At 35.4% G+C, this 72,089-nt stretch overlaps 1 long non-coding RNA gene and 1 pseudogene across 3 annotated transcripts in view; both read right to left on the reverse strand.

Annotated features, from left to right (window-relative positions):
• Nucleotides 1-19,198: 19,198 nt before the first annotated feature.
• On the reverse strand, nucleotides 19,199-54,426 carry LOC114297660 (uncharacterized; annotated as a pseudogene). The gene is made up of 5 exons (XR_014361802.1): nucleotides 53,615-54,426; nucleotides 50,941-52,031; nucleotides 50,004-50,107; nucleotides 19,664-19,787; nucleotides 19,199-19,557 (listed from the first exon to the last, which is right to left on the reverse strand). The product of XR_014361802.1 is annotated as an uncharacterized LOC114297660 (transcript).
• Nucleotides 54,427-66,376: 11,950 nt separating this feature from the next.
• Nucleotides 66,377-72,089, reverse strand: part of LOC114260966 (uncharacterized) — a 14,805-nt gene continuing 9,092 nt past the window's right edge. For both annotated transcript variants that reach the window (XR_003628793.2, XR_003628795.2), the window contains exon 5: nucleotides 66,377-66,548. This is a non-coding gene — a long non-coding RNA (uncharacterized LOC114260966). The remainder of the gene's footprint in view (nucleotides 66,549-72,089) is intronic.

Raw genomic sequence — 72,089 nt, forward strand, 5'->3', positions numbered from 1 at the left:
AATTTTTTTATATGACTTTTTGACTAAAACATCACCTTCCCAAATGACCCCTCAATGGTTGATAGGCCTCGTTTGAGAACAGGCTAATTTAGTAACTTTTTGGCTATTTGGCTAAAATGTGATATAAAAAAAACTAGTATGTTTGGGATGACTTTTTGGCTTTTTACAAAAAGATGTGCAAAAAGTAGAGAGAAAAGGGAATCTTTGACTTTTTGGTATGAGTTGTTGGCTTTTTGGCTTTTCTAGTAACTTTTTGACTTTTTGACTAAAATAGCCTCTTGCCAAACGAGGCCTAAATATTAAATATAGTAAAGACATTATTGGAATATCATTTTTAAATTACAGCAATTTTTCACTATTTATTAATAAAATATATCGATAGCTAGAATTAGTAGCAAGTGAACCAATGCCAAAAAGAAAGAAAATAAAGAAAAATATGAATAAGATGCTACCAACTTTTCTTTTCTTTTCTTTTCTTTCTAGCTTAAGTCTAATATACAAAACAAAACCTGGACTAAAGAAGTCCAAATCCACACACTAAATCAAAAAAAATTATTTAACCCATTTGTGCTTATGAAATTATTTTCTTGAACTTGATAGAAAAATAAGATCAGAGTTACAATTTCTGTTTCCAGTGCAATAAGAATTATAGAAATGAAAAAAAAAAAAAAAAATTCCTCTTTTTTCATAAAAGCCCCTTAAATAGTGACAGACTGCTACTGGTTCTAAAGTAAATTGTGTGCATGCATGATGGTTTCGGCTTAACGTACACTCAGCAAGTTCGTGAGAAAAATGTTGAGAACTCACCAAAATTTATTTTATTGTTATTTTTTAATTTACTAGAACACAAAGTTTTCTTGCATAACAAAAACTAAACTTATAGAATAAAATTTAATTACCTAGATTAAGATATGAAGAAATTATTACACGAATTAAAAAAGTTAAAAATTTTATATTGTTATTTTAATTTAACAAAATTTTACAAGAAGAGAAAAACAATATAAAACTGTAACACTAAATAAGAATTGAACTAACTATAACATAGCATGACTTAAACATTATTATTCTTGCATTTTTTGTTGCAATTTTACAAATACAAGTTATGATATTTATGATATAACTAAATACCAGGCATAATCAATGATCTATTCGGTCATAATTAAAATAATAATCACAAAGATTATAACCAATAGTATGAATTATACAAATGGTCTTTTTAGGTTACACAATGTGTCAATTTGGTTCCTATTGTTTCAATTTGCTCGATTTTGCCCCTTAATTTAATGGATTGTGTCATATTAGTCCAATAAATAACGATTGTTAGGTTTGGTGGACGAAAAGTTATCACATGCTCAAATGATGTGTCAATTTGGTCCATGTAATTTACACGATGTGTCAATTTGGTTAATTGATGTTCACCTCATATGTATTTGTATGTTTTCGTCATCAATAAAGTTCTCTTTTGCTGATCAAAAAAAAAAAAAATTTGGTTAATTTTGTTTTAAGAACAATGCTATAGACCCTAAAAAAACACAACCCCCATGACCCTTCAGTCACCTGTGATTGGTCTAGAAAGGAAAGAAAGAAAAAAAAAAAAAAAAAACACACACGTAGTTGGTCCACATCATTTTGGGGGTCATGGGAGTCCCTAACTTTGGGAGTCCCAAGCATTTTTGTTATTTTAATTTGCTTGATTTTGACAGGAGCCAAATTGACACATTTTGTAAATTACAGGGATCAAATTGATACATCATGTGACTTTTCATCCACCAAATCTAACAGTCGTTATTTATTGGACTAAATGACACAATCTGTTAAATTAAGAGACAAAATCGAGCAAATTGAAACAATATGGACCAAATTGATATATCGTATAACTACATGGACTGTTTGCATAATTTACTTTAACTAATATTATAATGAATCATAACCAATATCACTTGAGATATGACATGGGTAAGCCCATAAAGGATATGACCCACCACTTAAGGCCCAATCCATGATTCAAGTACTAAAGCCCAACATCCCTAAAACCTAACGTTACACCAAGCACCAATGACATCTAAACACTTGGCAAGTAAAGAGCCAGCCACATTAGCAGACAAAGATCCTGCAGAGTTATTGCACCACACATCAGCCATTAATGAGCTTCCCTGCAATATTCATTACCATTACCCTTCACGTCGGAACAGAACAGCCTCACCATGAACAAGGCAAGCTAGAACATAGACTTTCGGCCAACGTGACAGCCCGGAGTGGATAAGGAAATGATGAGCAAAGGATATAAGCAGGCTTCTAAGACGAAGAAAATGTTAAGTTTTCTATCTCCATCCTCTCTCTATATCTACATCCCTCTTGCCTCTCTAACTTGTTCGTTGGAGGGTTCACTGGGGGACTCTCCGTTCCCCGTTGAACTCCTTTGCAGGTTTCTTGGTGGGCCCAACAATCGGATAATGGCTTGAGAAGCGCGGACCAGTCTGACCCGCTCCATCTGTGCCTAGCAGCATCATCAAGATATAACCAAAGACTTCTTTGGTCAAAACCAAAATAAAAACCACAAGAGGTTATAACTAAGTCATAAATACCACCACAATAAATTATAATTACACAACAATATATCATAACTAAAAATCATAGAGATTATAATTGGACATGTAATGTATACACCCCCAAAAAGGTTTGTATTATATATAGAATTTTCCATTAGATTGGCCCTATAGCATACTAATACTATTAAGAAATTATTTAAAGAACCTATAGGATATAGTGGCATAACCGAAAAATATGGTAATTTCATTCAAACACGTAGTTTACACTTGAATCATAACTAAAAAAAACAAACACTCACAACCAAAAATGTATGAGAGCGTTCCGTTTGTTTGAGTAAAATTATATTCTAATGAAAAATATTTTTTACAATTTTTTTTTTCATAATATATTTTTAAAGAAAAAACATTTTTTTTTAATATTTAGTGGTGGTGATGGAACGAAGGTAGAAGTGGAGGTGGTGGCATGGTGGTAGAGTGACGGCGACAGTGTTGGTGATGGTGAAAGTGGTAGTGGCTGTGATGACGGTGGTGTGGTGGTGGAAGTGAGAGTAGTAATGGTGGTGTGGTGACATTGGTACATTTACTCCATTCAAATATATTTTCTGTTGACTTTCATTTTTTATTGTGACAAACAGCAAAAAATGCGAAATATATTTTCCAAATAATTTTTTCTTTAAAACAAACGGAGCGTTAACTATTTTAATCGTAACTGTTTAGTTTTGTTTCTACATATGATGAACCTCTAAACAAACCTAATGTTGGTGCTACGCTTTATAGGTACAACACCGTATTGTATTGTGAGTGTGTGAGGGTGTGTCTCGAATTTATTTTAATATTTAATATTCATAGTTTAGGGTTCGTTGAGTAGATCATTCATAAAAAAATTTAAGTTAATTAGATATTTGTAACCTACAACAAGACAACGTTATGCTTAAGAAAAATAAATGGTTAACATGATTTTAATAATTTTTTAGAGTTATTATCGGGCTTGATCATAGGATTATACTTGTCTGACTAATTTCATTTTTAGATGAATAATATACTCAATAAATCCTATGATATGAATAGTTCGAATTGTTAAAATATGATCAGAACAAACCTTACGAATTGTGACAGCATGGGTGTTGTCACGACACCTATCCGAAATCCCCTGTAAACGGTTTTTTTTTTTTTTTTTTAAAGTCTAAAACTAGATCTTCTATAAAATAAAAAAAATAAAAAAAAGAGAGAAAGAAAAAAGAAAAAGAAAAAAAGAAAAGAGTTGATCTATAAATCATTTTAGAACATTTTGAAAAAGAAAGGTAACAAGTAGCTATTAAATAAAGGAGAAAAGAAGTTCCACATCTTATTCTTATACATTACTACTTGGATTCCATAAAACTTTTCAAGCAAAAATAAAACAAAGAAAGAAAAGAAAATCTTATCCAACTTTCTTTCTATTGGCTTGTTTACATCATGATGTTGGGGGTGGTTTTGTAGAATTAATGGTAGATCCATTGGAGTTCGATTTTGCTCACCTATTATTTGGTGTGTGAAAAAAATAAAATTTAATTAGTTTAAAATAGTAAAGCATATTAAACTATTTAAATATGGAGTTTAACAATATTATTTTTCTTAAAATAATCATATTTTGTGTATTATCCACACATTAAAAAAGAGTGAATAAATTCATTCTTGATCCAAATTGCTTAAAGCTTAAAGTTAGAGATATTGGGTACTTCAAAACTTTGTGTTAATGTTACTTGTGAAGTTGGATCTCAAATCAAAATAACAATACAACGAATGTTTACATATCAGTGGTGAAGTTTATAAATTGTAATAATTAAAATCTTAAAATTTTCTATAAATTTGTAATTATTTTAAAAACTAACCACTAAATTGTAATTTCTCCAAAGAATTTACACAACTTTTTATTCTGCAAATAATTTTACTTGAATTTTTTGGCACCGATTTTTTTTTCTTTTTTTTTTGAAAATTTTTTTATCAACAAAGAAAGAATGATTTTATTTATGAAAATCCAATGTACAAAAGAAAATACACAAACATGTATCAATAAAGGAAAATAAAGTACACATGGTTTTCTTGTTCAAAAAAAAAAGAAGGTACACATGGCTTTGGGAAGACATAATTTTAACCAAAAAAACCACTAAAAATTTCAAAAAATCAAAAGAAATTTTACTCATAAAAAAATTAAAATTTTATTTTCATTCACTATACTCTTTTCACATTTTTCGTAAAAAGAGTTTTCATTGCTTCACATCCATAATGGACTTTGAAGATGGGATTGCAGTAAACAATACTCTGATTGTTTGGCCGGCCAGTGGAAGTGGAAGTGGAAGTGGAGGCCCCTAACCTGACAAACCAGTCAACAAGTTGAGCCCAAAATCAAGTGTTTGATCTAGCCATGCCTAAAGTACATAATTAAACTATTAAATAAACATCAATGGAGAAATTCGAACTCATACTTGACTCTATAGTCCCATTTGGTACCATTTTCTAGTTACCAATGATAGACCTAGAGGGGTAAAAAGGGAGGATCAACCCCTATAATTTAAAAATTCAAGTTATTATAGTAATATTAATTATAATTATTTCTAAATTATAGAGGTTCACTCTCTCTAAGTATTGTTTTTAACCAATTTTAAGTGGTCATTCTCTCTTGATTTTTCATAAAACTTAAGTGGTTGCTTCTCTATATCTATAAAATATTGGATCAAAGTATAAAATTATAAAAATTAGACAAAATATAATAAAATTAATAATTTTTTATAACTATCATTGATAACAAGCCCTATTTCCAAATAATAAAATAAGGTATTAGCTAGTTATTTGATCATGTTTATTGAGAAAGACATTATGCAAGATTTTAAAGTTGATTCTATCATAAATACTTTTTAATGGCATGAAGAGCATCAAGTACAATTCAAGATACCACATCTTAGCAAATAGATTGTTTTTATGATTGCTATCTTTTTCAATATGGATATAAAAAAGGATTCTTAGGCCATAGATCCAAATTTGAATTTCATTCGTCCAAAGGTCCACACGCGAAACTATTCTGTTTATAAGGACACGATTAAGTCCATAAAGACAAACCGACTTCCATCGTTCTCTCTCTATCTGGTTTCTAGGTTCATCACCGCCATCATTATCATTTTTATCACCACCACCACCATCATCATCACAATAATTAGCACCCACTAGCACAATATGAGAAGGCTAATCATTAACAACACAACCAACAACTAGTCCGAGCTCCATCTCTCTTGCAACAACTCAAATCCTTTGATATCACTCTCTACAAATCCGAACACCCTGATCCATCATCACAGACCTAGACCCACCAACTCGACCCACTTCAAGATCAAGCTCCGATTCTCGATCATCACGTGACGAGAAGCAGGTTTCACAATATCGGCGGCAAGGCTCTTTGTCCTCTGGTGGAAAGATAAAGAAATGGAAGAGTGAGAAAGTGAGGTTCGAAGATGAGGAAGATGTAGTGAAGAAAAGAGAAAGGGAAACAACATTGTATAGTAAGGGGAAACAAAAGGGTTGATGCGAAAACAGATGATTTCATCGACGGGTTTAAGAAATAGTTAAAGATACAGAGGCTCGTTAGAGAGAGAGAGAGAGAGAGAGAGAGAGAGAGAGAGAGAGAGAGAGAGAATGAGTTTGTGAATCAACAGATACAGAGAGAAAGAAATAAAGAGAAATGAGAGACAAATAGACAGATAGAGAGAGAGAAAAAAAAAGAGTTTATGAAATCAATAGATGGAGAGAAAAAAAGATAAGGAGAAGAGAGACAGACAGATAAAGAGAAAAAAACATCTGGGTTTGTGAAATCAACATATAAGAAAAATGCTTGGTGATTTCAACAGATAGGAAAAAATAGACGTGATGAATTTCAACAGATAAATACAAATTTGAACAGGTAGGTTCAAAAAATTGAAGAAAAAAAGAAGGAAAAAAAAAAAAAGAGAAGAAGATCTGAACAAATAGGTTAAAATAAAAATTTCAACAGATTAGTGGTAATGTCCTTTTGACTAGCAAATTTTTAACAAATATCCTTATAGCCCCAATAGTTTCACCCTTGTCCGTAAAGACTTATAGGGGTGAGAATATGGATTTATCACTAATTTTCTCTATAAAAAATGCTTGTTGGTATATGTTTTCTTCTTATTTTTTCTTTTTATATGTCGGTAAAAAATTGATATTACAATCTATACTTTCTATTTGAAATTTTTATTAGTATGTATATTTTCGCTCCCTCCATGTAAAAATCTTGGGACCGTCCCTACTAACAAGCAAAAATTTATAATCTAAATGAATAGCTAAAAGAGTTCTTTCTTAATTTTGCATTATTCATTTTTTTTTTGCTTATTTAAATAATTTTCTCGTAAATTTTAAACAAAAGTTATATCAAATAATTTAATTTTAAAAATAAAAAATAAAAAATTATAAACATTCTATAAGTTGCTCCAAACAGAGCGCCTGTACCTTATAGTGCTTCTATGTAACTAAGGTTCATGGCTATTTTTGCAAGGCCAAGAAACATTTTAACTTGTTTAAACTTGTAAATGTCCTAGAGATCAAGGGGGTTGGGGTCTAATGAATGAAACACTCTTTTATCAAGCATGATGCTTGGTTTATGTGCAATTTTCCTTTCTTTATTTCCCTTATACCAATTTTTTTGTTTTAAAAAAATGTAGGTCTTAAATTTGAGCCCATAACTCATAAGCGAAATCACTTCTTAAACAACTGAGGGACTGTTGTAATCAGTAATGTTAAAAATACTAACTAGTATATAATTTAAGAGAAATTAAATGTCATTATCATTAATGAGAAGTACTAAAATTTGTGTGTGAATGTTATTTCATTAGAAATCTATAGAATGATAAAATTTGAAACATTGTAAGTCCAATTATTATTTTTATTCTTGAATATATAATATTTCTTTAAAAATATGAGATTATCAATAGGGAAGTAGGATAATCGAATTTTTACTTAGTCTAATAATATAATCACTACAAAAATAAAAAAACAGGAAGCATTTTTCTATTTTAATCCACTCCAATCATTGAAATCATTGAAACTAGAATCACATTCTCATTTTTTTTTTTTGAAATTTTGTCATCCAAACTTAGCCAAACAAGAAACAATCAACATTTTCGTCTCATATGATTACATGGGTCCGACCAACTTCGAACTCAAATAGGTTTAGAGTGGACTTTCCTAACGTTGGGCTCCATTCCTTCCTCACCCGTCCATCCATCCGGACAAAGACACCTCCATTTCTCTAATCATTTAATTTGTCACAAGCTATGGTGTTGCAAAGACAATGGTCAAATTTTACATATTTCTATGCCACAAATGATGATGCTCTTACTTAATTCAAGCCCATTTGTTAGTTCACACCATGATTTGTACATTAGACTTTTAGGAGGGAGATTGATCTTGAGGTCAATATTGAACATTTAAATAAGGGTAAATTAAATTGAAGTTTCTTAAAGTTTAAAATAATATAGTAAATTCTATAAGTTCGATATAATTATATTGGGCTTCTTTAAGATTTTAATTTATATAACACTTAACTCGCTTTTCATCAAAAATTCGTTAATCATATAAATGACAAAATGATGTTATCATCTTCTTTACATTAAAATTTATATATTACCTTGTGTATATTTGTGTTTTCATGTCATTTGCATTAGTTTTAATCTCTTTAACCATATTACAAGGATCTTTCTTAAAAAAAATAAAAATAAAAAACCCTTACTAAAAGAAAAGTTAGTGTAATTATGTTAAAATTATAAGACTTGTTGCATTTTTTTCCAAACTTCAAGGGAGGTCAGTGTAGTTTACCCTTTGAATAAAGAACACATGCACAAAAGTCAAGAGATTATTCAATAATTTCAAAGTATTATCTTGATAATAAAATTGTGAAAAAAGAATAGACGAAATCGATCTTGTCTCTTATCCAACTGAGTATGGATCAAGTAGGCTTTATATTCCCTTTGTTTGGATCCTACCTTGTTCTCATCGTCATCCTTGTGCTGAGGTCCCTAAAGCACGCTTCTGTAATACCTTTTCCTACTCTTGAGCTACCATGAGTTTAGAATCTTCATTGAGCTTTATCCGCTTCAATAAGGTATTACACTAGCCTTCTCAATAGCCTTACCAGCTATGTTGGAGGAGAAGTTCTAACTGCTTCCCCTGTGCCTATCTTCCTGCTCTGCCAGTATCGGCTTCGATTAAAGTAATTGAAGCAGAAGCATTTGACCTCGTTTACCTGAACCCAATAGTGAGTACACTGCTTTATAGACCAAAACCAAAGCCATTCATTGAAGATCCCGTGCTAGTAGCTACGTTCTCGTAGGCCCGCACCTCGATGAGTAAGGAATTAGATCTTCCTTGTAATCAGAGGCCCGCCTATATGGAGTCTCTTCCCAAAGCGGAGGTTTTTCGATCCGGTCTCTCACTTGAAGAAAGAAAGTAGCATATTTTTTTTTATACGAAATTATGAGAGTTCTTTTTTCAGTAAACTGAATGACTTGCTCCTTTCATTTTCTTCGTTTGGTAGGCCATCCATCAACTCTCCCCAAAATCGATCATAGATCAATTCCCTTTTTTATTTGAGAGTATTGAATACACCCATAATTTTGATTTTCATATTACTCCTCCCAAGAGACATGTTAGATCCAAGGCATCCCAATTGGATTAAATGAGATAAAAAGAATGTGAGTGAGCGGAAGATCAATAGACATGAAAAGAGAAGACCAAAAGGAACAGAAGGCACTCAGTTGTTTATGTGAAATCAAGGAGCAAGAGGTTACACTTTTACAATTTCTCGAAGGACTTGGATTGCGTTTTTTTCTTTTTTTTTTTTTGCGAGATTTAGGGATTCCTGTCTTTTGCTTGTATTGTCTCTTATGGAGATGGATTGATATGGAGAGTTTCCACTTCTTACTTATTAACTTCTATTTGTACCGTTAATGAGCGTTGTAAGATCTCCTGGCTTAGCAGTACTCAACTTATGGGGTGCTACATACTCTGCAGACAACAATTGCAGTAATCACCAGTCTGGTCTCCTACCTCACAAAGTAGCTTGATGGCCAAACCACTCCCAAGATGAATAGTGCCCTAGGGGCCGACCCGACATTTACTAGTGGATACTCCTGCATAGTAGGAGCAAACTAAGTCGATATTCGTCTACGATAGATGCACTCATATGCCTTTCTAGAAAGCATTACTCATATTTTCACTCCAATTCAAGAATATGATCGATATGATTGATTGGTTTGTGCATTTGTAGACACCCCATTTGACCACCCTTAAGACCTGGGCGCTTCACTCTGAACACTTGATGATGAAATGTTACGTTGTGCAATCGTTTGAATTTTCAACAAAAGGATTCAGTTTTGAGCTCCAAAAACCTAAACCTTGCACCCCGTTTTGACCAAAACTTTTTTTTTTTCTTTCTAGCTTGACCACTCAATAGATGGCTGGTAGACCATTTTCATTGGGCTAGCCGTATATCCTCATGGCCAGCCGGCCATGTTTAGTGAAACATATATTTTGCAGCAGACAACTGCTCCTATGCACGGGACTTGGACTAGCTGTCTCTTTTGCAGATATTTTCGATGTGAGAAGCTGAAATTCTATAATACAACCCTCTCTCATGGTTTGGGGTTAGAAAAGATTGCCAAAAGCCTAAAGCTTGTCCAACACATATCTCTATCCTCTTGAAATATAGATACACCATATAAGCTTAAACTTGAAGCCATTTGCTGAGATTTTGAAAATAATTTCATATACTTGAGAGTGTTTAGATTGAGATTTATGAATTAAGAAGATCATCCTCTCTTTTAAGAGGTGAACTTTGAATCTTTTTCACCACCTTTTCTCTCTCTTTTTCTTGTCTTTATATACTGTTTTCAAAGTATTTTGGGGCCTAAAATATGTGATTTAAAGTTACAAAAAGTGGAGGCGCTAGCCACCCTTCCTTAGGCTTGTTTGCTAGATGAAACCTCTTGGCTTTCTTCCATTTTTGCTCACTTTTTTCACCCCTTAGAACTAATTTTCAGCACTGTTTTTGTGTTGTTTGTGTGCTATTTAATGTGTTAATTTATGCTTTGAATACTATAATTGTGTTGTTGTAAGTCCTCCCAGATTTGGCGTGTTTAGGAGATAGTGGCCAATCCATTTGAGTTGATTGTTTTACTTATGAATTTCTTGCTTTCATATTATTGTTATCCACCTTGAAACTAGGTAGTAGCTTCCATGTTCAAAGTGTTGAAATACTCTCTTATCGATCATTTTCGAGACATGAAAATGGATGTCTCATCCTTGTTCCATGAAAAAAAAGATGAGTTGTCAACAACTTTGGCAAGTTATGTGTTTAAGCTTTGATAGATAGCTTGCTCCTTGGTTTTTTCCCTTACTTGCTTTATTGTTCCTAGAGAGCTCTTTATCAAGAAGTGGTGAAAACTGTCTCCTAGTTCCACTTTGAAGCATGGAAATGGATGTTTCATCCTTATTCCATGAGTAGGGAGAGGAGTTGACAACAATTTTTGAGTTGTTATTATTTTCCATTTTAGTTGCTCTATGATCATCACATATGATCTTGTGATATTTGATGATTTGTGAGGCATGTCCACTTCTTCCTTGAACCATTTCATGATAGGAATGAGATAAGAAGAATAGCCTTTTTTGTGTCTAGCTAAGTCTTCTCCTATGGCTTTCAAAGATCATCATGTAACAAACTTGCAATGGTTGATGATTTGGGAAGCAAACCTACTCTCTCTTTGAAAATCTGTATGATAGGAGGGTGCAGGAAGGATGAACATCTTTTGGATCTGTCGTGCTTTGTTCTAGTTCTGTTATAGTAGGGTATTCCTCAGAAATAGTGGCCGGCCGACCATTAGTCTGTATGGCCGACCATCTGATCAAGCCGGCTGGCTAAGAATGTTGTACGACAGTGGTGATTTTACAGCAAAACAGAGCAGATCCTGAGGTCCAAACAAAACTATTTTTTGACTGTGAACATGGCAGTTTCTGGCAGTAAGCAGAGGAGGTTTCTGGAGGATGTTCTTGCTCGTGCTCACGTGTTTCCTCGCCGCTCATTCAATTCCTTTAGATTAGCCGTGTTGAAATTAATGCTTGTAATAATTAGTTAGTAATTAATTAATTAATCAATTAATTAGTTCATTCATTTGCGTTTGTAATAATTAGTTAATTAGGACATTCATACCCTTTTGTGCGATGGCAAATTTGTTACATTTGATATATGTCTTCTAATCTCCATTTCTTTCTCTCTTTTATTTACATGCTTATCGTGGTTGTATATAACATCATATTTTCTTTTATCATTTCCATGCTTTGTATCCATTTTTGCATGCATTAAGGTTTGGCTCATCATACTTGATGTCGTTACGCTACTTTATGCTTAAAGTTGATTCACATATCATGTTAGCAGCCGAATCTAGTGGTTGAATTTTGTATGCATTGCATTAACCATTTTGCATACTAGGATCATGCATCTTTCTGACTATCTTCTTTTCTTTGGCTTGCCTCATTTGAGTATTAGGTGAGTATTTTTTTGCTTTAGCATATTACATGTGTTTTTGTATTGCCATGTCAAGCATACTAACATGAGGCTACGTGCTTATTTGAAATACCTCTTTGAATGCGTGTGGATAAAGGCCATTTCGCTTAAGTTAGAATGACTTTGATTATTGTACATATGAGTTTGCTTTTTCTTTGAGTTGCACATATTCAAAACTCTTTAAGAAAAGCATGAAATTAAAGCATTCCAAAGTAAGTGACATAGTCTATACTTGTTTGCTTCACATAGTATATTAATAATTAGAACATGAGCATATAACGTCCATAAAATTCACATTGTGATTAGTAGAGGCTGATTTTTGATCGGGTGAGTGGGGTGCTTAATTTATGACCTTTCCTTCTCACACATTTGTTCCCGAATTGAGATACTTTAGTTATGACAGACAAGTGGCCTTTGGCACGAGCCACGGATTTCCTAAATTTTTCAAAAATATTTAGGTGGCTCCTCTGAAATTTGGCAATGCAGTTCATTTTTGGCATCTCTAATGATCAATGGATTTTCTAAGATTTGCTAGATTTGGACTCTCGTTAGTTTTTCTGTTTTATGTTGTATTTGTGGAACCAGATTCAAAACCACGGGAGTCCGAACTGTAGGGTTATCGTATCCGAAGAGACTAAACTCTTTCGAGGAGCACGAAAGACCAGTTACAGCATCACTGTTATTACTTTTTTTGTATCCCCTTGCTCTTCGGATACAATTCAATAGGGGTGATCTATGCATAGTTATTCCAAGTCAAGCACTCCCCCTCTTTGGGTTCAAACAATGGAAATGAGGAGTGGGCCATCTTCCTTTCATACACGAGGGAGGTAGCAAGTTACAAATTTTATCTTGGTAGGACCTGTATTTCTATTACTATGAAATTCATAAATGAAGTAGTTAATGGTGAGGTTACCATTATCCTTTTTATAGTGACGAATCTTGTACGAGTTAAACAGAAAACAACGCAAAAACCGTTCTCGAATCTCCAATGAGTTTTCTCATTGATTACCGGAGTCAAGTGACTGCTTAATGGATAGAATGGCATTTTTTTTTTTTTTTTTGAAAATGGGCCAGGACACTCCCATAGAGTCCCATGTTCTATAACAACAAATATAAAATTCTGGCAGTCTCCCATGTACGCTAAAGATGAAATTTACATAACTATTGGAAGTGGAAGCCCTAAGCTGAATTTCAACATTAGCTTAATTTAGGCCCAAACATAAAATTGTTCAATCCGATCATCCCTTAATATATGGTTAATAGTTAAACACTAATCAAGTAATCTGCAATGACAACTGTATGTTCCTTAATACATAGTTCATAACTTCTTGTAATAATGTCAATAATATTATGGTGACCACGTTAATTATGTACAATTTTGTATTGATTGTTTGGTATAATTTATTGAGATTATTTATGATATATATATATATATATATATATATTCTAATAATTTGGATCTATATGTTAAGTGTAACTTTTACATACATCTTTCTTTCTTCTCTTTCTCTTTTTTTTTTATTTTTTTTATTTTTTTATTTTTTAAAATTATTTAAATAAGTTAATAAAACAATTAGGTTTTTATTTATTTATTTTTTATTTTTTACTTTTTACAATCGGTGTGAGGGATGGTGTTTTTTTTCTTAATTGAAAAAAAAATTCAAAATCTAGATCATTTTCAAAATAATAGCTTAAGAGAGAGTGTGTGAACAATATATAAATTCTAATTGGTGTAAAATAGTGCGCCCCATATCTAAAAGTGTATTAACTTCATCTAAATGTATAGGTTTCATTATTTTTCATCAATTACAAACTCGCTTTACGCTGTGTTTTGAATATAAATTTAAATTTATATTTAAAAGTACATATATATATGAATAAATTATATTCTATTTTTAAAAAACAATTACTCAAATCTATAATCAATAGACAACTTTATAAATCAAATCAATGCGAAAGAACTTGATGAAGTGATGTTGTAGTTGTCAAGAATGACTTTGATTATGTGTATATCTGTCTTATCAAAGTGTGATTTGAGGAGAAGTTATTAGTTGGTTTTGGAGCATTACTTTTTATCATTTATTAAGAAATAAGTATTATGTTGTTTCTTAATAAGAGATAAAAATGTGATGGTCCCGCTCATTTAACCAATAACAATCTAGTCGAAACACCACTTCAACTTGTCCACAAATAATAATTTCATGATTTGAGTGCCCAAGAGCACCATTTTCGTGTGGGTATATCATTAGAAATTGGATAGGTGTCCGAACAATTGGTTAGCTTTGCTGCTTGAAAGGGATGAATGAAGTGTCACAATCAGCATTCCTTAAATTTCAAGCTCAAACTGGTTTAGAGTGGAGAGAGACTACCTTAACACATGCTTTTTAGCCCTCCAAAAACCATGGAGAAATTTGATTTCGCCCAATTACGAATGGTTATTTTAAGTTGTGTTTAATTTATAAATTTAAATATAGATTTAAAAAGAAAAAGAGAAAGGAAAAAAAAATGCAAAATATAAATAAAATGTATTTATATTATATTTAAATTTTGCCAACATTTTTTTCCTTTTCAATTCTCTTCATAACTTTATGAATCAAACATAACTAATGACTTGAGCTCTCATATTTTATGCATCCATGTCCTAAACAATTTAGGTTATATTTGACAAAGGTTAAAAAAAATCATTTTTCTTTTCAAAATTTTGTCTTTAATGAAAATTTTAAAATTATAAATTTATATATATTACAATTACACATTCTAAGATATGCATAAAATACGAATTGTCCTTTTTGATTTTAGAAATTATAATGCACTCTTCTCAAAATATATCATATAACAGAATTAATAAAAAATAAAATAAAATTCCTAACTACTCTTTACCAGAACTGCTAATTAGAATATATTTATGATATCATTCAAAACTGTTAATTGACTTAATGGTTGATTAATGAAATAGGTAATTTGTCATACGATTTAAAATTTTAAGTGTCAGCATATAATTTTCAAAACTATAGAGGGTAATTACTACTTTAAACAAATCTTAAAAGGTGTATTTGTTATTTACCTTTTTTAAAGTTTTTTTTTTAAATTTATAAGACCTAAAAAGTTTTTTTTTTTTTTGAAAAAAAAATTAAAAAATTTACCAAAGGAGAAAAAAAAAAGAGTCTAAAATTAACCTTTTTTTAAATTTTAATTTTTTTAAAGGTTTTCTAATCTAGTAAGACCTAAAAATTAAAAATTATTTTTAAAAATTTACAAAAATTAATTAAAAATAAATAAAATAAAAATTAACCAAAAAAAAAAAAATACTAAAACATTTGTCAAACTCCCCCTAAATAAAAATCCAACCTCATGCTTATTTGTTCAGGTGCTCAGAAACCAAAATTCACTTGATAGCGAACCACCTAATAGCTTTTCCCAAATCATGCCATCAACTCAACCTCACCCTCCATTCCTAGACAACAATATTAGAAAGTTTAAAAATAAAAATAATTTACTCAGAAAATTAATCAAAAAAGCATATTTATAGACTAGAATAATTTTAAATAGAGTTAATTAATTAAAAGTCTTATTTATAAATTTTTGATACCTTAGGTCCTATCTAAGATTTTTTTAAACTAATAAATACTATTTAGTAAAGTTGAGAATATTATCAGCTTTTCTCAATTTTTAAAACTAAGAACATTTTGCATAGTAATGTTCCAAATAATTATTTCACTAACTGAGGAAAAAACAACAGAGCATGAGATTAAACGTTTTTGCCCTTCTACCTATTGGTTTGATTCAACTATCCAATAAAACCGAGAACATTATCAGTTTTTTTTTTCAATTTTAAAACTGAGAACATTATCAGTTATTTTTATTTATTTATTTATTTTTCCAGTTTCGCACATTAATGTTTCATCACATTGCTCTTTTATAGACACAAAATTTTCAGTTTTGCACAAAAAAAAATTCAGTTTTTTCAATTTTTTTCCAAAAAAAAAAAAAAGTTTTTTTTTGCACATAATTTTTTTTTAATTTTTTCAATTTGAAAGATATTTTAAAGTTTTGAAAATCAAAATAAATATTAAATCATCATATTGTTTTATAAATAATCATAAATAATGAACAATCATTGTTGAAGGGAATTTCGACTGTTAAAAATTTAATGAGATTTAAAGATTCAAAATTTTTTAATTAAGACTTAGGTGTAAATGTGCCTTGTAAATATAATTCACAATTCACCTATTTTAAATTTACACATTCACTACATTTTCCAAATAAAATTCGGAAGGTAATTTCATGTTACATAACATTTTCATTTCCAAATGACTTTGTCCTAAGAGTGTTGGGGTTGGAATGACAAATGTCAAAATGGTGTGGGTACACTTTTCCTACATCAAATGATGGATCTTGAGTCTTTACCATGATTGCCTCAATTAGTTCCAGTTCCAGTTACAACTTTGGACTCTTTTGATTGCTCCACTACAAGATGCTTCTTGTCTTGGCCCTGGCGGTCAACTTGAACTGTTGCCCTACAATGCTGGAAAATTCTTAGCTTTTACTTTTAAATAGAGTGCAGCACTCCCATACCAATGACTTTTTTTTTTTTTTTAAAGACTTATTACATTTTTATATTAATTTTTAATTTTAAATAGAGTAATTCAAAAGATGTTCACATTTATGATACAAATGCCCAATAAGCACATTAATCTTGCATATTTCTCCTATCACCAATTTGTTTTGGTAAGAGACGTATGATGTTCATATTTATAGATGTGAATACTTAATAACCTCAATAATCTTACATATTTGGCACATATCACCAACTCAATCTTACATATATGCGAACGCCTAATAAGTCCATTAATTTTGCATACTTGATATGCATTGCCAACTCAATCCAATACGAGACACATGTTGGTGCCATTTGGGAAGGGAAGGTTGGGCTATTTTAGTCACTACGGGACAAAAAAGACTTAATTAGCCAAATGAAGACAAAAGCTTGTCAGGTGCTTTGTAACTCACAATGCCAAGGTAAATTTATGAAACTATCCCCACATGAAAGAGGGGCATCGCCTCAGTACACATAAAGTAAAAAAAAAAAAAAAATCTTTTCCCAAAAAAACACTTTTCCAAAAAAAAACAAAGAAAGTTGAAAAAAAAAAAAAAAAACAGAAATTAGCATTTGCGATGTAATTTAAAAATAAATAGAACACATGAAAAATCAATTTTCAAAAATAAAAACAAATTAATGTATACAAATACAAATAAAAATAAAATGACAAAAACGTAAATTAAAAAAAAAAGAACCACAAAAATACGCTTCATCCAAAAAATAAAAAAATAAAAACAGAAATTAGCATTTTCCACGTAATTTAAAAATAAATAAAACACATAAAAAACTATTTTTGAAAAATAAAAACAAATTAATGTATACAAATAAAAATTAATTAAGTCAAAAACATAAATTAGAAAAAAAAAAGAACCATAAAAATACACCTCATCCAAAAAATAAAAAAATAAAATCAGAAATTAGCATTTGCCACGTAATTTACAAATAAATAAAACACATGAAAACCCATTTGTCAAATATAAAAACAAATTAATGTATACAAATAAAAAAAATTACAGAAACATAAATTAAAAAAAAAGAACGACAAAAATACGCCTCATAAAAAAAAAAGGAAAAAACAAATAAAAAAACATAAATTAGCATTTGCCACGAAATTTACAAATAAATAAAACACATGAAAATCTATTTTTTAAATATAAAAACAAATTAATGTGTACAAATAAAAAAAATGAGAAAAACGTAAATTAAAAAAAAATGACGACAAAAATACACCTCATTCAAAAACATTTAAAACATGAAAACATAAATAACCATTCGCCACGAAATTTACAAATAAATGAAACACATGAAACTCATTTAAAAAAAGAAGAAGTTATTGTATATCAATAAAAATAAACAAGGCAAAAAACGTAAATTAAAGAACAAGAACTAATTAATGTATAAAAAAATAAAAATGACAAAAACATGAATTTAAAAAAAAAAAATTTAAGCAAAATACGCCAAATCCAAACCCAAAATAAAAAAATAAAAAAAACAACAATTTCGGTCCAAACGTTGGCTGACGTGGAGGACCATTTTCATTGCCTCACAGGTAAACGTTTGGGAAGGGCAGTTTGGTAATTTAGCAAGAAGACACCTCACCAAAAAGTCAAAAAAAGTCAAAAAATCCTTTCCAAACCAAGCTTTTTAGCCCCAGGCTAAAATAGTCAAAAAAGTTAAAAAGCCAAAAAACCAATCCACTTCCCAAACGGAGGCATTGTTTGCATCAACATTCAATGTCTTATTTGTTAAAATAATATTAATGTTGGAATTATCATATTTTGTTATCGCAATTTGTGTAACCACCTTATGAATCAACAATGTATTGATTTAATAGATTCTACAACTTATATTTATTACTAATATAGTATTGACACATAAAATGATAAATCAAACATCATAATATTATTAGCTTAATAGATCTCAGTACTTGTCTATGTCTCCAATACATTGTAGACAGGCAAAATGGCAAGACATAATATGGTTATAAAATTATGATGAGTCTAGCATTACCCAATGCATATAGATTGTAGGTATCGAGAGCTACCTTGCTGGGGTGATTCTAAAGTGGCCTTTTCTTGGAGGGATTCCTCATTTAAAAAAAAAAAAAAAAAAAATTATATATATAACATTTTCCAGACTTACACACTTTAGGACCAATATAAAACCTCCAAAACTTTCCTAGAAAATAAATGTGAATTGTAAAGCCATTTTGGCAGACAGCAGTATTTGCAGTCACTTCTGTTGGCTTGAATCACATGAAACACGTTTATTTTTTCTCAAAATAAATCCATCAAGATGAGACTTCTAATTTGATGGGTAACAGTAATACCATGCATTAGGCCAAGATTTGTCAATAGCAACATCCCTTCATCCATCCATAAGAAAATTTTAATGTGATTCTTGAGAATAAACACATTAACCAGAAGGTAAAGCATACCAACATTCTTTGTTTTGAAGTCATTATTAGCACATGATTTACATAATGTGCATTCGCCTTTTCAAACTCTTATTTATCAGTAAACAGAAATATGCTTACATTTTTAACAATTAAAAAATAAAAAATACCGGCTCCAGTTTCTCTACATGCGTCAAAAAGTATAACGAGGTAATTCCACATTCAAGTATATTTTTAATCTTGATGCCATGGAATAGAAATTCATAACAAGATAACAGTCTACTGTGAAATCGGGTAATTAAGAGGTTAGAAGACAGTTGAAAAGCTCGAGATGATGATTGAGAAGTTGGCAGATTCCAACTGGAAACTCTTTATAATTGCTTCAAAGTCAGGCAAGCGTAAAAGTGCACTGTATATGAATCGATAGTTTCAGATTTTTTATTCTAATAAAGTAGTTAAAATCATAAACTAAAAATAAATAAATAAATAAAGAAGAAGAAGAATATGAAACATACCTTGGTTGTTGCTTTAATAGTGCAGTTGCAATCTTATGCATGCTAGAACAACACAAAGGTGAAATTAATTATGCTTGCATCATATAAAACTGTCCAAGCAGGCTCAGAAGACAAGCGGACTTCCCTGTTTCAGATGCACAGAGGCAAAACATGTGACTTGATTGTTTTTAAATGAAGAAAATTAAAGAAAATAACATTCCCAATTAAAAGAAAAGTAACAGTGAATGAATCGTATGCATCAAATCAAACAAGAAACAAAAGTTCGTGTTTTTTTATTTATTTATTGCCATTTGTTATTTTATTTTATTTTTCTTCAAATCAATCTATATTGAGAATGGAAGTCAGTTCATGGTAGTTGCGGTGCAATAAAAAATCTGCAGTGTCAACGACTTCTAAGTGCATCTCAGGTTCCTATCATGTGGAGAAATTCAGCAACATTACAAGATTAAAACACCCCAACTATCACCCACTACAGCAACTGCTTTACAACCCAACAAAACCCCATTCCTACTATTCAGTCCACTTTTTCTTTTCTTTTTGATCATTTTGTCTTGTTAGGGCCAGTTTTTGCTAAGCTCTAATAGATGTATGCTGGATACCTCAGCCTAGGGCCTTTTCCATTTTTGCCTTTACAGAAGCACCTTCAACCACTTTGACCTAAACACATGACACTATTTAGTTGATGCATCATGGTTCTTGAAAACTTTTCAGCTTAATTACACCTTTACTCTCCAAAGTATACATTTTGAGTTATTTTGATTCCTACTATCTAAATTGTATCAATTAATTCCCAATATATGAAACTTTCCCAATGTGGTTCCCCTTGCTAACTCTGTCAGCTCTAGCAATTGAATCAGAAGTAGAAGTGGAAATTCATCAATGTACAACAGCATAAATAAATAAGCCTTTACATATCACATGTTTCATACCTGACATCAAACATGGGGGATGGCAATTGGTAGCCCTAATCACGATCATTGCAATGAGAGAATGGAGAACAGTGATTTCAGTGGCTTGAGAGTTGAAAATTCATCAGTGGAAGATAATGATGGCCCAGTATGGACATACATGTTCACATTATAAGGTTGTCGAGATTATAATGCTTGAAAAAAGTATTGTACTAGATTTTTTGTGAGATTATTGTTTATTGTGCTTGATGTCATGAAATTTTTGTTTTACTCTGTTTTTTATGCACTTCTAAGTTAGAAATGTGTGTGTGTGTGTGTGTGTTTTTTCAAAGTTTTTTTTATACAAATTTGATTAAAATACTTGACATCCACCTATCATTTTATTGCTTCAAAATTGTCACGCATGATATTGTTGGTTCAAGACTTGATTCTACATACTTCACAAAGGAAATTCACCATAGTGGTAAATTTAAGGATGAATTAAGGAAAAAGTATATTGGGGGACAAATACATTGTATGACTACTTTGATGGCGATAAAATGTCCCTTCTTCATATTGGATGATTTAGCAGAGAAATTGACTATGCAACATATGTAGAATTTAACTCTAGACTTCCTGGTGTATGAAAAATGGGTTAGTTGGTAAGTTGGTTCTTCAATTGTGAACACAACTAACATTCAAAGTCATGCTTTGGAGTGATTTTGTTGGTCATGGGGTTGACAACGATGAGCTAGATGGGTAAGGTTAGTCAAGTGAATATGAGTACAGTCCCTGTAACATGTCTGGCGACACTGACATGTATGAAAATATTTTTGATGGTGATGCTGAAGAACTAACAGCACATTTGGTACTTAGAAATGAAATGAAGTGGGAATGGAATACATGATAGAATAGAATGGAATGCTCATTCTCATTCTACTATTTGGTTGACATAGTAAAATGATGTGGAAATTATACTCGCGGATCGAGTTGGGTTAGATGGCTTCCCATCCGCTATCCCTTTGAACATAGGCGGATTAAAAAAAATCAATCTGCATCTGCCCACTTAGTTAGTGGATACGGATTGAGCGGGTCGTGCGGGTAGATGCGAATAGATTTGGTAGTTTTGGGCTTTACCATATTAGGCTTTTTTAAAAACTATTTTAGAGTAATTTTTTTTTTACTATTTTGGGCTTTATTTGAGTCTAAAATTTTCTATTCTTCATTTTTTATAATTGAAATAAAAGTCAAACTTTCATATTTCATAAATAGTTTAATATTATTACTAAATAAAATATATTTCTTTTAACATACAAAGTATAAAAACATAAAATCATTTTCTTAAGGAGGGTTGGCGGATTGGGTTGGATCGGGTGTCCTCTCATTCGCCATCCATTAGAACATAGGTAGATTTTGAAAATCTCTATCCGCATCTGTCCTGCCATAGTATCAAAGCCTCTTAAAAGTGGGTGGGTTGGGTTGGGTTGGGTCGAATGTGTTTTAATAGATTGGCCGAATCTGTGAGCACCCCTAGTGGAAATTGAATGGAACATAATTTTTACAATAACTACCAAATCAAATATTGTAGAACCATATAAAATTTAAAAAATGAATAAAAATTTTAAAAATTTCATCAATATGAGCAAAATAATAAATTTCAACAAAACGCATAATACCCAATCATAGTTGTCAAATTGAGATTCGTATTGTGAATTGAAATGGCCTCGTACCGAATCGTGAATCGAATCAAATCGTGAATCGTAAAGATTCGATCACTTTTTTAAAATTACTTAAGAATATATATCTACATTTTTAGATGTTAAATATATCTTATGAATATGAAATATTTAGACCTAAATTAATGAAAATATTATTTTCAATGATAATCACGTAGTTTAATAGGTAAGGATTTAACAAAGATTCCTATGTAAAATCATCATCTTGCTTTTTTCTTTTTAGATATTTCTTATCAGCTATTCTTAATAAATATAATAACCAAATAGACAAACTATTAATTTCCAAAGTAACAATAATTAACAATGTGTAGACGTCCCCGAATGTCCTGGGAGGGAAATCCCGTTTTGTTCATTAGGGGCTCACTATAGTTCGGACTCAAATTGTCACGGTTCTTAATTTGATCTTGCAAAGTGCAATGCAAGACTGATAAATTACTAAAGAGTCCAAATCCGGCAAATCGTTTTTGGAAAACAGATTTTTTAGAAAGAAGTGCCAAACATAGACTGCTTTGCTAGATACAGAGTCGCCACTTAAATATTTATTTTGAGGGAATTTAGGAAACCCTGACTCATTGCCCAAGGCCACATGTCTGTCATCACCAAAGTTGCCTCGGCTCGGGAACTTGGATACGATTGGGGAAGGTCAGCTATGAGCACCTCCGCTCGCCCGATCAAAGATCGGCCTCTACTAACCATGATATCGATTTTTGAAAACATTATGTGCTCTTATTCCGGTTTATTAGCCTAGAATTACTACGTGATATGCACAGCAAAACAAGTATAGACTGGATTGCCTAAGTTAGAACGAAGCATCATATATCCGTTTGTTTCGAAAAATGGATTGAAGTTTGCTACTCGCAAGTAGGCTAAAACACGGGTTTCGACGAATTATTCCAACTCAAGCAACCCAACTTTCTCCCACAGGCATTCAGGCAGTTATATCGCATAAGCATATAGCCTTATGGTAAGCATGCTATCATGGTAATCACTCACACGCATGCACAGATGCTAAAGCATAAACACTTATCGAGTATTCCGAGCCAAAACAAAAACTAGTTAGTAATCAATGCATGATCCTAGTTCATGTTAAGATGGCTAATGCAACACATGCAAAATGCAACTAAGATAGGCTCAGCTATTCTAAGATGACATGTGAGATGCTACAACTAACACGTATTCAACTTGGAATTGAAATACAATGCAGTTAGTATGATGCGCCGAGCCCGGTGCATGCAAGACATATGAATGATGCAAACATGCAAGCATAAGTATGCTAATTGAAACATGTCCTAATCTAACCATCGTAAGCTAGTAAATAAAAGGGAGAAAGATGTGGGGTTGGAAGACGTGCACACACGCACGCACACTTATTACACAATTGCACTCGCTCGAAGGGTCCGAATAATAATACAAACCGAATAAATAATTAACTACCCTAACTAATTAAATATTACAAAACCCTTAACTAATTAACAAATTAATTAAGCTACTAAAACAGTAAAACAGCCTTGGGAAGAGAGATGAATGCATGCTCGGATTGGCTTTGCTCGGAAACCCAATGCCATGTCATTGTTGCCTCTGTTTACACTGTTATGCGCCTCTGAGACTTGAACAAATCCCAAGGTTGCTTCTAAACCACCCCTTGATCAGATTGGGATGCCACTGGCCAAGATAAAAAGCCACAGTCCATGCAAACATGGTCATCGACCAAAAGTGGAGCCATCGGCTGGATTTTGGTAGCCGGCCGGCACTAAAGATGGCCGACCGGCCATCTGTTCCTGCAGGACCCTGTTTGACAGCAGCAGAGGACAGACAGAGCATGGCAATGCATTTTCAAAGCAAATGTGTGCACAACCACCCTCCTTATCATGTCATGAATTCAAGGGAGTATAGTTCTCGACCCTCGGGCCACCAATCACGCATTTCCATGCATGATGGCCCAAGAAGCCAAGTGTGTAACTTCAATATCAAATGAAATTGCACACAAAACACATCAAAGCCCCAACCTCTATCATGATTGGTCAAGAGGCAAGAGATGCATGCTCAATGCTATGCAACCTAAGCATGCAAGCAAGCTAATGCAAAATGAGTATGCTAGCAAGCAATATGCAATAGGCATACAACCTAAATATGCAAACACGCAACCTAGCATACACAATGCTATAGACTATATGGCACCCACAATGCTATATGAACTATGGCATGCTCAATGCAACTAACCACCTAGCATACACAATGCAAGGAGTGACATGGCATACACAATGCTAACAACATAACATGCACAACACATTGTAACATGGCATACACAATGCAAGATGGACTTAAAGTAAAATGAGTGGGCCTCAGCCACACTCAAATCAGTGGCCCAATGAGATGAGAACAAGGCCCAAGATTCATGCAAACATGCACAATGCAAAGGCTCCAAGCCTAAGGCACAAAATGTACCTCTCCAAGAGCAATGCAAGGATGAAACATGGCATACATATAAGCTCTGAAATGACATGCTCAATGACCCCAAAACATGAAAACACCTCAGTATAAGCATGCAATAGGCTTCAAAACTCAAAGCTAAGCAAGGCTATTACACTACAACCATGCATGGCAAGCAACAATCGACCAAGAGGCCTAAAAACAGGGCTAAGACAGCCCAAAATAAGGACAAAATCAGTTTGGAGTATGGCCAAAATGTGCTAGAATGAAGGGCCAAAACAACATGCAATGTAAGCTAGTATGCATGGTTTACACTACAAGCATATGGAGCATATGAGGGACCACGAAACCAGCCAAAAACAGATTCATGACTTGTCAAAATATGACCAAATACCCACTGATATGTATCCAATACATGCAAGAATGAGGTGCTACTTTGAAAGGCTATAAAGAGGGTTGTTCTACACATGCCAGAGGCAAGCCTTAAATGACAAAAACAGCTCTGGAAAGAGTTCATGCAGGCCCTAAAACTCATTGAAAAAGGCCTGAACTAAGCTCAAGAAGTGTGCAAATAAAGGCTCCTTTGTAAGGCCAAAGATACTAGTAAACAAGACAACAAGGGAGAGGGTCATCCCTCTCCTTCTTAGGACCTCGAAACACTATCCCCACTACTGAAATCCCTCTGGATTTCAGTGGTGAGAAGGCCAATACAAGGTGGTCCTGAAGCTCAACAAAGAAGGCTCAAAAAGAGGCCAAACAAGGCCTAAGAGGGGGTGGACGACCCCCAACACCAAAATGACCTTAAACAAACTTCAAAAGCATGCAAATACAAAACTTTTTTCAGTTATAGCTAAGCTTAAATCAGCATGCAAGATAGGCTAAAAGTGTGTACAAAAACGGGAATAAAAGAGGGAAAAAGAGTTACCCTTGAAGACCACTTCCAAGAACACCAAACCAGTAGCCTCTTTGGATCAAAACCAGCTCAAAAACCCCTCAAACAACTCCTTAGCACCTTAGTAACCAAAGAGTAGTGTACTCCTAGGTGTTCTAGTGCAAGAACAAGAACAAAAACTCACTTTGGAACACTCTAACCCACACAAATATAGAGAGAGAGTGATATATATATTTTATATATCAAATTTTTCAACCCTTGAAATGCAAGGAGGGGCCCTTTTTTATAGAGGAACAAAGGTCCAAGCTTCTCTTAGAAGCTTGGAGCAAAGGGGGCCAAGCTTCTCTTAGAAGCTAAAGCAAAAAGGGCCAAGCTTCTTGAGGAAGCTAGAGCAAAGAGGTCAAGCTTCCTCAAGAAGCTAAGAAAGGTTCAAGCTTCTCTTGGAAGCTTGGAGCAAAAGGGTCAAGCTTCTTGGAGAAGCTAAAAAAGGTTCAAGCTTCCTCAAGAAGCTAAAACAAGGGTTCAAAAGGTTCAAGCTTCCTCAAGAAGCTAAAGCAAGGGTTCAAAAGGGTCAAACTCTCTCAAGAAAAGGTCTCGGCCAGGAAAAGTGGCCGATTGATCAAAACAATGGCCGGCCGACCAAAAACATTGCCGACCGGCCAACACTTTTGGCCGGTAACAAGAAAACAGGGCCGGTGGCCTCAGGCCATGGCCGGTGAGGTGTGGGGATGGCCAACAAGCTATTTCCCACTCTCAGAAGCAAAACAACAAGTGTTTGGTGCAAAACCAAACACAAAACAAACAAGTCGAGAGGTCTTGAGGCAAGGCGCGTAGCCGAAACCTCCGAGAACTCAAGACGAACACAAACATAGGTGATCATCAAGTGTTCAAACGATGACGTCCAAGTCTTAAGGACGGTAAAAAATGGAGTGTCTACACAATGATATTGATATTTGAACAATAAGCATACGTACTTTTCTAAGTAACAATGAACAAATCATAAGAAAGAATTATTTTAGAATATTTTATTTTAAAGCCTAAAACATTTTAAAAGGTATAACTGACCTCACACATGTAATATTCAATTTAATAAAATAGCAATAAATAATTCAGAATATAACTTTAATCTTAAAAATCTTTAGAAGAAATATGATTTTTTAAAAGGAAAAAAAAACGAGAAGAATGGTTAAAAATATGTTGGACTTGACTGAATCCAATTGGATACTATTAAAAACACCATGATCACTAAAATAATAACAAATCATGTGTATATGTTGGTTATTTTGATACTACATGCTATTAGAAGTTGTATTATGTCATTTTCACTAAAAATATTGAGAAGAAAAGAATCAAAAATATGTTGGACACAATAATTTCAAAAATTGCATGGATTGTAAAAAGTGAATCGAATCGTAAATCAATTGTGAATCATGCGATTCATTAGAGATTCACTTCTAAAATAGATTCACCTATAGATTCGTATCGATTTTACAAAAATTGCGAATCAAATCGTGAATCGAATTGTCAATTGTAAGATTCTGATAACAGAGCCCACAATCATAATAAAAATATTCATTAATTTTAACGTGTACAAGTATAGAAAAATATAAATACCACAGTAACGGAACAAAAACATTAAAATATCCACGATCAAATGTCTACTTCACAAGCTAATAAAATCTAATCTCAATCAAGTAATAATTGCTTTCACCCACTCTTCTTTCTCTTCATCATCAATTGTGAAAAATATCTGAGTCAAATCACAAATTTTAACTGTTACTTTATGTCGCTCAACCATACGCAAACCTTGTAGTTTCATAAACTCTTTGTATGTGAAACAAACTTTTTTTTTTTTTTTTTTTTGGGGGGGGGGGGGAGAGGACAAACAAGCTATATATTAAAGAAAAAACATGACACACAACTGAAATATATATATATATATATGAAACTCTATGAAATCATATAAACTGTATAATAGAACATATATACATATAATATATATATATATATATATATATAAATGCCTTACAACTAACATACAAATAAATTGAAACATAATTATAAAAAAATAAAAAATAAAAAATTGCATTGAACCTGATAGAAGAACAATGATGGAGTTGTCTATAACTGGTTGTTTAGTAGGTGAGAGTATTCGTAGGGAGAGACTGTGAGAGAGAAAAAAAAAATCCTAAAAGCAATCATTTTTTGTTTTTTATTTTTATCAAGAGAGATCGATGTTTTGTTTTATGATGATTCCATGTTGGAATGAAATAGTTATTCCTTAGCTTCCCGCATGAAATAGGTATTCTCACTTTTTGTTAGAATTGGCATTCTCATGGAATAGCTATTCCCACTTAAATAAAGCATACCAAACAAGAAAAAGGGAATATAAAACTAGAATGGGTATTCCATTCCATTGTACCGAATGTGCTCTAAGGAGTTTAGGTAGCTCATCTGATGAGGACAATGGCTCAAGGAAAAAACCAATATTTAAGCAATTTAGAGTTGAAACTATCCACAGCTTAGATTGGGTATGCTTTCAGTACAACAGAGAATTTTTAAGGCTGCAATAAAATAACATGCTATTAAGCATCAAAGGCTGATCGGTTGATGAAAAATTATAAGAGAAGAGTGAAGGAAAAGTGTAAAGAAGGCAGCTGACCGGGGTGAAATGTAATTTGCCCATATTTTTTCTGCTAAGTTGTAATGTGTTAAAAATGAATAATATTAAAGATTGATGTCAAATACAAATTGTTTTTGTGTATAAATAAATTTTAGGGGAAATTACAACACCACAAAAAAATAAGAATACAAGGTTTAAGCCTTGTAACAAAATAAAGCCTAAGTTTTCAATTTCATCAATTTAAACCCTAACTTTCTAACATAGTTTCAATTCTAACCATCCGTCCAGTTCCGTTAAAAAACACCAACGACAACTGGTAACAATTAATTCACACTCATTTTTCTTACTTGTTCCATTTACAACATAAATTTTCACTCAACCCTCACTTTATACATTAAAACTCTTGTACCTTATCAAAATAATGCTTGTAAATTGAGTGTTTAGAGAAATTTTGGGTGTTTGTAGTACCTTTTTCATCAACATCAACTGTCCTCACCCACCACCACCACCACCACACCTCTTGCCGCACCCTTTTCTTTCCCCTACCCCTTCCCCAACTATAGCCTTCCTTTCCCGAACTCACAAGCCTCCACTACCTCACAGCTACTGTCCTCACCACTAACTCCTCCACCGTCCTCCCCTCCATACCCATTACCTTTGTCCAAATCTTACACCTATTGCCTTCCCATACCCAGCATCACCTCTCTCTTAAGATCCATACCCATAATCAAGCCATTATCTTTGACTATAAGATTGGATTTTTATTAGTGGAAAAGAGAAATTCATATACTATTTTTTTTTTTTTTTATCAAACAAATTCATATACCCCCATAATCAAGTCATTATTTTGTTAGTGGATTTTTCTCTGGCAAGCAAGAGAAAACACCAGCATCATTATCATATACATGCGGGTACCACACAAGACACGAATCCAAAACCCCAACGTAAAACCTAGCTAACGAGTGGCTTATCTTGAACCCTCCACCACCCAATGCCATATCAAACAAGCTCTTTGCCTATGTTACCTGGATCGTGGATCGTTCCAGTACGTGGAATGGGAATGGGATAAGCTACATGTTCTAAAATATGGTACGATAAGGGTAGATTTGTATATATTATACTTCAGAATTTAATTTACGAGTAATTATTATTATTATTTTTTTTAACTATTAGATATCTAATAAAATGTAATATTTTCTGTAATCATTATGACCCATTTTTTGATTTTTTGTCTTGTCAAAACTTAACTCACCTTATATTTTAGTTCGTTATATTTGAATTTTTTCCTCCTAAGGTAACATTTAAGGACACATTGAAAAAAGCTTTTTGAATCGCTTTGGAACATTAAATTTACCGTTTTGAAATGACAGTGTACCATGTTTCAGAACATGCGTACCAATACGTAATTTGCTAGGGTATTAGCGTTTTCTGATAACATAGCTCTTCGCATTCTATTGGTAACTCTCCAAACTACTCCCCACATAATACCACTGAATGTGAACAAATTTTGACAAAATTCAAACCAATTTGTTGGGGAAAACCACGGTGTCATCGCCAAAGACAAACCATTGGACGTCGGACTCTTTGCGGAGAACAACTTCTTTCACTATCCGGGTGATGTGAATCACGAGGCTAGAGCCACAACAGAAGGTGAAGGGGAAGGTGGGGGGTTGTCAGTAGAGGTGAAGGTTGGGCGACGGTGGAAGTTGGCGGTGGAATTGGGTGTGGGGCTGTTGAGACAAAGGAAGAGGTAGGATTTGCAATTGGGGAAATAACAGGAGGAGGCTGTGAAGGAGAAGACGAAGTGGCGGAGAGTGGTAGGAGAGGGAGGAAATGCCCTACTATAGCAACAGGCAAGAAAACAGAGAGGTGTGGAGAAATGAAGGGATAAGTGTGTGATAAGGTGCATTGTAATGTTATTGTAATGTTACAGATGGATAGTTGTTATATGCTTAGGTGATTTATTAGATGGAGTTGTGATTTGATATAATCAAGTTCAAGGTTTAAATTTACACCCACCAGAAATAACTAGAGAACTAGTGCCATGTACACCTTTTTTCTGTTAGATAATCCAATAGAGATAGACGGATAGGTAAAATTGAGATTATGTTAGAAAGTTAGGGTTTAAGTTGATGAAATTCAAAACTTGGGATTTATTTTGTTACACAAGGCCTAAGATTTGTTTGTTTGTTTTGTTTTTTTTTTTTTTTTTTTTTTTTTTGTAATTTCTCCTAAATGTTATATAATATTTAGTTTTATTGAAAGTTCTTTCACCACTAGATGGGTTTAAGGAATCAACCTCCTGGTGCTATTGATCAATTTGAAATGGCCGTGTATAGACACGTACAGTACACTGCAACGGGTTTTTCATACATATATGTAGCATGAAATTTTAGCATCTGATCGATTGATCAGGCTCAAGGAGCTGAGGGAGAAAAAGAAAGTAAATTTTCTGGCAAGAACTTCTTCCTGGCAAGCACCTATGTTGGATTCTCCAACCACAGTAGGCAACATCCAAGAATAATCCAGAACCAAAAGCAAAAAATTCACTAGGAACAGAAATTTGGTGAATCAAGCACCTAATCAAGAGATAATTTCCACATACACTCATTAATTTATCAGTGTGAACTATGAAAGATGAGAACAATAGAAAAAATACTGGATAAAACTGTTCTTGCCAGCAACACAACTGGAACATAGAAGAAACAAGAGGAACATTTTCAGAATACACCAAAAAGGCCTTGTTCCAGTTATTTTGGGTCACCTACAATCTATCTTTACCCAATAATAGCTCTTCCTTCTTTCTTTGCAGTTGAAAACCAACTCAAAGACGACAAGATGCCATGCCACAAAGAAGAGTACTTTATAGAGATAACAGCTATGTAAATGTTAAAAGGTTTTTTGGAATTACAGTGCAAAAACACTGTAGAAAAATATATATCTTTCAAAAACCAATAGAAAAAAATGAAGGCAGAGGTAGAATTCTAAAGAAGATGATAAAGACAATTGAGAAGGAAGAACAATGTTGAAAACATAAACATGGACAGCATGAGACACCATTGCCTGCAGAGTTGTATTATTGTAGACACAAATTTTAAAACATGAAGTGTTTCAACACATTTCAAAATTTTATGTTACAAATGTCCACTGTTTAGTCTTTTTGACTAAACAGTTTTGATTATTTGAATAGCAGGTTCTTATTTCCGATCTGTATTTCAGATCGTTAATTACACATTTTATGCAAAATGAAACCTCTGATTAATGAAGAACAAAATAAACAAAAAAAGACAATTTAAAAAAAAGAAAATATTTTATTACGATTATTATGGGTTTTGAACCCTCGAATACAAAATACAGTTTGGGTTTGGAACCCTTTACCTATTCATCGCCATTAGCGTAGGTTCTTGAATTCTCTAGCCTTCTCTTCTTCTTTCTTGTAACGATTTGTTTAGCTCTCAACTTCTTTCTCTCTCTCTCTGATCTTTTTCACTTCTGATCCTCCAATCCCCCGGTCTTGTGTGATGGTCCTCATATTTATGGAGGGCCATCAGGTGATAGGAACGCTTCATCTTCATTTTGAATTTCAAATTGAATGATATTTGAATTTCAAATTGAATGATAACGCTATTTAAATTTTGAATAATAGCACTATCTGATTAATCGTATATCTGATTAACCGAATTGATCTTTGGGGTTTCATCCTGTGTGGTGTCTTTGCTGTAGGCTCTACAGGTGTCAACTTTCGTAGGCTCCACGTGTCATTTGAGCATCTTGAATAACGTCGTTAAGATACGACGTTGTTTAATTTATACACTTCAACGGAGCAAGTTAATCATTTTGGGAAGTGATTGCCTACAACAATCTTATCGTAGGCTCTATGTGTGTGATTGACTGTATTTGAAATTTCAACATAAATTTGGTTTAAAATTTATGTGCCAACAAATGCCCCTCGTGACTTGCACAAGTGAATTTTCTTAACTGTGCGAGTCACGACAATTTGGCACTTTTATGTGGATGATCTTTAGGTCTTGGATGGGATTATTTCTTTGCTTTCGTCCCTAGCCCCCTTTCTTCTTTCTTTCTTTCTTTTTTTTTTTTTTTTTTTTTTTTTTTTTTTACGGCTTTTTCATGAGCCCTTTTTACTTTTGTTGCATGGGTCCTTTGTTTAGCCTTTTTGACTAAACAGTGTTGATTATTTGAATAGCAGGTTCTTATTTCCGATCTGTATTTCAGATCGTTAATTACACATTTTATGCAAAATGAAACCTCTGATTAATGAAGAACAAAATAAACAACAAAAGACAATTTTAAAAAAAAGAAAATATTTTATTACGATTATTATGGGTTTTGAACCCTCGAATACAAAATACAGTTTGGGTTTGGAACCCTTTACCTATTCATCGCCATTAGCGTAGGTTCTTGAATTCTCTAGCCTTCTCTTCTTCTTTCTTGTAACGATTTGTTTAGCTCTCAACTTCTTTCTCTCTCTCTCTGATCTTTTTCACTTCTGATCCTCCAATCCCCCGGTCTTGTGTGATGGTCCTCATATTTATGGAGGGCCATCAGGTGATAGGAACGCTTCATCTTCATTTTGAATTTCAAATTGAATGATATTTGAATTTCAAATTGAATGATAACGCTATTTAAATTTTGAATAATAGCACTATCTGATTAATCGTATATCTGATTAACCGAATTGATCTTTGGGGTTTCATCCTGTGTGGTGTCTTTGCTGTAGGCTCTACAGGTGTCAACTTTCGTAGGCTCCACGTGTCATTTGAGCATCTTGAATAACGTCGTTAAGATACGACGTTGTTTAATTTATACACTTCAACGGAGCAAGTTAATCATTTTGGGAAGTGATTGCCTACAACAATCTTATCGTAGGCTCTATGTGTGTGATTGACTGTATTTGAAATTTCAACATAAATTTGGTTTAAAATTTATGTGCCAACAAATGCCCCTCGTGACTTGCACAAGTGAATTTTCTTAACTGTGCGAGTCACGACAATTTGGCACTTTTATGTGGATGATCTTTAGGTCTTGGATGAGATTATTTCTTTGCTTTCGTCCCTAGCCCCCTTTCTTCTTTCTTTTTTTTTTTTTTTTTTTTTTTTACGGCTTTTTCATGAGCCCTTTTTACTTTTGTTGCATGGGTCCTTTTTGTGGACTTGATTTTTTTTTTTTTTTTTTTTTTTTAAAGGGTCATGAGTAAGGTCCAAGATTTAATTGGACATTTCCCTTTGTGGGCCTCCAATTTGCCTTTTTTTTTTTTTTGCAGTAGATTGTTTTCTAGGCCATCATGGATTTTTCTAAATCATCATGGACACTTTTTTTTTTTTTTTTTTTTTTTTCTAGGTCACCATTTTTTTAAAAAATTGGGCCTTTTCTCCAACTTGCCACCATTTTTTTTACAGCAGATTTTTTTTCTAGGTCATCATGGATTTTTCTAGACCATCATGGACTTTTCATTTTAATTGGGCCTTTTCTTTTCTAGGCCACTATTTTTAATTGGGCCTTTTCTGTTTTTTTTTTTTTTTTTGGGCCTTCAACTTGCCACTTATTATTTTTTTTGGATTTTTTTTTACAATATATATATATATATATATATTTTAGGAGTTTGGGATTGGTATTGGTAAGATTTCTAATCCTATACAAACTCTTACTTAGTATTTCAAATCCTACCTAAACTCTTGCTTCTTTGAAATATTTTAGGAGACCACTACCTCTTTTCTTAAGCAAGACTTTTCCTTTATATTTCACCTTTTCAGATATTTTTTCCCTGCAGCCCTTTTTTCCCCTACAGATTTTTTTCAGCAAATTTTTCTTGCTTCCAGAAAATTTCCAGCAACTTTTTTTTTTTTTCTTTCCAACAAAAGCTGTTCTTCTTGTACTTTAAAGAAGGTGCCAAAAGAAATCCTTCAAATTCCTTTCAATCCGGTATACTTCCCTATTTGTTGCTTCCTTTTTTTTTAACAGCATGTATTTTTTTGCTTAAGAAGAGTTGCTTGTTTAAGGACCAAAAAAAACATAAAAATCTGAACAAGTTTAGTGACTTGGTCATGGCATCTAGCAACCTACTTATTGTTGAGTTACAAAATCTGAGTCACAGAACCCCTGTTTTTTTTTTTTTTAGACCATGAATCTAAATAGGCCAACAAAGGATTTCAAAAATTTCAAACTATTTAGCAGGTTTTTTTTTTTTTTTTTTTTTTGTAGACAAAGTTTCAAACTGTTTGGATATCATGTTTTTCTACAGTCACAACCCATGTAATATCAGGAGGTTACAAGTCATAGATGGTTAAGCCCATGTGGCCCAAATGGTTTTGGGATGCTTAATCAACTAGGTATTTTCCTTCTCCATTGTAGTGGGTAGCCAAACTATCCCAGATTCTTGTCATCAACATATTTTAAAGGCCTCAATTTAATATATGTTCAAAGGCCCCAATTAAGAAAGCATGGGTTCTGTTGATTTGTTCGGTTTCTTGAAGAGGACACACAGAGTTTTCTTGTTTGAATATACTCTGTTTATTTAGCCCAACTAAACTATCCCAAATATTTGTTTATTTAGCAGATGTTGCTAAACCCAAATATGAACAGACTTCTTCTTTTTGTTTTCTTTTTTTTTTTTTTTTTTTTTTTTTTTTTTAAATCGAATTGTTTTTTTTTTAACTATGAGCCCAAACGACTTTTCTTGTTTAAAGAAAAAACCTGCTATACTTTTTTAACAGCAGATTTTGCTAAACCCAAATATGAACAGACCCTTTTTTTTTTTTTTTTTTTTTTTGAAAATTGAATTTTTTAAGCCTGCTACCTTTTATTTTATATTGTATTAGTAGCAGCCCTTTGTACAATTGGATTATTTTTTGTTAAAAGTCAAATCAACCTTGCCCCTCGTGATTCGTGCAAGTGAATTTTAATTGCATGAATCATGATGACTTTTTTCTTTTTTCTTTTCTCTTTTTTCTTTTTCTTTTTTTTTTTTCGGTTAACAATTATTTCATGTCTTTTTATCTCTTTTGCAGGCAACACGCAAGAAGTCAGAGTCTGTTTGCAGGTATCATTGCTCTTTCCAACCTAATGGCAATGAGTGGCTTAAATTCTTGGCAGTGATTGTGTCCTTTCACCCCAACGGCTTAAATCCTTGGCAGTGAATGTGTCCGTCACCCCAACGGCTTGAAACCTTGGCAGTGATTGTGTCCGTCACCCCAACGACTTGAGTTCTTGGCAGTGATTGTGTCCTTTCACCCCAACGGCTTGAATCATTGGCAGTGATTGTGTCCGTCACCCCAACGGCTTGAGTCCTTGGCAGTGAATGTGTCCGTCACCCCAACGGCTTGAAACCTTGGCAGTGAACGTGTCCATCACCCCAACGGCTTGGGTCCTTGGCAGTGAACGTGTCCGTCACCCCAACGGCTTGGGTCCTTGGCAGTGAACGTGTCCGTCACCCCAACGGATTGGGTCCTTGGCAGTGAACGTGTCCGTCACCCCAACGGATTGGGTCCTTGGCAGTGAACGTGTCCGTCACCCCAACGGATTGAGTCCTTGGCAGTGAACGTGTCCGTCACCCCAACGGATTGGGTCCTTGGCAGTGAACGTGTCCGTCACCCCAACGGATTGGGTCCTTGGCAGGGAACGTGTCCGTCACCCCAACGGATTGGGTCCTTGGCAGTGATTGTGTCCATCACCCCAACGGATTGGGTCCTTGGCAGTGATTGTGTCCGTCACCCCAACGGATTGGGTCCTTGGCAGTGAACGTGTCCGTCACCCCAACGGATTGGGTCCTTGGCAGTGATTGTGTCCGTCACCCCAACGGATTGGGTCCTTGGCAGTGAACGTGTCCGTCACCCCAACGGCTTGGGTCCTTGGCAGTGAACGTGTCCGTCACCCCAACGGATTGAGTCCTTGGCAGTGAACGTGTCCGTCACCCCAACGGATTGGGTCCTTGGCAGTGAACGTGTCCGTCACCCCAACGGATTGAGTCCTTGGCAGTGAACGTGTCCGTCACCCCAACGGATTGGGTCCTTGGCCGTGAACGTGTCCGTCACCCCAACGGATTGAGTCCTTGGCAGTGAACGTGTCCGTCACCCCAACGGATTGGGTCCTTGGCAGTGAACGTGCCCGTCACCCCAACGGATTGGGTCCTTGGCAGGATTGGGCAGTGAACGTGCCCGTCACCCCAACGGATTGGGTCCTTGGCAGGATTGGGCAATGAACGTGCCCGTCACCCCAACGGATTGGGTCCTTGGCAGTGAACGTGCCCGTCACCCCAACGGATCACTGAAGAATGGACAACACAGTGTTGTGGAACGTGCTTTTGAAAGGGCTAAGGCTTCTCTTAATGAATGAATGCACTTTTATTTTTTTTATTCATCCGAACATAATGTATTTATGAAATTTCGCTCAATGATAGATTTATTTTTTATATGAAATTTCTCAATACATTGATTTGTCTTATTTTAGCCGTACACAATAGATTTATTTGTTTATATGAAATTTCTCAATACAATACATTGATTTATCTTATTTTGGCCGTACACAGTTTATACTCTTGCGGGCCAGGAGTATCCAATGTTTTATCACCTTAGATTTTGGTGAGGTATTTTAGCAGTTTAACCACATACAATACCGTTGGTGGTGTTTGACTTTTGTTTGGCCGTACACAGTTTATACTCTTGCGGGCCAGGAGTATCTAATGTTTTATCACCTTAGATTTCGGTGAGGTATTTTAGCAGTTTAACCACATACAATACCGTTGGTGGGTTTGACTTTTGTTTGGCCGTACACAGTTTATACTCTTGCGGGCCAGGAGTATCTAATGTTTTATCACCTTAGATTTCGGTGAGGTATTTTAGCAGTTTAACCACATACAATACCGTTGGTGGTGTTTGACTTTTGTTTGGCCGTACACAGTTTATACTCTTGCGGGCCAGGAGTATCTAATGTTTTATCACCTTAGATTTCGGTGAGGTATTTTAGCAGTTTAACCACATACAATACCGTTGGTGGGTTTGACTTTTGTTTGGCCGTACACAGTTTATACTCTTGCGGGCCAGGAGTATCCAATGTTTTATCACCTTAGATTTCGGTGAGGTATTTTAGCAGTTTAACCACATATAATACCGTTGGTGGTGTTTGACTTTTGTTTGGCCGTACACAGTTTATACTCTTGCGGGTCAGGAGTATCTAATGTTTTATCACCTTAGATTTCGGTGAGGTATTTTAGCAGTTTAACCACATACAATACCGTTGGTGGGTTTGACTTTTGTTTGGCCGTACACAGTTTATACTCTTGCGGGCCAGGAGTATCTAATGTTTTATCACCTTAGATTTCGGTGAGGTATTTTAGCAGTTTAACCACATACAATACCGTTGGTGGTTTTTGACTTTTGTTTGGCCGTACACAGTTCATACTCTTGCGGGCCAGGAGTATCCAATGTTTTACCACCTTAGATTTCGGTGGGATATTTTAGCAGTTTAACCACATACAATACCGTTGGTGAGGTTTTTTTTTTTTTTTTCCCTAACTTTTGCCTAGGCCGCCCTTTCGGGTTTTCAACCTAGCAAGCTTTTGTTTTGTTTTGTTTTGTTTTTTTTTTTCTTTGCCCTAACTTTTGCCTAGGCCGCCCTTTCGGGTTTTCAACCTAGCAAACTTTCTTAAGGGTAATATCTCTTTAAGAACCTTGCATTGGTTAGGGGAATGATTCTGTCACCATCCATCGTTATCAACAAATAGGCCCCATTAGAATAAACCTTCTCAATCACATAAGGTCCTTCCCATTTGGGCTCAAGCTTTCCTTTGGTTCTTCGTGAGACTACTATGGGTGTTCTAACCATTAGTACCAAGTCTCCCTTTTTAAAGGAACGAGGCCTCACTCTTTTATTGAATGCATTTGCCATCCTTTGTTGGTAGATTTCCAAGTTCTGTTGAGCATACAACCTTCTTTCATCCAGGGTCCCCAGCTCAGCCAATCTCACTCTTGCACTTTCATCTTCTGTTAAGGACTCTTGTATTGCCACTCGTAATGAAGGTATTTGAACCTCAAGTAGTAACACTGCTTCTCCTCCAAAAACCAACGAATAAGGGGTTGCTTGAGTAGGAGTTCTGTGCGAAGTCCGATAAGCCCACAAAGCTTCTTGTAACTTTTCGTGCCAAGCTTTTTTGTTCTTATCCACCATCTTCTTAAGAATTTTGCACAATGTCTTGTTGAAAGCTTCTGCCAAACCATTGGCAGGTGCATGATATCTTGATGAATGGTTGTTTTTGATTTTGTACTTGGCAAATAATTTGTTCAAAGCATCACTCCTGAATGGCTGTCCATTATCCATGATAATATTTTCTGGAATCCCGAACCTGTAAATGATATGGGTTCGGATGAACTCGGAGACAACTGTGCTTTTTATATCCTTTAAAGCCATGGCCTCTGCCCATTTTGAAAAATAGTCAGTTGCAGCTAGGATGTATCGATATCTTGCTGAAGATGGAGGTACAAAAGGACCAATAATGTCCATACCCCATGCTGCAAATGGCCAAGAACAAGTTGTTAAATGTAAAGGCTCTGGGGGTTGGTGGAGAAAGTTCCTATGGAATTGGCAGACTTGGTATCTTCGAGCATAATCTATGCAATCTGCAATCATAGTCGGCCAATAATATCACAACCGTTTTAGCTGCATATGTAATTTAGGACCACTTTGGTGTGCCCCACATACACCTGCATGTATTTCTGCCATTACCTCTTGAATATGCTCATTGGCTATACACCGCATGAACATTCCATCCAAAGACCTTTTGTATAACGTTCCATCTTTCCACAGGACGAATTTGGTAGCCCTGCGTCTCACTTCAATTCTTTTTACTTTATCTTCAGGTAGCCTACCATGTTGGAGGTAAGCTATGAATGGTTCCCGCCAATCCTCCTCGTTTTCTCCTTTCGTGGTGACAACCAAGATTGGAACCAAGTCAGAAACCTCTTTTAAAGATTGTAACACCCTTCTTTCACCTACCGTGATAGTAATTGTTTTGCTATCTGGTAGGGTGAGTGATGCAGCCAAACTTGCAAGTGAATCAGCTCGAGCATTTGTTCTTCTCTTCACATGGAAAATATGTGTTTTTCTGAATTGCGAAAGCAATTGATCAGCCTTTCATGATACGGGATGAGACTTGTTTTCTTAACAATGTATTCTCCACGGAGTTGCTTTACCACCAGTTCCGAATCTCTATAAATTGAGAGTTCTTCAATAGGAATTTGTAATGCCAATTCTAATCCAACAATTACAGCTTCATATTCTGCCTTATTATTGGAGCATCCTTCACTTAAGGCGAAAGAATGGGTGATTATAGCATTGTCTGGAGTCACAAACACAATTCCAATTCCAGCTTTATTGTTTTTAGGATTTTCTTGCTTCTTGCCATCTGGACTCCTTGAAGCTCCATCAAAATACATCTCCCATCCTTTCTGAATTTCTACTTGCATAACTTCTTCATCTGGTAAATCAGTTACTAGAGGTGAGTCATCAGGTATAGGATGTGCTGCCAAAAAATCTGCTAGAGCCTGCCCCTTTACAGCTCTTTGGGGAACATATTCAACTGCGAAATGTTGGAGAATTATAGCCCACTTTGCAATTTTCCCTGAAAGTATGAGCCGTGAAAGTATATATTTCAAGGGGTCTGTTCTTGATATCAACTTGACTTCGTGTTCCAAGCCATAATGCTTTAGTTTTTGCAAGGCGAACACCAAGGCAAGACATGTCTTTTCGATAGGGGAGTAATTGACTTCTGCCCCAACCAAAGTACGACTCAAGTAATACAAGGCATTTTCTTTCCCATGCTCATTATGTTGTGCCAACAGTGCCCCTAACGAACCATCCAAGGCTGTTATGTACAACAAAAGTGGTTTCCCTTTTATTGGGCTCATGAGTACTGGAGGCTTCAAAAGATACTCCTTAATACTATTAAAAGCATTTTGGCACTGCTGATCCCATTCAAATGTGGTAAACATCGACTAGCCAAGTTAGAAATAAATTTTCTGATATAGGCCAATCTCCCTTGTAGCCCCTTCAATTCCCTTAAATTTCGTGGAGGAGGCATTTCGACAATGGCTTTAATCTTGGTAGGGTCAATTTCAATCCCTTTGTTTCGAACCACAAACCCAAGAAATTTTCCTAATGAAACTCCAAATGCACATTTTAGTGGGTTCATCTTGAGTTTGTACCTCCTCAAACGTTCGAAAATTTTTCTCAAATCTTCCACATGGTTTTCCTTTTCCTTTGTCTTGACGACATGATCATCAACATAGCATTCGATGGTGTCATGGAGCATATCACCAAAAATTACAGTCATCGCCCTTTGATACGTGTCCCCAGCATTTTTCAGGCCAAAAGGCATTACCTTATAGCAAAAGACTCCTCTCGGAGTCCTGAATGCAGTCATTTCTTCATCTTCAGGTGCCATTCGGATTTGATTGTATCCTGAGTATCCATCCATAAAAGACAAGGTTTCATACCCAGTAGTTGCATCTACAAGAAGTTCAGTGATGGGCAAAGGAAAGTCATCTTTAGGACAAGCCTCATTGAGATCACGAAAATCAATGCAAACCCTGATTTGACCATTCTTTTTCTTGACTGGCACTATGTTTGCTAGCCAGGTTGGATATTTGACTTCCCTGATGAATCCTGCATTGATAAGCTTGTCGACTTCGGCTTCAATTTGGGCTGTAAGCTCTGGTCGAGTTCACCTCTGAGGCTGTTTAACTGGCCGTTTCTCAGGGTGAATTGCAAGCTTATGGACTGCAATCTTTGGATTAAGACTAGACATCTCATTGTAGTTCCATGCAAATATGTCACGATACTCCCTTAAAAAGGAAATATATTGCCGAGCTTCTTCTTCCTTTAAATTTGCACTAATGAAGGTTGGTTTGTTTTCTCCTTTATCACCCAGATTTATTTCACGAAGGTCATCTACGGTGGCTTGGCCTCCTGCTTCAAATTCTGTTGGTGCAGGTTGAGCTTCATCTTGGTCAACATCTTCCAACACATCTTGAGTGATAGTCATGTTTACTGGAAATTTTTTCTCATTCCCTTGATAGCCTAACCCTTCTGTCCTGGCGGTGATAATACCGCCTTGCTGGATAGCTTGCCTCTGTGAAGGTGTTAATGCAAAGTCAAAGTGTGTCATTGTTCCTGGTATTTTTTTAGGATCTAAACCAACTTTTACCAACATCTGTGTGATTTCAGCACTGAAGGTAGGCTTCTCAAAACTCGAGATGTTTTCTTCTGGCACTTGTTCAACTTTCACTTTCTGTTCAACATCTCCAAGTGAGTGGAATATGATGGGTTTCGACCCTTTTCCTTTAGAAGGGACCACAATCTTATTATATTTCTCCACATAGGTGCATTCTGTCTTCCTTAATGGCAACGTGAACTCACCCTTGAGATCCAAAATTGGATTTATTGGGGCTAGAGCCTTTGCCCCCAGTTTCCTTTTAGACTTTGGCACATATCGAAAAGTTCTTTTTGTTGAAACTGGAATAGACTCTAGAGTGTCTTTGACATTCGAAGTATCTTCAAACTTCTTCACATCTTTTCCTTTTCTTTGTGAAGTCTTTGTATAGAAGCGAGCATCAGCATAGTAGGCCTCTACTTCTCCAAATGGATCATTGTCAGCCACAATTGTCCCCTCTTTTTTGGGTGAAGGCAACGGGTACTTAATACATTGGTGATAAGTTGATGGCACTGCATGATGATTATGCATCCATGGTCTCCCAAGCAAAGCATTGTAAGAGGTGTCTACATCAATGACCAAGAACTCAGTGCTTTCTTCAATATCCCCAAACTTGGTTTGTAATTCAATTTTCCCCATTGGGCATTGCTCATTCTGATTAAATCCTTGAATGACCAAACGACTTGGGCGAAGTTGTGAAATTCGAACCCCTAATAAATTTAAGGCCCTCCGAGGCAGAAGGTTCACTGTAGATCCTCCATCAACGAGAATTCGAGAAATTTTCACATCATGGATAAGCCAAGTGATAAATAAAGGCCGATTATGGTCTGTCATTTCAGCACACATGTCTTTGTCACCAAAGGTTACCATAGCCATGCATGTAGTTGCTTTCTCTTGATTTCTACCCTCAATTTCTTTGTGGAAATCCTCTGGCTTGGACAGGGCATATATTAAAGACTTTCGAAGCTCTGGAGACATTTTTAGTGCATCATATACGCTCAACAATGCTGGAATTTTCTTTAGATGAGGTAGTACATCATATTTCACTTGCTCTTCCTCCAGCAAAACTTGTGGAACTTCCGACGTTTGAGGGTCCTGAGGATTTCGTAATTTCCTCCGGTAGGTCAAATAAGTCTGGCATACTTCAGCAACCGCCTTTTCATTGACCTTAACTTCTTTTATTCCCTCACTTATTTGGACCATGTTAACTGGTCCAGCTGCAGGGTGATCATCATCATCAGTCACTTCTCCATCTTCTTGGAGCTGCATTCTTCTCCCATTTCTTAGGTACCGGGAGTCACGCCTATAAAAGCATTGAGATTCTTCAAAACCATTCTTCATGGCCTCCCAACTAGGCACCACGACTCCATCGAGGGAGCAATACCAGTCAAAGGCGATCCCCTCTAAGGAAAGAGGGAATTGTTTTAGGCAAAGTGCTTCATTTTGAGTTGTTTCCCCACATTGTTTCAAAAAACGCCTAATATGTTTTTGAGGATCTCCATACCCCTCATATAGGACAAAATTTGGAAGTTCGTATCCTTCAGGAAATGGTGTTTGCTCTACCCATAAAGGGAACAAATCCCTTGGGCGATAAGTGCCCATCTCTCGAAGGTCAAGGGCGGTTTCAATCTTCTCCTCAATTGTGCCTTCTATGAAATCATATGTTTGAGAAGATGTACCTTCGTCATCCAAATGTTTTGACATCTCAATTTCTATTGGCCATGGTTTATAAAATGTCCTATAGAATCGATCAGCCATGGTGTCCCAATCTGGGATTGAATTAGGTGGCAGGCTGAAGTACCAATCCCCTGCCCATCCTTCCAAAGAAAGAACGAACTGCCGTAGAAGTAACGCTTGGCTTTTTACTGTCTTTCCACATTGTGCAAGGAAACGAACCAAATGGCGCCTTGGACAACCTGTCCCATTATATGAAGGAAAACGAGGTACTGCATATCCTCGTGGGAACTGAACCCATTCGACCCAATTAGGGAAAGGGTGTCCAGAAATTTGATTTCTTTTAATACTCGAATTTTGATGGGCTTCAAAACCCTCATCTTTCAAAGAGACTGTTACTTTTTCCTGATGTTCTGTTTCCTTTCTAGCTTCAATTTTTGCTTTCTCATCATCACCTGGATTGCGAATGATATGTATTTCTCGCTCTTCAAAATTTGCGTCCACAGTGATGACATTACAAGGAAAGTCAAAGTGGTCACTTGATACACTTTCTCCATCGTATGTCCTAGCTGGGGATGTGTATGGTGAATCATCAGGGGAAAAGTCAAGTTCCCAATCTTCATTAGGATCTTTAACTTGAGATGACTTTACTTGTTTACTTGAATGCTTCCATACTTCATCATCCGACTTACACCTGCCATTCACCTCATCATCCTTGAAGTGTAGTCGTTTTTTCGCCTTTTTTACAAGCTCAGAGTCGGACCTACACCCAGTGTCTCTTTGTTCTGTTCCCCTTACATATTCTGGAGTGCTTTGATAGTACATTGGTGGTACTGGCGAATACTCTGGAGAAAAGGCTTCTGGTGTATACTTTGGAGAAGCTGGTGTATATTCTGGAGAGGCTGGTGTGTATTCTGGAGAAGTTGGTGTATACTCTGGTGAGTCAGGTATACAGATAGGAGATGTAATGCAATCCCCTTCCCTAACTTTTGAACCAACTTCACCCTCATCTTCCTCGCCATCACTCAAAACAATGATGGTTAGGCAAGGGGCCAAAATAAACTTTTCCTCCCTTCTTTTATCAAAGTATGTCTGCAACTCCACAGATTGAAATTTTGAAGGTAGAAATTCCTCCAATGTGACTGGGACAAGAGGACCTTGCTCTAACTGCTCATCAGGGACCAATTTCTCTCCCTTTTCCTTCTTTGGGTTCTTTTTTCCTTTTCTCTTACTTTGGCTTTTTTCTGTTTCCTAGAAACTTTTGATTTTTTCTTTTTGGAAACTTTTGGCCCTTGTGTTGTTGAATCAACCACACTTCTAGCTTTCACTGTGGCATTTTGTTTTTCTTCATGCTTTTTGACTGATAAATAACCCATTCACCTTCATTATCATTGTCGATAGTGATTGGGTTAGCAGATGCTTTCTCTTGAGGAGGGAGCTCGATGATCTTAGAGTCCAAAAGTTCTTGAATTTTATCTTTTAGAACAAAGCACTCTTTTATTGGATGACTAATCAAACGATGGTAGGGGCAATACTTTGGATCATTGGTCTTTCCTACCTCATGTGGTCTTTTCACCTCAGGGAGAGCAATCAACTTTTGCTCCAACAGATCTTCAAATAGGTCTTCGACCAGATCATCCATGAAAGAATATTTTTTCTCCAACCTCTCTTTCATAGTCACCTTTTTAAATTCCTTGGGCTTTTTAGCCCCTACTACAACGGGACCCTTCTTTCTGGTCTCGATTGTAGCTGCAGTCGAGGACTCAACCCTTTCAACGGCCCTAGGCCTCCTTCGTTTAGCTAGATGCAACTCCATATCATGAGCTTTAGTGCATAGATCATTGAATCCTTCAAAAGTTTGAGCCATAAGAGCCGTAGAGAGCTCGTGTCGAAAGTTGTTAAGGCACATCCGAATTAACTCTAATTGTGTAAACTTTTGAGGACAAGCAAATGTCAAAGCGCGCCATCTTGCAATGAAATCTGTAACAGACTCATTATCACGTTGCTTGGTCTCAATCAGTTTTGGTACTCCAACTCGCCTTTGTGTGTTGCAAAACTGTTTAAGGAACTCCTTCACCATGGAATCCCAATTTAGGATTGATCCCTCAGGAAGGTTAGCATACTAAGTAAACGCAGAACTTTCAAGTGATTGAACAAATAGCTGCAGACACAGGGCCTCATTCTGGGCTATTGGCCCGCACCTTGAAAGAAAATGAGCCACATGTTGTCTTGGATCTCCTGTTCCATCAAACATTATGAAATCTGGTTGGGAAAAACCAGAAGGGAATGGAACAGCATCTACCCATGCTGGGTAAGGTTTTGTAATTATTCGAAAGTTCTCATCATCTTTTTCTTTGACTTTCTTTACTTGTCTCCTCACCATATCATCAATCATGGCCATGAGCAATGAATTCATACCACCACTGGTTAGATCAGAGTAACAAGGATCATTGCCCCCTGGGGCTAGTGTACTTTGTATGCCTACAGATGTCCCCACAATAGGTTGTGCCATTTGTTTGGATGCACTTCCTGGTCCTGTCATTTGGGCCTGCAGCTGTTGCATTTGCTCCAACATAGTAGCCATTTCCTGTTCTTTTCTCTCGAGTTGTTCTTGTAGGGCCACCACTTTTCCTTGAGACCTTGGTCTTGTTGGGCCTGCGAATTTTCACCTTCTTTCTCAACCTCAGTCATCATAACTGCGACTTTGTTGATATCTTTCAATTCATTCTTTCCAATATTCGTTGAAACAAACGAGATAGAATCATCTTGTTCGTATAAAGGATTATCAACCCCCACAACATTACTCATATTTGAAGCATCTGACTGCGATGCTTTGTTTTGAGCCTGACGGGTTATGGACCTTGTTGCAGGCCCTTTTCTTATTCCCTCCATAGATAGTTCAACCAAAGTAGAAATATTTCCCAAGGGTTGCTTACCCTCCTCCACCTTGGATTTTCCGACAAAGACAGGACTTTCAATTTGTTTTTGGGGTTCATCTTTCGAGAGAGCCCTTTCAATAGCTCCTATAACATTTGTTGCCACTATTCTTAGTTCCAGTTTCTTTAAGGCCTTATTTCTTCTTCGCCTTTGTCTTTTCGAAACTGGACCGGATGACATATCAAGTCGAGCCCCTAAGGGCATAGAAGGAACCGTTTGTGCCTTTGTAAATTCCTCGTGAATTTTCAAAACAGTCCCTACATTTTTAGAGCTGGTCAATTGATGTTGATTCAAATCTCGTTGGGCCAACAGGTGTTCCTTATCCGAACCTTGTCGGGCCAACGGGTGTTCCTTATTCTGTCGGACCAACGGGTGTTCCTTATTTGAACCCTGTTGAGCCAACGGGTGTTCTTTTGGCTCCTGAGAGTTGACTGAGATTTGGTTTGACCGATTTTGTGCTCTGAACAGAACTATCGGTTTATAGGCATCAACTGTTTTTTCAACAACAGGGGCCTTTTTTTCATCAACAGAAGTTTGGGTCATTACCCTCCTCCCAATGGCCCTAATGATGGCCATGTTTTCAACAGAAGCTTTCTTCTGGGCAAACTCCACCATTTTAATGGAGTCTTCTACCCTTTTGAGTAGTTGGGCCACAACATTTTTGGTTGCCCCCGTTGAAGCTGCAACAAAAGTCGTAGTTGCAAACTGATTAGCCTCCTTTGCCTGAATTAAAAAGCTCTTCGTTCGGGCTGTGGCCCTCACAATTGCGTACTGCTTTGACGCTTTCACATAATCTTCAGTAATCTTTCTCAAACTTTCAGCTTTCTGGAGAAGTGTGACTTTTTTCGTCACACCAGTTACCTTCGGGACAGCCAAGAGCTTTCGCTCCGGAGCCCCTTGGGTGGCAGGGGAAAGAAGTGCATCTTTCCAGGATTTCGTTGACTCTACCTTTGGGACAGCCAAGAGCATTCGCTCCGGAGCCCCTTGGGTGATGGGTGCTATCTCCAACCTTGGTGATTTCAGAACCACTGGAGTGTAGGCTTGTCTCCTAACAGTTGCTTCAGCATTCCTATAACAAAAGAATACGTCAGTAAGTATCAACTGTATATATATATATTATTATTATTTTGTTCTTCAAAAGATGAGAGGAGAAATAAGTCCCACTGGGCGTGCCAGAATTTGTAGACACAAATTTTAAAACATGAAGTGTTTCAACACATTTCAAAATTTTATGTTACAAATGTCCACTGTTTAGTCTTTTTGACTAAACAGTGTTGATTATTTGAATAGCAGGTTCTTATTTCCGATCTGTATTTCAGATCGTTAATTACACATTTTATGCAAAATGAAACCTCTGATTAATGAAGAACAAAATAAACAAAAAAAGACAATTTTAAAAAAAGAAAATATTTTATTACGATTATTATGGGTTTTGAACCCTCGAATACAAAATACAGTTTGGGTTTGGAACCCTTTACCTATTCATCGCCATTAGCGTAGGTTCTTGAATTCTCTAGCCTTCTCTTCTTCTTTCTTGTAACGATTTGTTTAGCTCTCAACTTCTTTCTCTCTCTCTCTGATCTTTTTCACTTCTGATCCTCCAATCCCCCGGTCTTGTGTGATGGTCCTCATATTTATGGAGGGCCATCAGGTGATAGGAACGCTTCATCTTCATTTTGAATTTCAAATTGAATGATATTTGAATTTCAAATTGAATGATAACGCTATTTAAATTTTGAATAATAGCACTATCTGATTAATCGTATATCTGATTAACCGAATTGATCTTTGGGGTTTCATCCTGTGTGGTGTCTTTGCTGTAGGCTCTACAGGTGTCAACTTTCGTAGGCTCCACGTGTCATTTGAGCATCTTGAATAACGTCGTTAAGATACGACGTTGTTTAATTTATACACTTCAACGGAGCAAGTTAATCATTTTGGGAAGTGATTGCCTACAACAATCTTATCGTAGGCTCTATGTGTGTGATTGACTGTATTTGAAATTTCAACATAAATTTGGTTTAAAATTTATGTGCCAACAATTATCAATGGGAGAAAACCAATCGGAAGCTGATCTTCCTCACTCCAACATGCTAAGATACTAGTATATGATGTAATGGATATTTATTGTATGAGAACCTCCTTATCCAAAATGAAGCCTTTATAGTCAGAAAACAACCAGTTTATATAGCTCATTAATGGTTACCTACATATCTAGTTTATGTTTTTGAAGGACAGTTGCATAGGTAGGTGACAACTACCGCAATGCCCAATACCTTTTTAGACCCCTGTGAATTCTGTGAGTAGCTTTTAACAAATGCCAGGGTGGTTGGGAAAGGGCTCTATAGAGTTCAGTGGAGTACACAAAAAAAAAAAAAAAACCTAATGTGTCTATCAATCTAAATGTATGAGACAAAGTTCTTATCCCAAAAGAAAGAAACCAAAGGTCTAAATGATATGTTAAAACAATTAATCAAATTAAAGGAATTGTGTGTTTATTGAATTCACAAAAGTGTTTTGCTTTAAGACATAATATGTGACAATAGATGGAATGTGAAGGAGTGCACATAAAATATAAGATAAATTACACTTTGCGCCCCTTTACACCATACCCCACTTTAACATCTTGTTTTTCAATTGTAACAATCGATTGCCCGCACTTTCAGTCAAGTGTCAACGTGGTCCTTCTGTTAGTCTGATGTTAAACTGGCTGACGAAAGATGGTATGTGCCCCTCACGTGAGGCATTTTTTAGTGGAAATACGTACTTCTCTTCCATTTTCTTCTTCTTTCATATTTCTCCACTTTTTCCCCTCTTTACCAATTTTCTCTCTTTAAAGATCAATCTTTCTCCACCACCTACGACCACCCCACCCTTCCCACCACCCACCACTTCCCCAAACCATTGTCAACCCCTCACTCCTTTCCACTGCCACCTACCCAACCCCTATGTCCTTTACCCATGACAGCCAAGTCCCACCTCGTCCCCTCCCTGCCCCCTACCCTTCGTCAGCCCCCCTTTCTCTTCCTCCCTCTGCCTTATTTTCACTAAATCAAGACAACCTATATGAGAAATTCACCAACAAAAATTTCGAGTAAAATTCTCACAAAAATTCCTAGGAGAATCAACCACAAGAAGAACTAGAGTAACATCATTGAGACCATCCCCCTTTCCTTCCCCAAAGAGAAGAATAAGGGGAAGAAGAAGAAGAGACCAAACATGTAAGTTGCCCCACCTGACACCACCACTCCCTCCTAAAACTGCGCCACCGTCCATGACAGCCTCTTCCCCAACTCCAAACCCTAGATGCCAACTGGAATCCAAACCCTTAATTTGAGCAACACACTGACTTCGATCTCTACAGCAGCCTCTTATCCGACCTCTTCTATCACAGAAAACCCAAGTTGCTAATTTGTTTTGGTGAGAACTTCTTAGATTATGGCAACTGTTGGATGAACCCTTAAGTAGGTGAGATTTGGGAGAGATTTAGGTGATGTTACTAGTAGGCTATGGATGGGTGCGTGTTAGAGAAAGAGGACGGGAAGCAGGTGTGAGGTGGTTTGGTCATCAATGGCAGAAGAAAGGAGGGGGTGTTGGAGGGGAAAAGGAGTGGTGGTTGCTGTGGGTGGCACGGAGGTGCAGTGCTGGGAAGGGGAGGAAATGGTGGTTGTTTTCAGTTTAGTAATTTCAGTTTACTATTTATATTTTATGATGTAAAAAAACCCACATGAGGTCACCTGGTTAATTTCCATTAGTTGAGTAAACAGGAACCAACAGAAGGACCACACTAGCACTTGACCAGAAGTGCAAGGGGTTGATTGTTAAAATGGGAAAATGAGGGACCAAAAGGGATCTGGTGTAAAGTGTGGCTGCAAAGCAGAATTCATTGTAAATTACAGGGCCACAAAAGATAACTTGGAACAGAGCAAAACAAGCAATTACCAGTATGGCAGTACCAGCTGCTGAAAATAATCACAAAGCTTGGGTTAGAATTCTTTGTATCTTGACGCGCCCTTCCTCATGTTAGCATCCGATCAACTTTTTTCCTGCTTAGAAATTTAAAATAGAAACATTCCTTTCAAATTTATAACCAAAATATCTTCCTCATTGTTCATAATACTAACAGTGCCCAGTTGTTTATACAATGGATAAAAACAAAAACAAAAATCTCATAACCTTTCTCAGAAACAAAAATCAAAATTTTGTTTCAGGTTGGTGTTTGTGTGTTTGGAAACAAAAACTTTTCGAAAACACAAGGGAAATAACAAAAGGATTTGGAAATGTATAAAATGTTTAGAAATAAAATCTAAAACCCATATAAATGTTAAAACATACCCAATAACTAAATAATTGAACATGTTAATACAAAAATATGAATATTAGAAGCTCAATATACAAAAAGGCTTACAAACTTAGCTGGGGAAGGGGCTTTGGCATTGTTAGAAAAAACTTTTAAAATAAAAAAAAAAAGGAGTAGGAATGGGGATGAAAAAAAGTACCAGTACAATCTTCATTGAAAAAAAAAAAAAATGTACCTTTGCAAGAATACGAGATTTAATCATGCTCATTTTACCTTCTCTTAAATCTTGTCTTTCTGGCAAAAAGAGGCAAATAGAATAAACATTGTTGGATATTCCTAATAAATGTCGAAACAACTCATTATTTCGGTATGTTTTGTAGTGGTTCAGTGGAAACATTAGAATTTTGGTCTTCCACTAATGTTTCAATTCAATTTCCTAGAATACGAAAATGATTCAGCCATTTCTACCTAAACAAAATGGCTGAAAAGAAACTAATTAAATGTGGCCCTGTCAAGAACTTCATGCTTCATTTACCAGAAACACATACATTTGGCAAAGTGGTACCTATTGAAGGATACCTGGCTTTCCCTCAGCAGTAATCAACTTATTCTCCAAATCTTCAGCAGCCTCAATCATGCCTTGAGCATTGTAGGCTTGGATCATGGTAGCAAAGGTGATATTGTCCGGCTTATAATTTCTCTCTTTCATTGTCAAGAATAACTCACCCATCTTTGTAATATCACCAGCCTGACCATATGATGATGCAGTTGAAAAATGGAGTATCCAGAACTACATCAGAATTCTCTACTTGCCTCATAATTGAATCAACCTTCCTCAAAAGTCCAGCTTTACTATAAGAACTAACAAGAGAGCAGTAAGTAACAGAGTTAGGCTTTATTCCTTGATGCTTCATTTTCAGAAAGAATTCTTCCATCTTCTCAATATTTCCAGCCATCCCAAACGTCTCAATAACAATATTAAAAGTGACAATTGTTGGGGAGTATAATCTTTTCCTCATAAATTCCATAACAGAACCCATCTTCTCATACATTCCTGCTTTTCCATATGATCTAATTAGGATGTTAAACGTCTTTATGTAAGGCCTTATCCCCATTAGCTGAAATTCATCAAACCACTTCTCCATTTCCTTAATCTTCCCGGAGTTCCCATAAGCCCCAATAAATGAATTAAATGTGAAAACATGTGGAAGGCAAGTGCCACTTTCAGTCATGTCCGTAAATGAGTTCTCCATCAGTTCAAACAGTTCAGCCTTACCATATCCATCAATTATAGTATTGTATGTTACTGTGGTACATTCAATTCCCAAGTATGACATTTCAGCAAGTATGTGTTCAATGAGATCAAAACGATGGAGTTTAGTGCAGCAGTTGATAAGAATCGAATATGTATATACATCCGGCTTGCAGTCAGACACTGACTTCATATGGTCAACAGTATGAAATGCCTCAACAAGGAGGCCACTGAGACCATACGCACCCACAAGTGCAGCGTAAACATCAAGAGTGGGTTGGAGGCCATCAGACCTCAAGATCTCAAAAAGCAAGCTTGCTTGTTTGGGCTGTCTGCACTTGCCGAGCAACACCAACAGCTTTGTGTACGTTTGGCATCTTGGCTCATACCAATGTTGCTTACGAAGAAGATTGAATATCTAACAGCAGGAAATCCGTATTTGTTTTAAAAAAAATGTTAGAATCATGAAGAACTCATCTAGTTGATAGATAAGATATGAAATCTAATTGTCATGAAAATTATCATCAAAATTCAGTTACAAATTCCTACAAACTTTACAAATTAAAAATATAGTACCATTCTTTTTACCAAAACCATAAGCTCATTAATTAATGACAGTAGAAGCAATAATACAGGAATCTCGAGTTCATATGTCCACTTTACAGAGTTATTATTTTCTTCTTTGGAGTTTTGGCCTAAAATCTTATATCTTACACCTACTTCTTGGTAATGGAACAATGGAGACCATTTCTCTAAGAGTAACTCCAACATTCTCTCATCAATCATGCTAAACCAAAATTTGACAAGATGAATGTTTGGCCAATGATTTCTTTAAATTTACTAACCTACAAAAATGCCTATGTATTTTGTTTATATATAATTCAATAAAATTATTATTATTATTATTATTTATTTATTTTTTAAGTACCAACTATCATATCAAATTTATTTTACTTCAAAATATAATTTGAAGGCATCTTAAATACATAGAACACACTCACTTATCAACATTCCTCTTGTTGTCATGCTCACACACCTTCAATAAAATCATTATTAAGTGTATGATTGAGTTCAAAAAATCAAATTATATGGTGATGAGCAATAGATTAAATTAATGTAATTTGATTTTAGTTAACGAATAGAAGTTTTTTAAATATTAATTATGCATTATATTTTTTTAATGAAAAAAATATATTTAAAGACACTATAAATTTTGCAACAAAAAATTCCAAAGGCTCAGATCAGACCCATTTCATAATCTTCCTCTATTCTTTTACCACCACTAAAAAATTCTAGTATTTCTCTAATGTTGATATTGATGCAATGTGTCCCACATCGCCTAAAGTTGTCCCATCTGTACTGGTTATAAGGCTCCAGTTTCCCTCTCCTTAATAACTGGGATTTAAGAAGAAGTGTGGGCTGGACTTTTCAATTGATACCCTAGCGAACTACATTTTGGGACACTGATTCCAAAACATACTACATTTTTGTTCCAAAACAATTATTTTGGCAATCCAAAGCGATCTCAAAAATTAATACATTTCCTTAAGGTTTCCTTACGATTAAAAAAAAAAAAAAAAAAAAATTCAAATATAATGAACTAACATGTAAGGCAAGTGAAATTTTAATATGACAAAACATAAGAATTGTGTCATAATATTCATAAAAATGTGTTTCCATATGATTAATTTGGAAAAAAAATAAAACCTACATTTTATTAGAGGTCTAATTGTTAAAAAAAAATATCTAAACTAAAAGTAGCTTAAATTCTTATGGTGTTAACTATACAAGCCTACCACTATTATACCATAATTTAAAGTATGCCTTCCCGTTCTCGTTCCACATTTCAAAAAGATGCACATTCCAAGTAACATAGTTTCGAGTCAACCACAAAACAAGACAAATCCATAACCCAAAACACAAATTAAACAACAATATATCTAAAGAACCAAAACAAATACAGAGTAAAGTAAACAATCCGAAAAAGAAAAAACCACAAACCTTGAGAGCGGACTCCCAGCGGTGCTCTCGTATTGCATCGTCAAGAGCCTCCAAGACCGCTTTGGGCCACAACCGATTGTACTTGGTTGAGTTTGCTTTTCTCTCAATGGCTTTAATGGCAGCCTCGGTTCTCAGAATCCGAGAGAGGTCTTTCTTGGGCTGCCTCTGCATGCCCTGTGCAGAATTTTGCGATCTCTTCTTCGCTGCTTTAATTAGCAATAGTGGGCTTGATGGGTTCTTTGGGTTAGTTAGGACTTTTGTCGAACGGGTGGTAGAGGTTAAGAATGAGGATGAGGACCAAAACAGGTTAGCTGAATCTAGGAGGTGGGTATTCATTGGACTGAAGTTGGGGGAGGATTTAGAGGGCATGTTGGGGGTTTGGAGGAGGAAGACGAGCAGTACAGACTAGCAAGGGTAAGGTAGTGGAACTACATTCTGCGGGTGGTGGACCATCAAGCCATTCAAATCACTGTTTTTAACAGATTCCAGTGGAGAGGTAGATAATTTTTGGGGGCAAATTATCGGATTCAAATCGTCTGCTGTATTATCCTCTGCTATGATCTAGCTATGTTTTCACCACAGCATGACACGGGCTGTGATCCAACGGCTACAATAATAAACAGTCAAAACTAGGTTCTTTTGAGGAGGCTTTTCCCAATATAAGCCTTTTTTACATTGTATTTCCAAAACTAGGCCAACTTCTGACCGAATTCCAAAACTAAGCTAAAGCGCCATTACTATTCGCGCTTTTACTGTTAGGAGGCCAAAAGTTGATGAATAGTGAAATTGCTATTTTAAATCGCGATTTTAATTAAGAAAACGCTGTTCCAAATCGCGCTTTTAACATAAAAAAAATTTCTGAAGAAAACGCTATTTAAAATAGCGCTTTTACTGTGCATATAATAATTTTTTTTTTTTTTAAAACGCCATTTGAAATGGCGTTTCTACTGTGCATTCACCAACCAAAGCCAACGCACACTGACACACACACACCAATGAAATAATATAATTTTTATATATAATAATAATTTATAATAATTAATTTTTATAATTTTTATAATACGTATGTAAGGATAAAAATTTTTATAATCAAAAATAATTTTTATAATTTTTATAATAAAAAACAATTTATAATACGTATGTATTATAAAAAAAATTTATAATAATTTATAATACGTATGTATTATTTGAATCTTTACATTTTTTTATTTAAAATTTTTCACAGTAAACCCATCTTCACATTTTATAATATGTATGTATTATTCAAAAATAATTTATAAAAATTTATAATTAATACGTATGTAAATAATTTAATACGTATCTTCACATTTACATTTACAGTAAACCCATATTCACATTTACATATGTATGGTTTAAGGGTAAATTTTTTGATAAATGACTTAAATGATAAATCAAACCATCCATAACCTAAATTTTTTTACCCTTACATACGTATGGTTTAAATAATTTATAAAAATTATTGTCATACGTATGTAAAAATCGATTATAAAAATTGCAAAAATTATTCAAAAATTATTACAGTAAATCCATCTTCACATTTAGATTATTTGTAATTTTTAAAATTGCAAAATATAATTTTCGTAAATATAAATCATTTTTTTACCCTTTAAAAATTTTAAAAATTATAAAAATTATATAATTGATTATTATAAATTATTATTATATATAAAAAAATTTATAATCAATTTTTGCAATTTTTATAATCGATTTTTACATACGTATGACAATAATTTTTATAAATTATTTAAACCATACGTATGTAAGGGTAAAAAATTTTAGGTTATGAATGGTTTGATTTATCATTTAAGTCATTTATAAAAAAATTTACCCTTAAACCATATGTATGTAAATGTGAAGATGGGTTTACTGTAAATGTAAATGTGAAGATACGTATTAAATTATTTACATACGTATTAATTATAAATTTTTATAAATTATTTTTGAATAATACATACGTATTATAAAATGTGAAGATGGGTTTACTGTGAAAAATTTTAAATAAAAAATGTAAAGATTCAAATAATACATACGTATTATAAATTATTATAAATTTTTTTATAATACATACGTATTATAAATTGTTTTTGATTATAAAAATTATAAAAATTATTTTTGAATATAAAAATTTTTATCCTTACATACGTATTATAAATCAAACCATTCATAACCTAAAAATGATTTATATTTACAAAAATTATAAAAATTATATAATTAATTATTATAAATTATTATTATATATAAAAATTATATTATTTCATTGGTGTGTGTGTGTCAGTGTGTGTTGGCTTTGGTTGGTGAATACACAGTAGAAACGCCATTTCAAATGGCGTTTTTTTAAAAAAAAAAAAAAAAATTATTATATGCACAGTAAAAGCGCTATTTTAAATAGCGTTTTTTTCAGAAATTTTTTTTATGTTAAAAGCGCGATTTGGAACAGCGTTTTCTTAATTAAAATCGCGATTTAAAATAGCGATTTCACTATTCATCAACTTTTGACCTCCTAACAGTAAATGCGCGAATAGTAATGGCGCTTTAGCTTAGTTTTGAAATTCCGTCAAAAGTTGGCCTAGTTTTGGAAATATAATGTAAAAAAGGCTTATATTGGGAAAAGCCTCTCTTTTGAGGCTTAAAATTTGTATTAAAAAAAAAAAAAAAACGCTGATCTTCTCCCTCACAACTTTGTTAGCGGCAGCCTTCCGAAAGCTGATGTTTAAAAAATGAGGACAAATGATTTTCTTTCAAGATTTTTTGGCAATGTCTAAAATTTAATGTATATATATATATATATATGTATGTATAGGGCTGCAAATGAACTGAACTGTTCGTGAACAAGCTCGGCTCGGCTCGTTTAGTAAACGAGCCGAGTTTGAGCTCGAATATTAGGCTCGTTTAGTAAACGAGCCGAGCTCAAGCTCGCATGTGTTCGGCTCGTTTATCTTTATTTAAATTATATAATAAATATATTATTTATATATTAAATAATATATAAATATATATAAATAAATTATTTATATATTAAATAATATAAATAATATTTTTTATTTAAATATTTATATTTAAATAATATAAATAATATTAAAAAAAATTATCGAGCCGAGCCGAGCCGAGCTCGAGCTTAATAAACGAGCCGAGCTCGAGCTCAGCAAAGCTTGGCTCGGCTCGGTTTCGTTTGCAGCCCTATGTATGTATCAATATGTCAAAAAAAACCATAAAGAAAGAAAAAAAGAGGTGAGTAGAGAGAGAGATTAGGTTACTGCTAGGAGTTTGTTACAGTCAGTTAGGGATTGGGGGGAATGTTCGGGAGTCAATTAGTTAGGCAGATGGGGGCTCTTGTAATCTGTATGTTTTGTCTCTGTAAAAAAAATTCTATTGTTCAATAAACTCTTTCTTAGCTTATCAGAAAGAGTTAGAAAGAAATACACCCAAAATCAATATAGATAAAAAAAGCCAAACCAACTCAATAATAAATGTGAAAACAAAGATGGGTTGGGGGTAGGGATGGCAATTTAAACCCGGTCCGATGGGGACCCGATCTCGCGACCCCGATTGGAACGATTTTTCTTTGAAAATTATCCCCAAAGGGTCGGGGATGGTATTAAAAATTAAATTCCTGATGATTTTCGGGCCGGGGACAGGGATAGGTTCTCCAACCCCGGCACCAGCCCGGCCCCGCACCGACTGTATCCCTGTATAGTTATTATAATATATATATATATTATTTGTTTAGGCCCTCTCACACTCTCTCACTCACATCACACTCCTCTCAGCCTCTCTCCCTCTCTCTCTCTTCTGTGTAGATCTTGTGATGAAGATTAATGGAAGATAGACTCTGACGACGACGACGAGGGCCACCTCCTTCTCGTCCGAGACCTCCGACAACGATGACGTTGATGATGTTTTTTTTTTCCTCAGATCTCCTCCGATGACGTTGATGATATATTATATTATATGTTTTTTTTTCCCCTTCTCGTCCAAGACCTCTCTTCTCAGATCTCTGTGTAGTGTGTGTTGATGTTGATGATGTTTGCTAAGTTCTCTTTTTCTACTCAGATCTCTCTCAGAGAGCTTTTTTTTTTTTTTTTTTTGATGTTAATGTTGGTGAAGATCTGTTTTATTTATTTTTTATTTGTTGGTAAAGATCAACTCATCTTCCTCCTCTCGTTTTTTTATTATTTTTTATTTTTATTTTTCTGGAGTTAATTTCTTTTGAAGATCTGTTGATTGATGATGTTGTATTTGAACTGAAGTGGGTTGTTGATGGCCAGGGATTTTCGGGGTCGGGAAACCCGATCCCTGTTAGGGACAGGGGTGGGGGCGGTAATGGGATCCCTGTAGGGGATTGGGGCCAGGGACGGGGGGAAGTTCGGCAATCGAGGATCGGGGACGGGGAGGGTGATCCCGGCCTCGCCCCGCCCGTTGCCATTCCTAGTTGGGGGTTTAGACTACAGAACAATTCAGGAAAAAAAAAATCATGAATGTGTAATAAATTCTAACAGTCCAACAATATAGAAAGATAAAATTTCAAGGTTTACCAGAAAATCTCGACAAAAATCTCGACGATGGGTGTGAGCCTAACCTTCAACGGGGAGAAGATAAGTTTTGCAAAAAAAAAATAAATAAATAAATAACAAAAAAAATTATATTTTAAATTTAAATATTAAAACAATATGAGAATTGTTATGAGATTATTGTTTTGTGATCAATAGAAGAGTGTAGAATGTGTAACAAGTAAAGTGACAATAATAAAAAAAAATTAAGATTTAATTTTTTTATTTAAAAGGTGTACATTAAGGTTTTTTATTTTTAAAAGATATGTACAGATAATATTTTCATATAATATTATGAGTGCTAAACTAAAATGATCATAATAATTAAATGCCTAAAAATAAAATTTTCTCTAATACAGTCAAGAGGTAGAAGGCGAGAGAAAGAGTTCGGATCTTCTGGGGTGATCTATTTTATAATAACAACATAGCAAATAATCAATAATTGCCTTTGAATAACACCAATTTAATGGGGGTATACACAGAATTCGTAGATTAAATATGTGTTTATACTTTTTTTTGGCAAAGATTATTATGTGGCAATTTCTTTTAAATTATTTATGCCACGTAGTGATAGGAGGGAAGGTAAAAGATTTTATGAGACTCACTTATCTAAATGGTGGCAGAACAAAATGAATTATTTTATGTAATTAATTGGTTGATTAAATAAATAAATAAATAAAATGAGTTGGATTTAATGGATAGGGTAGGTCTTAACCATTCCTAAAAATGAGGGGTTGTTGAGATTATTCTCTAATGGAGTGTTTTATCTCCTATCATGAAGGCTTAGATTGAGGCCCTCTCCATTTTTGTGCCTTATCTTGGTGATAAGTGATAAAGGAAATTCCATGGACACATGGCAACTCATGGGGCGTGGAGGATCAATATATCCTATAATTAAGGAATTAGTTTTCCTAAGCAAGGCAAGACCAGTTTTGAATTCCTTGAGGATAGGAAGATACATGCAATAACTAAGGGATTTGTTCCTCAAATCAAGTGGAATAAATTCAAATTCAAATGAGGAGTACACTTGGCGGCTTCCTAGAGCTCAATGGACCAAGTCAAAGCTCTAAAGATAAGCGTTAGCCTAAACCGTCCCTACTTTTAGGGGATCAAACTTAGCATTAAGGACACATGTCAGCAGGAAAGGTTACCATGTTTCTAGCAATTGAGTGGAATTTGGGACTTCCCCAACACTGTATAAAGGACTCCAAATGCGACATTGAAGAGGTCCTTGACCAAACACTCAACGAAGAGTCATTCAATACTTGTCTTTCAATTCATTTATCTTAGCTTCATAGCTTATCTACTTTAACTTCATACCTTAATTACCCTAGCTATAGGTTAGCTTCAAAGCTTAACTTAACTTAGCGTCATAGCTGTAACTTAGTCTAGCTTCTTAGCTTAATTCTTTTAGATTATCAATTATACTTCATTTCCAATCAATGCAAGTTACAATTTTTGTCTAATTGCCTTTCGACACCTATAAATTTGTTTAAAGTCTTCTTCATTGAGGCAAGATCCGAACCAGTGGCAGTTTCTCTCAACTACACACAATCATTTCTCTGTGTTAAAAGTCAGAAATGCTCAGCAATTCCTATACCTTGAACTAGGTACACAAGTTCTAGCACACCCGCATTTAATCAACAAGTTTTTCATTGTTAACACTTGCAGGATTTCTTAAGTGGCAACAGGAATTTCTAAAAGGCGTCAACAAAATTTGACATGCCCGGTGGGACCCTAGGTATCATCTTTACTAAACATTCATCATGGTAAATAAAACAAGAGGAAAAGGAGTCGTGGGTCAATCAAGAGTGGTGTCGCCTTCTAACAGCCCAGGGTCAAGTGATTCTCGGTCGTCAATAGCGCAACACACTTTTGAAGGATTTCAGGACATTATAGAAAATCTGAGACATTGCCTTATCACATCCAATAGGGAGCTTTCTATGGAACGCTCTCACTCTTTGGCCACTCTGCTACACGAAATGAGGCAGTTTCATACGAATCTGATGCAAGCAATTGCCAATATGATGGTGACTTTGAGAAACAAACTTTCAACAGTTCTTCCACCAGCTCAAGTTCTGCCTATGATGGGAATTTTTAATGCCGTTGTTGAGTAGAATTTTCAAGGTAGGCCATGTGCTGATGAACCGCCACCTCCAAAAGTTTTTCAAGCCTTTTCTTTCAATAATCCTCATTCTTTGGGGGATATGAAGGACAAGGCATTGAACAATAGGGGCATGGCGTTGAGACTAGGGGGCAACTTCCCAGGTTTTGGCTATTTGAGATCAAGGAGGGCCAGATTCCTCTAAACTCCCAAAATCCTCAAATCTACAACATCAAGGAACTCCATACCAGAATTTCCACAACCATAACCTTTAGAACCAGAATCTGCATAATTTCCAAGGAGTTGGTCCTAGACCTCTGTAGAACGGTCTGCCTCAGTTCCAACAAGAATGGTCACAAGTCAACCCTTTATTCACTGCTCCAAAATAAAAGGAATTGAATTACACTCTAATTCTTGAACCAAGGACGCAGAACTTCGCCCCTATTCTTGAACAGAGGGGGTACAATTTTGTTCTAGTTCCAAAATAGAGAAACGAAAAATATGCTCTGATTCCTAAACCAAAGGGCAGAACTTTGTGCCTGTTCCTAAGCAGAGGGCATATCCCTACATTCTATTTCATGAACCAAGAGAGCAAAACATCATGCCAATTCTTGAAGTAAGGGGTCAGAACTTCGACAACCAACCACCATGTCGAGTTTATTAAAGGGCACATCAACTAAATCCAGCTATGAACATGGATCAAGTTATGGATCTTTTCCAGGAACAATTCGATCTTACACTCAGACGTGTTGGCAGACCCATCTATCAAATACCTTATGTCGAAGCAATCAACATAAATTACTATTTTCCTAGAGGGTATAAAGTTCATGATTTTGTTTTATTTTCTAGTGAAGATAATCATTCTACTGTTGAATATGTTACTAGGTTTACTACACAATGCGACGAGGCAAGAAGGAATGATTTCTTGAAGTTAAGGCTATTTGCCAATTCCTTAACAGAAATGGCCTTACTTAGTATATCAATCTACAGCCAGACTTAGTTCATTCCTGGTAGCAGATGGAAGAGATGTTTCACAAATAGTTCTACAGAACTGAACTAGAAGTTACTATGGTCGACTTGTCAAGAATCATCCAAGTTCTTGGCTTGATAGTAGAAGCCTACATTGCAAGGTTTAAGAGAGCTAGATTCAAATGTCACATTACTCTTCTAGAAATGGAGTATATCAGGCTAGCTCAAAATGGCCTTGACTTCGAACTTCACAAGAAATTCGAAGGCATGAAATTCAAAGATCTTTGAATTGGCCGCGAGAGTAGGTAAGTATGAACAGATCCTTAAAGAGGAGCAAAACCGAAGGAATGCATCAAAAGGAACCTATTACAGGGATCCTAACTATCTCGTAGCAAATCCAGACGTAGAACTGAACCATGAGGCTGTTGTGGCAGAAATCCTAAATAGAAAGCCTTATGTGTGCAAGGCATATGTCAAAGTGGAACCAATGAAGGTGTAGGGGAATTTCACCATGGCCAAGACAACTCATTCCTACACGTTTGATATCACCAAAGCGGAAGTAATTTTTGACCAGTTAATGGTAGACAAGATGCTCAGATCCTCCATGGGTCACAAAATTCCTGCCACTGATGAAGTTAGGAATAAGGAGTGCTGTAAGTTTCATAATTCTTGGAATCATGCTACTAATAGTTGCATTATTTTCAGAAATCCTATTCAGGATCGCATTGACAAGGGAGAGTTCAAATTTCTTGAGAAGGAATAGCCTACAATAAAAGTAGATAATGATTCTTTCCCAAAGAATTTTGGTGCAAACATGGCTGCTATCAACATGGCAGGGATGTTGCGAACCACTCATAAATGGAATATTATTATAGGGACTTCCTTTCGTCCCAATAGATTTTTGACTTGTTCCTGCAATGGAATGGAGGCGGACAAAAACTTCTATGACGATTCCCATCAACGAGGGAAGAGACTGTTTAGAAGAATTTCCTGGTCTGAAAATCGCAGGAATGAATAGCAAGAACTACATCTCTTAGTCCTGAACCCACCATGTACCTGGTGTGGCCATGTTCCTCAAACAAAGGAGCCACCTATCAAGAGTATGGTTATCATGTATGAGGCAGAGTCTCAGTAGCTCACAAGGAAGATAAAAGAATCCAATCAAAGAGTTTCTATTTTTCAGCAACTTCAGCCTACCAAGGTCGACTTGTAGGAAGGAATACAGAACTTGAAGATCATAGCCCCTATCCAAGGCCAAACCAGAATTGTCAAACCTTCTGTTACTCTGCCAGGAAGATGGGTAAGGGTTGGACATCTCAAATTTCCTCATCCTTAGACAGTTTTGTCTAGATCTCAAAAATGTCACCTACAACAGAAGAGATAAACAACAAGATTGACCAAGGGACAATGTGTGACAGAGTAGGAAGATTCAGAAGTTCAGCAGAAAAGTTCAAAGGACTAGTCAGGCTAGAAATCTATAACTCAGTCTCCAGAAAAAGAAGAAGGCCAGGAAGGAGTATTGTCCTAAGAGAAGACTTGTTGATCCCAGTCCTATTCAGGAGGACCCCATTCCTATTCAAAAGCTGCCAGAAACATATGCCTCAGTTTTTCTCAACAAGCCTCTTACACTAGAAGTCCTAGCCAACCAAAAAGGCAAGGGAGGCAAAGCAGAGTAGAAGATGGTTAGCCTTGGTAATAAATCATGTACTTTACCTTAGAAACTTTTGTGCAATATGGTGTTTGTTTTGCCTCAGTCTCTTAGGGCTAAGGAAGGGTAGAAATTCTGTAGAAATCCTGCCAAATTCCTATCAGTAGAAATCCTTCCAGCCTATAGAAATTAGTGTTTCCCTCATTGTGTTGAAGGATGAATCTGAAGAAAGAAATGTACTAACCTCAGCAAGTGTCATTTTTGAGAAGCTATGTCTAGAAGCCAGCAACCACCTTCATCCTCTATACATAACAGGATTATAAGGTGGTGTTCCAGTCAATAGGCTTTTGGTAAACAATGGTTCTGCAGCCAATCTTATGCCTAAAACTGCAATGTAGAAATTGAGCAAGACAGAGAAAGATTTGCCACCTTCCAATGTCAGCATTACAGATTTCGTAGGAAGGTCAATAAGTTCTCAAGAAATCTTGATCATGAACTTAGTTGTAGGAGGTAAGACCCTAACTACTCCTTTATTTATTATTAACTCTAAAACAACCTATAATGTTCTATTGGGTAGAGATTGGATACGTGCTTGCATGGCTGTTCTGTCCTGTCTTCATCAGTGTCTTATATTTTGGAATGATAAAAGATGTGAAAGTAGTATAGGTAGACATAAATCATTTATAGCTTCTGCAAATCATGCAGAGGCAAGGCTCTACAATGAAGAAATTGGACCCATGAAGTTTTTAGGAAAAGATAAGTATGATCATCCAAAAACCATGAACTCATCCAACCATTCCTCAACTGAAGAGTTGGAAAGTGCCTATAAAGAGCTAGTTGGCTCCTTAGTGTCAGAAATCAGTGGCCAACAGTTGGATTCGCAGAAAGGTTTAAGAATGGACCCAAGGCTCTCAGATGCTGAAAAGGCCATGGCTCTTAAAGCCATGATGGCCACGTTGACAGCCTACCTGGTAGAAAAGAAGTTAGTGGGACTAGATGAAGAAGAAGCTACGATAAATTCTTTTGAAGTAATTTTTTAAGAGGACATTCCTGACAACGATTTTATCTAGTTTGAGGAATTAGAAGTAGTTCCTACTAAGTTAGATGACCTAAAGACAGAAGTTCAAGACCCTCTAGAAGAAATTAATATGGGAATGGTGAAGAAACCCAGGATAGTCTATGTAAGCCAACTATTTCCTGAACCATACAGAACCAGACTTATTCAACTCTTGTGTGAATTCAAGGAATGTTTTTCTTGGGATTATAGAAAAATGCTTGAATTGTTTGGAGAACTAGTGGAGCACTGTCTACCAATCAAAGAAGGGCTCTTGCTGTATAAACAGCCGCCTAGAAGGATGCCTAATGAGGTAGCTCTATTAGTTAAGGATGAGTTGGATTGTTTACTCAAAGTTAGGTTTATCAAAACTGTTAAATATGTAAAATGATTGTCAAACACAGTGCCTATAGTCAAGAAGATAGGAAGATTTAAATTTGTATAGACTTTAGGAACTTGAACTTGGCTACCCCTAAGGATAAGTACCCTATGCTGGCAGTAGACTTGTTAGTGGATGGGACAGCTAGGCACAAGGTTCTGTCTTTTATAGATGGTCACTCAGGATACAAACAAAATTTCATAGTAAAAAAGAATACATCCAAAATAGCTTTCTATTGTCCTGGTGCATTAGGAACATATGAATGGGTCGTAATGCCTTTCGGCCTTAAAAGTGCTGGGGCTACTTACCAGCGTGCCATGAATTCTTTATTTCATGACATGATAGGCTGATTTATGAAGATATACATTGATAATGTGGTTGTGAAGTCCAATTCCTATGAGGAACACTTAGTAGATCTGAAGGCATCTTTTGAGAGGGTAAAGGAATTGTAGACACTCCATTTTTGCTGGCCCTAAAACTTGAGCGCTTTTTTTTAATTCTAAAGCAACGCCCAATTAGTACACATTAATGTGTGTTTGGGAGGAGAAAGATTGAGTACACACCTAACCTTTTAGCATAATGCACAAAGTGGTGGCCCCAAGACTTGAAACCATAACCTTAAGGTTATTAGGCCAAGTCTTAACCATTGAACCAATGGCCCCTTACAGCGCTTTCTTTTAATTACTCAATGAAAATCAGAATGTGTTTCTTGAACAATCCTCAGTAAAAAATATGAAATTTGAGCTTTACTCTCCACCCTAAGCCTATTTTGGCCAAGATTTTGTATATAAGATCATGTATATTTTGCTAACCTTGTTTTGTAATTGTTCGCGGGATGTCGGTAAATATGTAAGTTTTTATGCTTTAGTAATGGAGGTTGTGTTGCTTAATTTGAAATGATGTTGATTTTTCATATTTGTAAACTCAATTTCTTTGGGTTGTACATCTTCAAAATTCTTTCAAAACACATGAAATCAAATTATTCCAGAATGAATGACATAGTCTATACTTGTATTCTTCACATCGTAAATTTTAAGAATTTATTAATAATTGGAATATGAACATATAAAGTCAATAACACTCATATCATGGTTTAGTAGAGGTTGATCTTTGATTGAGTGAGCGGAGGTACTCAATTAATGACCTTCCCTCTCATAACTAAGATTCAAGCGAAGCATATTTGGTTACAACGAACAGTAGCCTTGGCACGAGTCACAGGTTTCCTAATTTTCCTAAAATATTGGGTGGTGACTCTAAGATCTGGTGATACAGCCCATTTTTGGCAATGGTTTTTCAATAAAATGGATTTTCTATAAACGTTGCCAAATCTCTGTTTCATATTACACTTGTAAGACTAAATCAAAGAAATCTAGGGTTCGAACTGTTTAACATGAACAGTTACCTCCCGGGCGATGTTACAATTTTTGGCGACTCTGCTAAGGATTTTAGGAAACCTTGACTTGAACTCCATGATATGACTTTTATTTTCAATTATATGTTCATTGTATTGCATGTATTGGTGCATTTAAAGTCTCTGTGTTGCCCAGATACTAGTGGGAGCACAGGTAAGCTTTTTGTGACACTATACCTATCTTTATGTTACTTTGGAGGCCTTGTGTTATAACCTTTTGAGATTTGTCAAAAAGGTAGCTCTGCTATCTAAGGTTCTCAGACTTCGAAGAGACGCTATATTGACTCTTCTGACTTCTTGGGATCTTCATAGGTTATTACCCAAGGGACTTTTTGGTAACGTCACCTTGACTCCTACCTGTAGAGTAGAACCAACCTCGTACATATAGTGAGCTATAGTACCTTTCAAAATTAGGACAGAATGCTCTCTCATTTCTAGGATGTATGTTACCACTTGTTTGAATAGTGAAGCTTTAGATCATTTCAAAGCTAAGACAGGATAACCCTGTCATGCCCCAAATTTTAATTACTCGGATACATTACCAATGCCTTTAAATTAGGTTCATTTTTTTTTTAATTATATACAAACATCCATTACCCTTGTGTAATAGAAATATAATGACACATGTTCTCTCTCTCTCTCAATGAATTTTACAATGATAACAATACATGCCAATCTCCTACTGTGCCACAAATAAATAAATACAAATACAAAATCCATTTCCTTTACATGTACTATGAAGTTTTACAAAGGGACTCAAGAACTCCATAAATCTTTAATCAAATAATCCAAACTTTCTTCCTGTAAAAAGATAAAACAACAACGGGGTCAGCACTAATACCCAGTAGGAATCTCATAGTTCTCAATCAATAACTAACACACAGATAAAAATGATCATGTATGCAGGGTGAAACATATAGTAGGGTGACATTTTATAATTTCAAAATATCATAAGTAAAGTACCTTTTTCTCAAAAACTATTTAAATGCTTTTAAGAAAAACCTTCAGCTATTAGAAATCATCCCTTAACCTTAGAAAACCATAGTTCCTTGTGAAACAAACATATTTAAGAAACAACATCATTTAAAATTATTAAACAATACCCAAAATATTTCTCATTTAATTTCCATTTTTAATATTCCTCTTTGTCTTTCATTCTTCCTTTCTACTCATTATATTTATTTAGAACTCCATAAATTCAAATTCAAGTTCCTTAATTTATTTGCAGAACAACACCCATAATTTATCTTTATGGTCACAACCAATTCATTAAGTTTACCATCGTAGTCTATAATCCTCATACCCATTTTTGGTTTCCATTCTTTACAAATAATGTCTATGCACATTTCCTCTTTAAACCAAATTACACATCAATATGCAATTTCACAAATTCATCACAAGTCACAAGTAACATCATCAACTCAACACATAGCTCAACACAATCCACCTTTTGCCGACTTACTACGGCGGGATAGCGGACACCCAATTCATAACACTCTCCACATTTTGCCGGCTACTATACGGCGGGAAGTGAACTCCCAAAAACCATTTTCTCAAAAGCCATTTTCTTCCAAAAATCATATTTTTCCAAAGACCATTTTTCAACTTTTGAAAACCATCCCCCACATTTGCCGGCTACTATACGGCGGGATGTGGGCACCCAAAACATTTTCAAAAACCATCTGTTTTTTCACTTTTGCCGGCTACAATACGGTAGGACTGTGTGGATACCCAAAAATCATTTTTCCACTTTCGCTGACTACTATACGGCGGGATTGTGTGGACACCCAAAAATATTTTTCCACATTCGTCCAGCGATAAGCCTAGACAGGGCAATTGGGAACCTTTAATTCAAACTACCTCCACATTTGCTGGCTACTACATGGCGGGATGTGGGGCCCCAAAAACCTTTTTCTCAACTCCCCGCGCGGGTACCAACACAACGCCACCCAACACAACTCAACCCAACTCAACACACCCAACACAACTCAACTCAAACTCAACATGACCCAACACAACTCAATTCAAACTCAACACACCCAACACAACTCAGCTCAACATAATTCAACATGATTCAAACACAATTCATCATAGTCCAACACAATTCGATTCAACATCATTCAACACAACTCAACATCATCAACACAATTCAACATAATCAACACTATTCAACATAATCAACACAATTCAACATAATTCAAGGTGAACTCTTAAACCTTTATTTCATCATTTCACCTCAAGGCCCATGTCATCCATATCATTAATAAATCATTTCCCCAATATTCCTTTCACATTATCGCATGATTTACAATGTCCATAAAAAAGGTTCAATCGCTAATTTTTAACATAATTTTCAAACACTTCCAAAATTCAATTAAACTTGTATAAATATAATTCAATACCTCAATTTCATGATTCTACTTTCAATTTGGGCAAAATCATTAATTATCATCATGAATCAAGGTTTTCAAGAAAAATTCAAACTTCTTAAACCATTACTTTTCATTCCAATTTTTCCATTGATTATACACCAAAGGTTCATAATCCACCCTATTAACCCAACAATTGAACCCCCAACACTTCAAACCCTAAACCCCCAAATCTCATGATGTACACTATATGCTCAAAAATGTAGGTTTTGTATTTATATAATCAAAATACCACAAATCTATCTATTATTGGAAGTATTGAAGAAGAACTACAACACCTATCTCAAGAATCAAGCAAGAAATCAAGGCTCCAAGAAGAATCCCTCGCGAAATCCAAAATCCAATCGGTTGAAAATGTTAATCTTCTCTTGTTCTTCATCCTTGATGCAAGATCCATAGTGGATTTGTTGGTAAAAATGGATGAAATCAATGTTTTGAGGGCTAGGTTTTCGGACCTAGGATGTGAGGAAGGAAGAGGGAAAAGAAAGTGTAAGGAATGATCTAGAAAATCACTTTTTAAGTCGTTGAATTCGCACAGTCCGCTCGAGCGTCTATTTTCCTGCTCGAGCGTACCTACTTCCAACACAGATTCCAAAACTTCAAATAGGTGTAACTCTCTCATCCGGGCTTCGTTCTAGGTCGTTCTTGTGTCCAAATTGAAGCCCCGGAAACAAGCTTTTCAATGGTTCCAGCCTCACATCCAAATTCAAAGTGTGGAAAAAGAAAAGGGCAAAAGAGTGACGGTTGTTCGTATGAAAAATTATCCAAATTAAATTCTTAGTTCACTCTTACTTTACCATTATGTTGTCACTTCGATCAATATGCCAAAATAAAATAAGGTGGTTCCAATTATACTAATAAAAATGTCAAGGGAAATCTCACTTTCCAAGCTCGAGTGTCGCTTCCCACGCTCGAGCGCGCGCAGACCAATAAAGCCGTCCGCTCGAGCGACTACTCCCACGCTCGAGCGGGAATTTACAACTCTTAGAATTTTGGACCGTCTGCAAAAATGCTGGGAACCTCTCAAGTCTACTTGAGCGTCAACTCCCTCGCTCGAGCGAGAGAAAAATTCTAGATCGTTATAATCTTTCCCCCTTAAGAAATTTTGTCCACAAAATTGCATCCGTTCTAACAAGATAGCAACAATCTTATACTCACCAATTTCTTAACAACCCCTAGTCTAGAAATAAAGCATGAGAGCACCCATATATATCCACCAAACCTTAACAACTTCCAATTACACCTTGCTTCAATTCTAAACCCAAAATACAAAGTGTCACAAACCCTACCCTCTATAGGGGTGTTTGTTCTCTTTCCTGCTATGAGCCATGTATGGGATTTGGGGTTCTCAAATTCTAAGCAGTGGTTCAGCCATTTCAATTTGTGGGGTTGAATTTTTTATTTTTATTTTTAATTTTTTTTCCACATGTTGTATAGTGATCAGTTGAGCCGAAATGCTGCCAAAATTCTAATTGGGAGTTCCATTTTGTTTTTGCAAGGTAGTTGTAGCACTATAGCTTCAGAGTGGTCCAATATCCTATAAGTTCTGTAATACTCGCACCGGTAGACTGTTCAAAGTACCCTTCATTCAATAGCTAGATCATCCCCAATCAGCTTACCATAATCAGTGATGGCTCAAATTCCAAAGAATATAGTAAACATGTTTTTATCCCTCTAACAAAGCATAAATGCAATTGCCAATACGGTTGCCATTCACAATAATGCTATCGCTGAATTGCAAGTGTAGTAGCCATTTTCATGGATTTAGCTAGCCTAGAGTTCTCATAACAAATCAACGTGTACAAGCTATAAAGGTACTACCCTTGAGAGGTTTGTTGGGTCGAAAACGTAGAAGGGGACCCAGACAAAATTTAGAGTATAAAAAAAATAAAATAAAAAATTGAAAATGAAAAAATGAAAAACTGAAAAAATTAACAGAAGCTCGCAAGGTTGAAAACCTAGAAAGGGCAGCTTTGGCAAAAGTTAGAGTATAAATGGAGAGTGTTAATACCCAAGTGAGTCTTACCTTGTGAACTATGTGAAGCCTGATTCTTATTTTTAGGATACGTAGACATCTTCATTTTGAAGTTCGGCCTAACCATTTTCAACTCACTCATCCTGTCCATATTTGATTGGTGTATGTTTATTCGACTCGGCTATCCTATCTAGGTTTGATTGGTTTATCTTCGTTCTATTCAGTTGTCCTATCTCTTTTTTACGACAAATTCAGTTGTGCATCTTAAGGGTTGATTTCATGTTGGTCAGGTAGTGGCCATTTGAGAAGACAGATTTTGAGGACTTTTAATGAAGTTGACTGATTTTTATCGAAAATTATTCCATTTTTGCAAAACCCAAACCATTTTTTGGGCTAAAAGGGAAAAAATTTCAATGCTCACAACTTTATTTACATGATTTTAAAATAGTGAATGGAACAAGCATGCTAATTTAACTCTCATGTTGGTTAAAATATTTTTAGTAGAAAATTAAACAAATAGTCAAAGCGATGAACTAGGGGCACAGTCGACTCAGGTTTTCTGTCTTTCCCCCGTATTCTTGAAAGTCTATTTACAATGTTAATCACTCACCAGAAAATGCATAATTGTTGTACAAAACCCTTTAGTTAGGCAGTTGTTCGAGCGGTTGACCGATGGTGATTTTTGTTTTGAATCTTGTTTTACGACATCGCGCTTGCGATATTCTAAACCGCGCCCACGTTTGTCGCGCTTGCAATATTCTAAACCAAGCTTATGATTGTCGCTCCCACGGTGCTTATAATTGTGCCCGTATTGAAGTTTTGTGTCCTTTCTATTTTGATAAGTGTCAATAGGTCTGTTTAGGTTGTTTTTGTTTGGTTTTTCTTTCATTGAGTTGGTTTTTTGATTTTTGGTCAGGTGAGGGCTCAATGTCCAATTTAGAATTTATTGAAATTTAATCATTCTCAAATTCAAGTTCAAGAAAAATGTTTTCATGCTCAAGTGTTGTGCCATTCATGCTATTCGAATTTGCAAAACAAAACTCTTTTTATTAAATGTTAGGGATCAAACCCCGATCAAAGTGATACAAAAGAGAGTTGAAGCTATAAGTGCCCACTCCCAAGCCAAAATATAGGAAAAAATAAAAAAAATGAGAGATTGAGAAATTTTCTAGGATTCTGGCAATGGCCTAGCGGCGAAGATTATAAATTGACTTCATTTACAGACAACTTCGCCGCTCGACTCTATCGTTAGTTGTCTCACCACAACATTACTCTCGGAAAGCCCTTGAGGACTCTGTTTCAACATTTATAGATCTCCTAAAAGAGATTACTCCACATCGACCATCAAATGCAAAGCACCAAGGAGCTCCGAATCGGGCCGCAGAGGTCACCTGTCATTTCAGTTCATTGTTTTGCTTTTTCAGATTACTAATATCTGTTCGAGCATCTTTGTACATACTTTAAAGTAGAGAGAGTTGTACTTTTAATCAATGTACTTCACTTGTCCTACCCTACAGCCGATGGGACAAATTGAAGACCGCGATCACAGTCTCCACACAGGACTTTAATGTGTAATGGTTGGCATCAATGTCAGATTGTGCTGTCATCAATTACTCGACTGATAATGTAGGAAAGTTGAGAATAGGGGTAGAGATAGGGAGCTCGATCGAGGCTCAGAGGAGCTGGTAATCTCAGTTGGGGAATCGTTAAGGTTAGGGAAGAGAGGGTGAGGGGATGGCGAGAAGAGGCCATGCCAGAAGGAGTATAATGCCAAAGGAAAAATTTGTAGAGTAATGGTAGGGGGAGTTTGCAACTTTTTGCTCCATCTCTTTCATAGGCCTCAGTTTAAGAAGAAGTTGGAAGAGAAGAAGAAGCTAAGAAAGAAGGATTGCTGTGGCAATCTTTGACAATCGAGGTTGATCCAACTGCTATCGATTA

The sequence above is a fragment of the Camellia sinensis genome, chromosome 2 (assembly GCF_055761805.1).
Source record: "Camellia sinensis isolate YWXY chromosome 2, ASM5576180v1, whole genome shotgun sequence".
NCBI lineage: Eukaryota > Viridiplantae > Streptophyta > Magnoliopsida > Ericales > Theaceae > Camellia > Camellia sinensis.